General features: G+C 30.8%; 7 protein-coding genes across 12 annotated transcripts in view; 5 read left to right on the top strand and 2 right to left on the bottom strand.

The window, feature by feature from the left end:
• The window catches only part of LOC133037399 (peptide methionine sulfoxide reductase A5), a 2,929-nt gene extending 601 nt beyond the window's left edge, over positions 1-2,328 (top strand). The window contains exons 2-5 of the mRNA XM_061114610.1: positions 995-1,107; positions 1,202-1,346; positions 1,503-1,674; positions 1,892-2,328. Coding sequence (XP_060970593.1) covers positions 995-1,107; positions 1,202-1,346; positions 1,503-1,674; positions 1,892-1,923 — 462 coding nt within the window. The 3' untranslated portion in view covers positions 1,924-2,328. The remainder of the gene's footprint in view (positions 1-994; positions 1,108-1,201; positions 1,347-1,502; positions 1,675-1,891) is intronic.
• A 1,766-nt stretch (positions 2,329-4,094) lies between these two features.
• Positions 4,095-6,495, top strand: LOC133037398 (peptidyl-prolyl cis-trans isomerase Pin1). The gene is made up of 2 exons (XM_061114609.1): positions 4,095-4,546; positions 6,093-6,495. Exons 1-2 carry the CDS (start codon positions 4,309-4,311, stop codon positions 6,215-6,217), a joined length of 363 nt encoding a protein of 120 aa, XP_060970592.1. The 5' UTR covers positions 4,095-4,308; the 3' UTR covers positions 6,218-6,495.
• On the bottom strand, positions 4,095-10,029 carry LOC133037397 (zinc finger CCCH domain-containing protein 6-like). The gene is made up of 4 exons (XM_061114608.1): positions 9,847-10,029; positions 8,994-9,118; positions 5,822-8,451; positions 4,095-5,776 (listed from the first exon to the last, which is right to left on the bottom strand). The coding sequence occupies exons 1-3, from the start codon at positions 9,937-9,939 to the stop codon at positions 7,191-7,193; spliced, it is 1,479 nt and encodes a 492-aa protein (XP_060970591.1). The 5' UTR covers positions 9,940-10,029; the 3' UTR covers positions 4,095-5,776; positions 5,822-7,190.
• A 6,081-nt stretch (positions 10,030-16,110) lies between these two features.
• Positions 16,111-18,973, bottom strand: LOC133037396 (uncharacterized). 4 transcript variants are annotated; one of them, XM_061114607.1, is made up of 7 exons: positions 18,837-18,973; positions 17,381-17,459; positions 17,202-17,285; positions 16,983-17,058; positions 16,727-16,815; positions 16,530-16,641; positions 16,111-16,437 (listed from the first exon to the last, which is right to left on the bottom strand). In XM_061114607.1, exons 2-7 carry the CDS (start codon positions 17,414-17,416, stop codon positions 16,433-16,435), a joined length of 402 nt encoding a protein of 133 aa, XP_060970590.1. In that variant the 5' UTR covers positions 17,417-17,459; positions 18,837-18,973; the 3' UTR covers positions 16,111-16,432. The 4 variants fall into 4 exon arrangements, with proteins under 4 accessions (XP_060970590.1, XP_060970587.1, XP_060970589.1 ...); XM_061114604.1 differs by having other exon boundaries at positions 16,111-16,451; positions 18,837-18,970; XM_061114606.1 differs by having other exon boundaries at positions 16,111-16,451; positions 17,381-17,452; positions 18,837-18,903.
• Positions 18,974-21,226: 2,253 nt separating this feature from the next.
• LOC115712511 (uncharacterized) lies at positions 21,227-26,317 on the top strand. 2 transcript variants are annotated; one of them, XM_030640797.2, is made up of 11 exons: positions 21,227-21,625; positions 21,820-23,342; positions 23,419-23,508; positions 23,613-24,077; positions 24,276-24,387; positions 24,476-24,637; positions 24,753-24,991; positions 25,082-25,175; positions 25,307-25,359; positions 25,437-25,525; positions 25,616-26,317. In XM_030640797.2, the coding sequence occupies exons 1-10, from the start codon at positions 21,400-21,402 to the stop codon at positions 25,509-25,511; spliced, it is 3,039 nt and encodes a 1,012-aa protein (XP_030496657.2). In that variant the 5' UTR covers positions 21,227-21,399; the 3' UTR covers positions 25,512-25,525; positions 25,616-26,317. The 2 variants fall into 2 exon arrangements, with proteins under 2 accessions (XP_030496657.2, XP_030496656.2); XM_030640796.2 differs by having other exon boundaries at positions 21,228-21,625; positions 25,425-25,525.
• An 8,135-nt stretch (positions 26,318-34,452) lies between these two features.
• LOC115712512 (histone H1) lies at positions 34,453-35,750 on the top strand. Its single transcript, XM_030640798.2, has 2 exons — positions 34,453-35,078; positions 35,166-35,750. The coding sequence occupies exons 1-2, from the start codon at positions 34,908-34,910 to the stop codon at positions 35,598-35,600; spliced, it is 606 nt and encodes a 201-aa protein (XP_030496658.2). The 5' UTR covers positions 34,453-34,907; the 3' UTR covers positions 35,601-35,750.
• A 23,985-nt stretch (positions 35,751-59,735) lies between these two features.
• On the top strand, positions 59,736-64,916 carry LOC115712070 (NAC domain-containing protein 37). Of its 2 annotated transcripts, none has more exons than XM_061114600.1 (4): positions 59,736-60,549; positions 62,599-62,811; positions 62,964-63,239; positions 63,800-64,916. In XM_061114600.1, the coding sequence occupies exons 2-4, from the start codon at positions 62,646-62,648 to the stop codon at positions 64,573-64,575; spliced, it is 1,218 nt and encodes a 405-aa protein (XP_060970583.1). In that variant the 5' UTR covers positions 59,736-60,549; positions 62,599-62,645; the 3' UTR covers positions 64,576-64,916. The 2 variants fall into 2 exon arrangements, with proteins under 2 accessions (XP_060970583.1, XP_030496152.2); XM_030640292.2 differs by having other exon boundaries at positions 60,120-60,549; positions 62,964-63,235; positions 63,796-64,916.
• The last annotated feature ends 6,856 nt before the right edge of the window (positions 64,917-71,772 follow it).

Here is a 71,772-nt window from a genome sequence, read left to right as displayed (position 1 = left end):
TCGTGATTTTGATTTATTGGGGGAAAAAAGATTCGATTTTGAAAGGAAGAGTTGCCAAATTAACAACATGAAAATGTTAAATTAGCAAAATAATCAGAATTTCAATTTCAGTTATATTCATGCTATATTTTCATCTGGGTATCACTATAATTTTGATTTTTGTTATTACAAAGATTGAATTTTTAGTGGGAGTTCATGCTGCTATTTTGTTCATATATATTGTTTCTGATAATTTAGTAATCTATCTTACATGGTTGAGTTGTGTCTCTAATGACTGCAATACCATTCCATTACTTCCTTATGACTATTATTAGGAATGTAATTAGTTTAGTATTAGGATTAGCACTCTAGAAAGCTATATAAATTTTAGGGTAAATATAATACCATTTTGAACTCTGTCTTTGCAAAATTGATTCTGTTTTGTTAAATGACTTATTGGACTCTCTATTTTTTAAAATATTACTAATAGTACCTTGAACTGATTTTTCTTATTAAAATAAAACTTAATAATAACTCGATGTAAATGTGTTATGACAAAACTGGTTATATTTTTTGCATTTGTTCGTGCTAGAAATTATTTTCAAGTTGGTTATATAAAAAAATTATTGAGTTTAGAGTTTTTTTTTTCAAGCAACTTAGAGTCCTATTTGTACTATTTTGGAAAATATAGGTCCTATTTTACTATTTAACAAAATAGTGAGTGCAATCGTTAAATTTTGCAAAATACAAAATTCAAAATGGTATTATTTAGGAAGTTATTTTGATTCATTTTGAATTTATGAACTGTTGATGTGTTTTAAGAGGTAAAATCTTCGAGGTGAAGAGTGATCAAAGGTGAAAGTGAATGGTATCTCAATCATATTGATAGAATGAACAAACTTTTGTATTGTTGGTGTCATTTCATATTGCTTGATTCAATCATATTGATTTGGATAAAGAATATGTATGTTTTGAAACTTGAGTTTTTCTTTATATAGTTTTATGGATCTTGCAGGTTGAGTATGATCCTAAGTTGATTACATTCAGACAACTTTTGGAAGTTTTTTGGTCTAGCCATGATTCTAGGCAAGCATTTGGACAAGGTCCTGATGTGGGTAATCAATACAGGTAAGGACAATCCATGACTATGAATGAATGAGAAGAGGGTGTTTTTATTTTTCGATTTTGTTTTGTAAATCTTATGATTTTGTTTGTAATTAAGGTCAATTATTTTCACAAATGGAACTGAAGAGTCCAGATTGGCTGCTCTGAGCAAAGAGAAAGAGCAAGCTAGATCGAAAGTTCATATAGTTTTGACACAAATTCAACCTCTTGGGACATTTTATCCTGCAGAGCCCGAACATCAGGTGTGTTATTGTTGATGATGATGGTGTTTTGCTGAACTTGATTTGTTATCGAATTCGGTTAGGTGTCATTGGAATTCTGTCTGTTTTAACATGAGATAGTTTGTCACTTAGGAGAATGACTGACTGAATCGTTCGGTTAAAATACTAAATTTGCAGAAGTTTGAACTGAAGCGAAATCCGTTTCTTCTCCAACTAATTGGGAACTTGCCTGAAGAGGAGCTTGAAGTTTCCAATTTGGCAACAAAAATGAATGGTTACGCAGCAGAACTCTGCCCTTTAAACATTCAGAAACAGATAGATGCCAAGATCGGTGACATTGTCAAGAAAGGTTGGCCTATGTTGAGAGAAATATAGCTTATCATTTCCTTATAGCTTCAAAATCAAAAGGGTTTATCAAACTTCTGCAATTGTTGAACCACTTGATTTGCTTGAGAACCACAAGCTCACACCTTTAGAAACTTTAGTATCTACCGATTACTTTGAACAGAGAATTGTTGTAATACAAAATTTAGAGATCCATATTCAATTTATGTATATTTTTTCAGGGGTGAAAGGATATCTTGAGGAAAACAGATAAAGGGCAGGCAAGAAAAATCATTAGCCCTTTTCAACGGCTAGCCAAGGAAAAGAGGATTAAATGTCATGTGTGTATATAGAGCTATATATGCATGAATGGTTTCATCATAGTGATTCTAAAATGCAGCATTGTTAAAATTATAAATTTATGTATATCTTTTTGACATTGGCCTAAGAGTACTCACACTAGTGAAGTTTGAACTTCCTTACCTCCTTTTTCTCTGTACTATGAGTGTGGTACTTGAGTACTTGAAAGCTACTGATAATAGTGTGAAAATGCATCTAATCTTTACTTGAACTTGTTGATTTATTCAATCAGTAAGAACCAATTAAGAAATCACATACATGAGATGTAGATGTATCAATGTCAAATAACAAAACAGATATGTAAGTTCAATATTTATTATGTCTTGGCTATATTTTTCTCAATCTCCTGTCAAAATATATATGCAATAGATTTAATACAAACTGAATGAGAATATAACAACTAAGCAAAAAGAAAATTAACCCATCTACTCTTAACTTATCAAGTCATCTAATATAAAATAACAGAAACATGAAGCAAAATAGAATAAAAGAGAAGGGTAAATATTCTCTTTTTCTCTTCTCACATTACAATTACTGAAAAGCTGTGGAAGGTTGTGTATACTTGTTCATCTATACAGTTGAAAAAGAACTCAAACTTTCAACAATTCAAACTTATGCATCAACTAGGAAATCAAGAATCCTTTATCAACTCCGATTTAGTTCTCAAATCAATAATTGAATTAACAATTTTATTTTTTAATATAATCAATTTTAAGATAATTTCTAATATGAACAGATACAGAAAATGTAACCAATTTTGTCACAACATCTCTAGATCAGATTAATATTAAGTTGTATTTTGAAAAAAAATCAGTTCAGGGTCATATTTGTACAATTTTAGAAAATACAGAGTTCATTTTATCATTTAACAAAACAGATGATCCAATTAGTAACTTTTGCAAAACACATGGTCTAAAAAAATATTTACCCTGTTCTTTATTATATATAAATAAATATAAATAATTTTTTAGTATATATTAAATGTAATTAGATTACATTGGTTTTTAATAATTGGATTTTGAGATTGACATCTAATAACTGTATTTAATTAGAATTTAACTTTTAACCTTGGCGTTTGGTTGGGAGGAATGAAATATGAGAATAGGAATGAGAATAAGAATAGGAATAGGAATGCAATGGAATAAATTTTAAAATGTATAAAAAAATTGATAAAAAAATTATTAATTTTTTTTTCTTATTACATTGGAATGTTCATTCCTTCTTTTTTAAAATAGAATAGTCATTTCATTCCATTAGATAGTCATTCCAGTACTTTAATGGCATGTTTACTAATAAGTAATGGGAATCAATAGTAAGGTAATCATTCCCTTACATTTGTTTACTTGCATTATTAAAATTAGGAAATGGAGAAGTTGATTAAATAAAGGAGAAAAGAAAGGGAGAACTTCCCCCACCAATTTTTTAAGGAATGCCATTAAGGGTAATAGATTTTTATTATTTTTATTTTATTTTTTAATATTAAATATATAATGATAATTTTGTCCTTTAAAATATGTCTTGCAAAATAACTACCATATAATATAGTTTAACTCAAAAGGGCAATTTAGTCAATTCAAGCATTCTGATTGCGTTTCCTAATATAGTAAACAAGATAAATCACAACTATTCCATTTCTAAAAAAATTTAGTAAACAATATATTACAAATATTGATTTCGATTATATTTCATTTATTCCGTTACATTTCTCCATTAATTTATTTCGATTCTGATTACTGTATAGTAAACGTGCCATAAAATGCAACTAAACAAAGGAATGAAAATTGTTTATTTTTTATTCCATTCTATTTCATTACCTCCAACGAAAAGCCACCTAAATTCAATTTAAATTTTTACAATTAAATTGAATTGGATTAGTTGGCTTAAATTAAATTTGGGTGGCATATTTTTCATCCCTAATTTCAAGAGGAGAGGATATATATTAAAGTTTGCTAATTAATTTTTATATTATTGGAAAATAGTAAAATTTGATTGGATATGATAGAACTTAGAAGGTTGAAAAGAGAGAGAAAAATGTTTATTTTTGTATATATATAAAAGGAGAGTTTGTTGTTTTTTTTTCCTTTCATACTCTAAAATTGGGATAATTAAATATTAGTGGTGTAGGGAGTTTGTTTCTCCTTTCTTTTCCTCTCTTAACAAAATTGAGTCCTCCGGCTCCGATCGTAAAAGGAAGAATCAAGAACCACCGTCTTCGGCGGCGGCGGCGGATCATCACCGCAAGAACAGAGATAACAAAGACAGACAAAAAATCTCTTCTTTGAACAAGAAAAAGCCGAAAATGGCTTCCTCTGGAAACCAAGTCAAAGCTTCTCACATACTCATCAAACACCAGGGTTCCAGGAGAAAGGCCTCCTGGAAAGATCCAGAAGGACGCATAATCAAAAACACAACACGTGAAACCGCTGTTTCTCAACTCAAAGCCCTCCGTGAAGATATCGTTTCTGGCAAGTCTAAGTTTGAAGATATCGCTTCTCGTATCTCTGATTGCAGCTCCGCCAAGCGCGGTGGTGATCTTGGTATGAGTTTTTATCCGTATTGAATTTGTTTAATTTTTGTTTTTGGATCATGAAAAACCCTAGCTTTTGGGTTTTTGTGATATAGCTGGTCCGTAACTCTATTAGAGAATGTTAATTGATTAGGGTTTTAGGTTCTTAGAATAGGGTTTGACAAGAGTGATGGAGTGGATAGCTAAAATCTGAAGGTTCTTTTTGTTCAATTAATTAAATTCTTGCTTTGTGAATCTGTGGTTTAGGGCTTAAGTCCTAAAACAAAGGACTTAATTGATCTGTCAATGGAAGCTTTATTTAGGATATAAAAATTAAAAATAAGAATAATCTCAAACCGAGAAATTGATGAAGCTTTCACCTTTGAAGTTGATATTTGGACCATAAGTCTTAATAGTTCTCTCACAGAATGGTAGCTTAGCATAGATTATTGATTTTCTTTTGCTCCATTTTAGATGCTAGAAAGCCTTTTGGAAACTGAGAGATTAGATTGGCCAAGAGCTATATACTTTATTACTTAACAAATCTCATGAAGCTAGAAGTTATAACCTATACTGATAAAAATTTGCTTCTTTTGGTGTCATAATATGAGCAAGATGTGACAATTGACCAACCATCTTATAGATATTCTATTTTTGGTTATTTTTATTACTCTGTTATCTGACAATTGACCATTCAAAATAAATGAAGCAAAGAAGTTTATCTTTATCTCCAGAATTATACGTTTCGGTTCGAATGTAAAACGTTAAAATAATTTAGGAATAACAGCCGTAAATGATCCGCTTGTCCTGAAATGACCTGGCTCGATAGGGAAATCGCAATTCGTTGGAGCCAGATGCTGTATATTAATCTAAAATTGAAAATAACCGATCCCGGGAGGGACCATGATTATCATTCCTTTTATGACATACATCTTTCCATCTGCTACACATGCTGTGTTGCTAACCTAGTTGCTGTTTTGTTAAAACTTAGATCTTCCTGCATTTTACATGTCTCGCGTAAATGGTATTTGAGGAACATAAAGAATATAAAAAAAAAGACTTTGTTTTTTTTTTTTGTGAAAGAAGAATTATTTATCAGATTTTGTAAAGCTTTCACGTATTTGGGATGTTTAGGTTCTGTAGCTTTTTTCAATCTTATTTAACATCTTAATTTTTTTTTACCAAATCCAGACATGTTTCTCTATCCTACAGAGTACCTAGTGGTTTTTTTGTCAAATACGTGAATATGATTAATTTGTTTCTGCTTAACTTAAAATTTTGTTCTACAGCATTGTTAGATCTTCACAGATATCCTGGTTTGACATTTGCATAAACATATCCAACTTGTTCACATGGACGAACCTAAAAATGGCTGAACACTGAATTGTATCATCTAATATATTTTAGTCCTAAAACCAATCTGTTCTCACTAGTCAGTGGTCGATGGACTCGTGAGCTTGACCATTCGAACTACATCTTGTTTCTTAGAACGTCATTGATGTCTGTGTCAACCTTTGGTTTTTCAGAAAAATGTCCTTGGATAGGTTCTCCTAACCAAGTGTTAATTATCATTACAGGTCCATTTGGGCGTGGTCAGATGCAGAAGCCTTTCGAAGAGGCAACATATGCTCTTAAGGTCGGGGAGATAAGTGATATTGTGGACACCGACAGTGGAGTTCACATCATTATGAGAACTGGTTGAATTTTAGAGGGCAGCTGGAGAAAGTATGAAGATATTTCTGAAAATGATTCTGAAATATTACCAATGACAGTTCTTGCTGCTTCATGTTTCTTATTAAGTTGGTTTGATTGATGATGACACCTTCTAAAAACAGATCTAATTATTTTTCAACTGACATTTTTGTTTGGGGAAAAATATTGCTGTGGTTGTTGTTTTGAATATTTCAGAGCTAATAATAGCTCGTAACGATTTCACATGATCTTTTATAGATATGTTGATTTCCATTTTTGGACTTTTCATGGTCATAGTCTTTTTCTTTTTTATCTGTATCTGGTTTTTACTGAGCTATATACATAATCGCGTGGTCATGATTATTATGAGAGATGGTAAAATGGCAAAGTGATCATGAAGATTTTTCTTAAAAGATCATTGTTTTTTTTTGAGTGAATTCTTAAAAGATCATAATAAATAGATTCACTCGAAATAAATGTTTATGAGCACCCTATAATAGGATTTTAATAATTAGATAAAAGTTATGTTTGGTTTATGCTTGATGCATTAGTTTTTTTTTTTTATTATTATTTATTATTATTATTTTTTTTAAGGAGCATTTGGTTTGGTTTTAATAATATTTCTAGCACTACTTTTTTCTTTTTGTTTTTAAATAATTCCAAATTCATATATATATATATTTTAAGAGAAATGGTAAATTCTTTCATTCTTAAGTAATCGTCTATGTTAACCTTAAAAAAAGTAGCTATCTATTCTAATATTTTCACTGATTTGGTGAAGTACAATTTGATTGATATTATTAATTAATTTAATTGGGTCAAAAAAATATAATTTAATCAAAAAAAAAATTAAGATTTCAAATTAATGGTAGAAAAACATTTATTTATTAGTCTCAACAAAGGTGAATTTTTAAGTCTTAATAGCTTTCAATTGATGACTTTTAGAGATTTATAAACAAACACAATTCCCTCATTACATTCATTTAGCATTGAACATTTAATCTCATTCTCTTAGCATTATGAGTCTCTAAATCTTTGGTAACACTCCATTGTGTTGGTGGCACATCATCGTGTTGGTATGGGCATTTGTCCCCATTTCGACACCCCTTTGAAGTTTTATAAAAAATGCATGGTTTCAATTTCTTCCATCGCAATTCTCTTTTTGGTTTGTAATTATTAAGAGGTTTTGATTTTGGATCACTTTGTTCCTTGTGCTCATCAACTTTTTCACAACCATGTTGTCTAATGAGATTCCTATAGTAGTTCAAATCCTTCATTGGGGGCATTGGATTTGTGGTAGTAAACAAGTCTTTAGACACTGAGTTCACATCCACATAACTCGGGGCGGGGGCGAGGACGGGGGCTGTAATGGTGGTGGTGGTGGCCGGTGGTATTAGTCCATTTTGTCTTAACTTTTCAATGGTTTGTGGATCACTTAAGATTTTATTGAGCAAATTAAAAGATGGTTTGGTTGAAGAGGTTTGGTCACATTGAACTTGGGAACTTGTGGTGGTGGCTAGTCCATTTTGTCTAAACTTTTCAATGGTTTGTGGATCAGTTAAGATTTTATTGAGCAAATTGGAAGATGGTTTGGTTGAAGAGGTTTGGTCACATTGAACTTGGGAACTTGTAGTGATGGCTAGTCCATTTTGTCTGAACTTTTCAATGGTTTGTGGATCACTTAAGATTTTGTTGAGCAAATTGAAAGATGGTTTGGTTGAAGAGGTTTGGTCACATTGAACTTGGGAACTTGTGGTGGTGGCTAGTCCATTTTGTCTAAACTTTTCAATGGTTTGTGGATCAGTTAAGATTTTATTGAGCAAATTGGAAGATGGTTTGGTTGAAGAGGTTTGGTCACATTGAACTTGGGAACTTGTAGTGATGGCTAGTCCATTTTGTCTGAACTTTTCAATGGTTTGTGGATCACTTAAGATTTTATTGAGCAAATTGAAAGATGGTTTGGTTGAAGAGGTTTGGTCACATTGAACTTGGGAACTTGTAGTGATGGCTAGTCCATTTTGTCTGAACTTTTCAATGGTTTGTGGATCACTTAAGATTTTGTTGAGCAAATTGAAAGATGGTTTGGTTGAAGAGGTTTGGTCACTTTGAACTTGGGAACTTGTGGTGGTGGCTAGTGATGGTGATACTTCTTTTTCTTCTTCTTCTTCAATGGGAATTGAAGGGATAAGTGGAGTTTGGCTATCATCATAGTGTTCATTTTCTACTTCTGCAGAGACACAAGAACTAATGGAAAGAAAGAAAAAAAAAGTGTTAGTATTTTACAACATAATGTCAAATAAAAGAAAATTTTTGTTCATCTTGCTTGACTCAGTATTACGACTACGACTAATTACGACCAATGATAAAATTAAAGGATCATAGAGTGTTATGACCCTCTAATTTTTTTCTTTTTTTTTTTATTAAAACAAAAATTACATGTTAAAAAAACTTTTTTGTATATATTTATATAATTATAAAAATTTAAGACATGTTATTGTAAAATTAATTTTATTTTGTCTAAATAAAATATAAAATGTAATGTTTTAAAAAAATAAATTGGACTTTTTTCAAAAAAAAAAAATAATAATTGTATTATTTAAATAAATATTGATAAAAATTTTAAAAATAGTGTTTAAAAAATAACTTGAGATTTTTTCTTAAAAAAAAAAATTAAGTCTGGGATGGGCGCACCCCACCCGCCCTTGGGTGGGCTCTATTGCTCAACCTCGAGATGAATAGTAAGGTTTTAAAAGGACAAAAAAAATGAAGCCAGAGAAAACTTTTACCTAGTCGGAATCGAAGAATGTCGTGGATAAAATGCTTCAAGCACTCTTGACTCCCTCCAATTTTGATGATGTATTTCCTCACTCTCCTCACCATTGAGAACCCTCCAAGAGGGAATCAAAACAACCTATTTGTACACAAATTATTATTAAAGCTAATAATACTAAATCAACTTTAATTAAAATCTTGTGATGTGAATGCATGCTTTTCAACACACTATTATTAATTTAGCTTTATTAAACAAAATCTATAGTTACCTTGGGAGGAAATTTCCATGGAATATAAGATACATAGGAAGGTTTTAGTAATTTTTCTTCAATTTTTTCTTGAGATGTCATAGATATTTTTGTAGGACTATCTTTTGAGTTAAAAGACTTAACCTAAATAAAATATGAACGAAAATTAAATTCAAAACAATGGTGACATAAATGAATGTAAAATCATTCATTAAAATAGCTAAATCTAAATAATTAGCAAAACAAAATTATGGAAAAGATCTAACTTTCACTGTAAAATCATATTAACAAAATATAACAATTTTTTAAAATTAAATTTTGATATATATATAAATTGTTTTATTTTTTATTTTTAATACCTTATTGAATAGTTCATATTCATTTGAAGATTCAAAGATTATCTAACTGTATTAATCGAACAAAATTTGAATAAGAAACTTGTGCAAATATTTTAATCCAAAAACAAATTTTGCAGAAATTGGAATTCTTGATAGAAAACTCAGCACAGTTCAATTATTTTAACTTGAATTCATTAAATCTCATGATCTCATCATAATAGAAAAGTGTGTAAAGATCCAAGAAATTAAATGAAATTTTGATTAAAAATCCAATGTTATACCTGACAAAGATGGGTTTCTGGAACCCAAGAATTAAAAATCTTCGGCCGCATATTATCGAAAGTCCTTGACTTAATCAGATTCGATTTTTTCATTATGAAAATAAAAATAAACTGATTATTATTAAACCCTAAGTTGAATACAAAACCCTAGTTTATAACAACACCACAAACGTTTTTTCTTTGGGCTTTAAGAAGCATTCTATGAATATTTATAGTTTTTTTGGGATGGTTCATAGAAAGGCGGCTGATTTTTATAATCTTTTTTTAAAAAAAAATATATATATAGAAAATAAATAAATAATTATTTAAATTTAAATTAAACGAGTGAAAAACGTAACTGTACGGTTACTATATTTAAATTACAAAAGTCTAACTGGAAAGTTTTAAAACACACATTTTCTAATTTAATAATTAAGGTGAAAACAAAACTTAATAATTAAGAAATTTGTCTTCAATTTCTTTTAATTTAAAAAAGAAACTTATTTTGAACTAAATATTAATGGTTAACACCCCTTCTCCATCTTTCGTCCTCCTCTCAGTGGACTCTCTTTCATCCATCGGAGCTAACTGCAAGCTCTCTCACACTCAGGTGACCCATAGTGACTTGAGAATCATTCAGTAGTCTGTATATTTTGTTGGTTTGCATGTTTTAGAATTTGTATTATGTAATTATTTAGAAGTGTAAATTTTGTTCAGTTTCTATACGTGGGTAGTCTTTCCTTAAAATTAAATGAAAATTTTCTTGTGATGTATTGTTATGTTAAATACTATTACAGAGTGTGAAATTTCTGGAAAAAAAATTACTTAATTTTTGATGCTTTTGCTTTTTTAGCAAAGAAATTGGTATTCTATGTTGGGGTGATAAAGAATCAGTTTTTTTATATGTGAAGCATAATATAAATCTTTGATAAAGAATCATTCTTTTTTTAGCCGTAGTCTTGGAGTCGATGAATCCTATGGTTACTGTCTCTTCTTATCAGAGGTGATGGTGATTGATCATTCCACTAACCTTTTAGTTCGAGGAGGAATTTAAGTCATCTTCTACTTTTTGTCCCTAAACAAGCAGCTGACGAAGATGGCGGTGATATTCAGATGTGGGGCGTGGTGAATTTTTTGATTTTGAATTGAAATTTGCTTTCTTATTAGATGTCGATATAAGTTATGTTGTTGATTTATTCTGATTTTATTTCTGAGTTAGTGAAAAGCGTCTAGATTTTAGTACTTTTGTTTGAATGTTTGCACAGTGTGATGAAGTGTTTTGAGTTAAAATTTTAATTTTAGTTTAATCGTGGGTGATTTCGTTCAGTTTGGTGTTGGGTTGAATACTGAAATGGTGATTAGTTGAATATATCTTGTTGTTTGTTTTTGGTTTTGTTTTATAATGTTGAGTTGTTATAATTGGATATATTGTAATCTTTTTGTTATTAGTTTTTTCTATATTTGCGCCATTTTTATGGCTTTGGCGCCTTACAAGACTATAACGCCTACTATATGGTTGACCCCTAATTATTTAGGGTAGTTTGTTTAAAATTTTACGACTTCTTGTATTAAAAGTATAACAAAATGTTGGCACAATAAAATTGTAAAGTAAACAAGTTATGCACTAGACAAATTTTACTAGTTGGAATATAAGAGTTATTTAAGTTAAGGTATGATGTAAAGAAAATTTTAAAGTGATATTTTAAAAATATTTTCAAGTGAAATAAGGTTTAAAGAGGATTAAGTTTAAACTTTTATATTTTTAAGAATTATTAGCAAAATGGTAAAGTGGTAGAATTTAGTATTCAGATTCTAATATTATTATTTAAAATTAATCAAGTAATTTGAAGAATAATAAATACGAAGATATTGTAATAAAAGGAGGTGGGAACACTAATTGTAGATGCGAATTTATTGTGTTCAGATATATTTAGGAAGTCAAATTTTATGGAATTTGGTTTGTAATCTGTCTTATAGGAAGGTATCATTATAAATGTTTTTATGGTAACTTAATTAAAAGATACAATTTTTGGAAGTTTTACAACCTGTCTTTTGGACATTAAAATAAGAATAATTATGTCATAATAATTGAATTGGATTATTTTAAGTAATTTCAATTCAATATAGATTGATTATAATCAAGTTTTACCATAAATAAATATGTATAAAAATTACTTTTTTGGGATAAGTACAATAAAGAATTTGTAATATTTTAGAAATGGAGAAATTAATAATGAATTAAAAGGGTTGATTTTGTCTATTTTGGAAAGGATTATGGAATAAATGGGTCATTAATGCTTAATAATCAAGGTTATTTTGTTTCATTGTATTGAATTACACTAATCATTGATAATTAAGGTTATTGAAGTACATTATTCGTTGCTTACTTTATTATTGCGATAATTTTCAAAGTAAATTTTTGATATCCTATGGATGGGAGCATTGTAGGGTTTTTTGTTATTACTAGATTACACATCAAAAATTTTTAGGTCTTAGGGTCTTAGTAAGGGATAGTAATCCTAAGATGATGATAAAGTAAAATACAAGAGTTAAGTTGCTACTTTGGCTAGTTATAGTATTAATTTTATATGGGGATCTAGTTTTTCAGTTTTTGAGTTTTGAGTGTTTTGATCGGATTGATAATTTTCTAATAAATTTTTTTGGTTTTTTGATTTGTTTTCAGTTTATTCAGATTCGTTAGCTTTGGTGACGACTATCAAAAACGGAGAGATGTATTTCAACAAATTAGGAGTGTTGTTTGAAGATGTTATAACTTTATTGTCTAAATTTCCGGGGGTAGTTTTGTCCCATGTGGTTCGCTCTGAGAATTTAGCGGCCCATGGCTTGGCAAAGCATGCTCTGCGGTTAGACGATGAGCTATCCTGGTTCGAGGAAGTTCCAGCGCCGGTGGCGGACGTAGGCGTCGTAAATTCATGAGTGATTCTAATCACTTTGTCAAAAAAAAAAAAAAACTTATTTAAAATGTAATCTTAGCTTTCTTTTTTTATTATATATATATATGAAGAAATCAAAAATAAATTAAATAATAATAGATAAATAAATCTAATTCAATTCTCTTATATTTTTTTAATTATATAAATTTAATTCAATATTAAATACTTATTATATTTATTAAGTTTAAATTCTAATATACCTAAATTTTCGAAAATTAATTTAAAATTAAATGAATATAAATTTTTTACGTAATTGTCAAGAACATAGTTTGGCATGTTTACTTAAAGGGAATGACAATTAATAGTATGTTATTGATTCTCATATAATTATTTATTAAATTTTGGAAAGGGAAAAAATAATGGGACCCACACAAATTAGGGAGAAAACAAAAAGAAAGGTTCTTCTCCAATTTTTATAGGAATACATTTCCCTTTTATACGAATCGGTTGGATTTTTTTAATGCATTGTGTGAAGAAGCGGCGGCCTGCTGCTCGGCTATTATGGTGACACTAGACCTCAGTGCCAAGTTTGTTATTGTGGAGAATGACTCGAGTGTGGTGATCAATGCGCTTAATGGGAAGGATCCTCATTGGGCTCTTAAGAATTATCACTCCTTTTGTATTAGTTCTTCTCCATCATTTTTTAGTTGTATTTTTTTGAATATTGAACATGTAATTTTGCGGTCCATAATGTGGCCAAGTGAGCGTTTGCTCACATAAGATTTGGTGATATCACAGTCTCTTATATTCTGGAGAATCTTTTATGTAATGACCATGAGGTCTAACTATTTATTATCTTATAACAAATACGCTTTTCTTAAAAAAAAAAAACTTAATTTATTTTAATTTTAATTTTATTAATTAAAAATGAAGAACATAAATATGCCCTTTAAAAATATATAACAAAAAATAATTAATATTCTAATAATAACAATTTTGTCAAATTAAAGTATTCCGATTATCTTTCCTAATTATGTAAACAAAATAATATGATTCTGGTTTTCTTTCTGTATATATAGTTTAGTAAATAGCATAATAAAATATTGTTTCCGATTATTTTCTATTTTAAACCGATTCATTTCTCTCATTGATTATTATGATTCCAGTTACAGTTTAATAAACGCGTCATAAATGTTTGGACCCTTTCCATGGTGAGATTCTATTTATAAACTGTATCATGCATTGTGGGCTCGGATCCTAAGATTTTATTTATACAATAATAGCCCATTGATAGGGAGTTTACAAGGCATTTATTGAGTGTAATAGACTTTGAATGAGTCTCAATCCTTGAAAGTTGTAGCTATTACTACTCATTGTACTATATTGATAGTGCCAGCACGTGTGTGAACTGTTATTTGGAGCATGAGAAAAGGTTATGTCAGAATAGTGGTCGTGATAATCCTTAAGGAGGTCACACCTTTCTGTCGTGAGCCTTTTCCTTAGATTTTTTAGGATCATGGTAGAGGTGTGACATGTATACACCCTCCGGAATGATATACATTGCCAGAGGGAAATTTGATTTTCTATACTTACATATATTTAATATTTTATTTCTAAACTAATACATATCATCATTGAAAATATATGACCACTTTATCTAAAACCTAAAAATACCCCTCTCATATTTTCCATATTTTTTTTTAGTGCAAAAACATAAAAAAAAAAATTGGTAGTCCGATGGGGTCCGATGGTAGTCCGATGGTGGTCCGATGGTCACCTGATGCTACTTTTGTATGTACAAAAACATAAAAAAAAAATTGGTAGCAGATTTGGTCCGATGGTAGTCCGATGGGTGGTCCGATGGGTCCGATGGGTGGCCCGATGGGTGGTCCGATGGTGGCCCGATGGGGTGGCCCGATGGATGGTCCGATGGGTGGTCCGATGGTGTAAATGGGGTGATGTAAATGGGGGTATTTTAGGGATATCATAAAAATTGTCATATTTTACAAATATTAGTTATTATTTGTTTAGAAAAATTTTTTTAACTAAATGTAAGTATAAAAAATCAAATTTCCCTTGCCAGATTACTCTTCAATTTCCATTTTTGGATGAACTCTTAGACGATATCTGCTTGACTCGGGGTCCCTTGAGAGACCTTAAGTAGGTTCTAAATGCTTTGAGGGATACCCTGTAGCTTCTGAATGTTTTGAAGCATACCTGGAAGGATATGTCCTATCTGGATTATACGGTGTTCAAATTTGACAAACACTTTAGATCCTTCTTTGGGCTGAAGATGGGCCTAGTGCCTATTAGGCCTTCCTGAGAAGGCCACATTTTACCTAGGCAAAAACGCAAATAGCAATTATATTTTATATTTATATATTTTTTTGGTAACTATCTTAGTTTAATTGTTAACTTTAATAAAACAAATTATATAAAAAAAAATCTAATCAAACTTTATAAAGATAAAGATAATATACCATTTACAAGACTAAAATACAATACAAATATGTTTATTATAAATGTACTATTATTAAACTGTATTTTTATAATAATAAATTATATATATCACATGTTATTTAACTTGATTATATATATTTATCTTATATTAAATATTATTTAAAAATAATATTCAATAAACATATAGTTTTTTAATAAATAATAATTAAGAAATTAAATATTATTATAAACGTGTGATATATAAATTTATTATTTAAAATTTAAAATTCATACACTTTTATTTTCTGTTAATTTTTTATTTTGGAGTTATAGAGTCATGTTTTGTAACTAATGGCAGATTCAAAATTTAAGTTGAGAGGGGACAACACTTTTTTTTTTTGTAAGTGCGGGGACGACACTTTTTTTGCAGAGTGATAGAATGTCATTTTTTTTTCAGGTGCAAATTCGTATTTCAATATAGTAACAATAAAAATATTAAGTTTTAAAATTCAAATACTAAAATAAACCTATTTTGTTTTTATTAAGATTAAAACTCATGAACTCCATGTATATTAAATAACTTGAAACATATATTGTCACTATATGAGTACCCCTTTGTCTTTAGCCATTTTAGTACCATGATATTTTAAATTAACACTCTTCGTACATTAAATCATCATCATTCTCCATGAGTTTCATTATAGTTGCTGAGTAATATATATACCCCTACCATTGCGTGACTAAAGATGTTATCTTAATTGTGGGATTTTTGGGGTCTTGAAATAATAAGAGTAGAAAATATGTCCCTTGTGAAACAAACATCAACATATTTATTTTTTTTTTTTTTGAAAGAGAGGACATCGATATGCCGTGACGACAGAAAAATCATCAGCTCTGCATGCAATCAAGGTGAACAAGCGGCCATTCTTCAAAGAACGGCTCAACCCGAATATTCTCTATAATTATTCTTTCTTTCATTCCAAGATATTGCTAATTCATCAAAGAATACATATATATTATATAAGAATGGAATGCAACATAGGATTGAAAAACAAAATAAGTAAATGCAAAAAATATTGGCCTAACTTTGTTCTGTAGCTGGATTTCTTCGAGACAACGAGGACGGGCCAGAGCTATCTTCTTTCGCTGCAACTGGGACTGCGAACGGCTTTACCGATAATCTAAGAGATTCGGGTCCTTCTGCTGCAATTCTTTTGCATAAGGAGTCACAATTACTAATAACTTCTGTTAACCTTCCTTTAAGCTCCCCAATCTCAACCTGCAGTGAATTAACTGTGTATATTCCAAATTTGAGATGTTGCTAAGACAAACCGAACCAATAATTCCGAGAAAGAGATGCTCAACAAGTACCTTCTGATAAATTTTGTGTAGTAGTTTTCATTGCTGAGACCGAGTAATTAAGACGTTGCAAGAGTTTAATAGCCAATGCATCTGCAACTTCAATCTTGTTCTCTATCTCTTCCTGTTTCGATTTGTATGAAATATGAGCCAAAATACACAATACACTAATAAGAGAAACATATCTATATATGTATAGTAAGAGAAACCTGATTTTTGCTAATTTCTTGAGCCTTCTGCTCATGGTAATCCCGGTACATTGAGAAGAGTTCTAGTAGCACTTTTGGATCAACAGTACCTAAATGTACCATTAAACATAGACTTAGAGTAACCATTATCATCCTCTCAAGTTCTCAAGAATCAATTTTCATGTATCTGTAATTTTTTCTTGGACCCAATTGGCCAATTAAGCCAATAATTGAAAAATGATTATTCAATGCAATGGGGAAAAGAAAAATTCCATACTTGGAGCTGATGGCTTCCTCACTAGAATGTCAGTCAAGCTAGTCTCGGTAGGAGGAGTCGTCAAAATCGGTGTTGACTGCAATTGAATAAAGCAAAGAACATTAAACGATAATTTAAACCGAAAACCCAGAACCCCATGATAATTATAAACCTATTATGTTTGTTAATTGATTGTTTTTGGGAAATTGACTAGGGCCAAGTAAGAAGAAAAACACTCACGATTTTGAGTGATTTGAGCCGCTGTAAGATGGGATCGGCGATTTCTGATTTCTCAGATACAGTTGTGATTTCATCGATTGGACTCTTCAAGCATGATCAATTGGTGCTTTAGAATACAAAATTGGGAAATTTTAAAGGGAAATTGGACATAAAAGAAAAAATGAATTCGCCATAAATACCTGTGAGTTTGAAAGAATAGATTCTGAGGCGCCCATCAGTGGAAACAACACTGTTTGTCAGTGTGATTCTATCTGCAATCTTAGGTTGTTGCCAACAGATTAAAGAAGGAAAAAAAGTGATTTAATAACAAAGTCAAAACATACAACTACACACGGGCAGCCATTAGACAGACAGTTTGGTCTGTGTAGAAGCTATTCAGAGTGCAGAAAACTTTGCTTCAGGCTTTGGATTGGTTGTGGAGGATTGCAAGAACATTCTTAAAAATCTTTTAAATGTTTCAGTATTTTTTGTTAAGCGTTCTGCGAATCGTGCCGCGCATTTTATTGCCCGACATTCTATTTCATTAGCTGAACGTATGTTCCCTATTAATAGTGTTCCTTCGGAGTTGATGTCTATTTCTTACGAGCGATTGCTCAAGTTAATAAAGAACACTTCTTTTCAAAAAAACAAAAAAACATACAAAGTTGATACATAACAAAACTAAATCTATGTTTTGGGCGCAAAACTTGACAGAGGACAGAGAGAACAGAACAAGGCCATCCTATGTTTTGGGTGTTCTAAAAAACAGTCAAAAGAATATCTATAAAGCACTATGTTTTGTTTCAATATGAGCTTCAAAGAATTAAACAAAAAAAACTATAAATCAGGACTGAGAAGAGAATAAAAAATGTGCCAATTTATAACTTGCAGATCCAATGACTGAAAATCATTAGCCATCACATATAACAATGCTGTTTATCTATTTTAACATTTCTAATAAGATACATAAAAATTATTAGCAATTATTTGGATGAATCTTCATACCACATTCATACTGCTCAAATCTAAAATCATAAAAGATCCCAAATTCAGAGATAAAAACCTAGCAAAATTGAAAGAAAAAAATTTCCATTCTGCTTGACCCCATAATGAATCAAAACTTTATAGACAAAACTCAAATTCTCTATTAAGACAATGGATTGCTTAGAAATTTCTCTAATAAACAAGCCAAAAACCAATTATCAACAACAAACAGTACATATCAGAAAAACACTGAATCAGTAAATTGGGTTAATTTCTTCCAAAATACAATAATTTAAAGCCCTGAACTGCATGCAACCCTTGAACAAAAGAATTTAAACATATATACATAAATACATATTTGATAAATATGAAAGAAATAGAAAAGTGAAAGGTCTAGTACAAATTCAAATGAATCAATCACAGACCACCAAAATAAACAAGCCATTGAAAGGAAGTGTACAGAAAAAGAAAGCATTTTTCAGATAGAAAATAAATCCAACCACCTTAATAAACCATCAAAATTACATAAAATTGAAGGAAAACCCAGTACAGTTCCAAGTGCAAAGAGAGACCCAAAATGCAAACGATGAAGACCCATCAAGGGAAAACGCCCATTGCAGACCTTAAAAGATGAAAATTGAAAAGAAAAGAGAAAACCCAAAAGAAGTTTACCTGTTAATTTGAAAGAAGAGAAGCTTGAGCGTTGAGGGAGAAAGGCACCATTAAAATCAATGGCTTTAGAAGAAAGAAAGGACTTCATAGATATATTAGTTTGATAAATTAATTAGAAGAATTATTTGCTTATTTTTGATAGAAACGATATCGTATTGGTCCATTGATTATGTCGTTTATATGTTTATTTATTGTCGTTTTTCTTTCGCTTATGTTTAATTAAATACTTTTTTTAACTGCTAAACATCTCTAATGATAGTATTTTAGAGAATATTTGATGAGATAAAAAAGTTAAAGTATCTCTAATGGTAAAATTTTAGAGGATGTTTAGTGATGTAGACATATTATTATGTGGCAAAATATTGAGATGTTATATCATTGGAGAGAAAATGATGTCATTCTTAAAATTCATGCTATTCATTTTTTTTAATAAAAAATTGAAGCTAAAATGTTATTGTAGCTAAAAATTAGGATACATATAAATAATAATTTGTGAGATCATAATTATAGTATTTTTAAATAGTGTTATACATTAGAGTAAAAATGATGTGAAAAAAGAGAGAAAATAAAATATTATATTTTTAGATTATGTGTAAATTTTTAGCATCCTTAAATGATGCTACTATTGGAGATACTCTTAGGTGGCAAAATATAAAAATATTCTATCATTGGAGATAAAAATTATTAGGCTAATTAACATTTTTTGTCTCGAATTTTGACATGTACCAAATTATATTCATGAACTTTTTTGGTCGTTAAAAATTCTCTCTAAACTATTGAGATTGTTAGATTTAAGGAATTTTGTCTAATTTTAGTAAAAAAATTCTAACATGGATGAAAGTTCAATGAGCATAATTGAATAAAATTAGATAAAAGTCCTTAAATTTAACAATCTCAAGGAGAATTTTTAACGGCCAAAAAAATTCAAGGAAGTACATGTTAAAAGTCGGGAGAAAAAAATCCTAATTAACCAAAATATTATTCTTAAAATTTGTATTGATACACATAATAACATTGATGCTATATTTTTTTTAAATAAAAAATTAAAGATCTAATATATATATATATATAATAGCTTAATAAAAAAAATATATTTATATATATCATAATTATAATATTTTTAAAATATATTAGAGTGATTTTAGAAGTAAAAATGTCAAACATAATATACAAGAAAAATAAAATAAAATATTATATATTGAATGATGTGGAGATATTTAATATTTTTAAAAAATATTGGAGATGCTCTAAGAAGGTCATATATATTTTTTTAAAATGGTACAAAATATAATTTATTTTTAATCGATATAAAAAATATAGTAAATTTAGAATCGGATTCTATATAATTTAAGAAAATAATTTTAGAAAAGTATTAATAAAAAATAATGTATTTAACTTTAATTAAGGATAAATAGTTTTGGACACTTCTAGAGTACACACCCCTAAAACACATATATTGGTGTGACCCCTTAATATTGCAGTGTAATTCGTCGAAGTGTTAGGATACACTGTATTTTTGTGGGGTGTAGAACATTAAAATAAAATTACTATTTTCAAATTTATTATTTTTTTTTTAAAAAAAAATGAAAATACTGAAATCTAAGAGTCATGGAAACTGTTTCATTTCACTTAATTATCTAATCAACTTGAATTTTAAAAAATAAAATAGAAGTGTAACTTTTTTCTTCTTCTTGAGAACTTTGAAGTAAGAACACCATTGTTCCTACGTCCACCCATCGATTCTAAACTATCTCGTCTCCCTCTTTTTACATTTTTCATATGTGGGGCTTTTTCTTAGTGCTCTTTGGGCAATATTATGGATTTTGAGCCCAACAATTTTTTTTGTTTGGGATTTGAAGAATATATCTTGATTCCCTTGTTAATCTTTTTGCTGCTGCTATACTTGAAGTATTCAATCAAATAATACACATACATGTTTATATTGTGTTTACGCGTAGTAATTTTTTGATAGCATGTTTTCAATCGAATTAGAATTTCTGCTGTTAAAAAGAAATTGGAGAATTTAAATTGATGGATGCCCTAAACTGGGTTTTTAAGATAGAGGGTCAATCAATTGGAGAGTTCTCGAAGGAGTAAATTGTTTACTATGGGATTGAAGAGGTGTTGAGACGAGGTTGAAAATGGTTATACTTCGTAGACAGGTGTACCAATAATAAGAAACTTTATGAGTCACACTGGTGCACCCTCTTTTTAACAGCAGAAGATCTAATACAACATGTATCACATAAGACTAGTCCCACAGAAACAATAATAGCCAATAACAACAAAGGATTTTGGACGTACCCGTACTTTCAATTTTGGGGTGTTTATTGTAGAATTTTCCAATAGTTTTTTTTTTTATCAAATTTAACTTATGAAAAAAATAGTGACTATAAATACACGGACACCAATACAAATATACAATATTTCGTCGAAGACAAAGATTTGTGTTTTGATCATCTCTTCTCTTTCTTTCAATCAAAAATCTAAACTTGTGTTTCACATTTTCATTATCATTACTCAACTCCCTCGATTTTCGTAACTAGGGTCTCCGGCAATCATCATGAGAACTCGTAATGGCGCCAATCTTAAATCGCCAGCTCCGAAGAAGACGCCACCGCCCAAGAAATCCACCGCCAAACCCACTCCGACATCTGCCGAGGCCGGCGCCGGCTCGTCCACTCCGGAAACTGGCCAAACCAAGCGTTCGCCTTCTACCAGAGGTAGACCACCGATTAAGAAGAGGCAAATCGTAACCACGACTGATTCGAAACTCGAAGAACCATCTGGTAAATAAATGTTTGAATTGTTTATTTGTTTAATTGATTAGAGAACACGAAGATTGGAATTGGTTTTGATTAAATTTCTGAACTTTGATAGGTTTAGTGAATTCCATATAATTAATAGGATTTTGAAGTGATTAATTCGGTTTTGATAGTTTGATGATTTTGATTAGTTTATTTTTTTTATCTTGAATGAGAAGGTACGGAAGGTGAAGAGATTTCTGCTGGTGCTATTCAAGTGACACCAGATTCGAAGGTGGGTAGAGTAACAAAATCAGTGGCGACCAGAACATCTGGGAGGATTAAGACAACTACTGTAAGAAAAGGTATTTCTCCACAGGGGTCTGGTGTTAGGGATTCCGGGGAGGCGAATGTTGAAGAGTCTAATGATGAAGTGGGGGAAGCCTTGGTCGTGGGAAGTACGGAGAAGGAACCGAGGGAACCCACTGTAGTTATAGAAACCCAGGTAGTAGAGACTGTGAATGAGGAACCGAATCAACCCGGTGCAGTTTTAGAAACCCAGGTTGTAGAGTCTATGAAGGAGGAACCGAATCAACCCCGTGTAGTTATAGAAACCCAGGCTGTTGAGTCTATGAATGAGGAACCGAATCAACCCCGTGTAGTTGTAGAAACCCAGGTTGTTGAGTCTATGAAGGAGGAACCGAATCAACCTGGCGTAGTTATAGAAACCCAGGTTGTAGAGTCTATAAATGAGGAACTGAGCCAACCGGCAGTAGTTGTAGAGTCTACAAATGAGGAACCGAGCCAACCCACGGTAGTTGTAGAGTCTATAAATGAGGAACTGAGCCAACCCGCAGTAGTTGTAAATGAGGAACCGAGCCAACCCACGGTAGTTGTAGATTCCCAGGTTGTGGAATCTATGTATGATCATGCAGAAGAAAATAAGGAACCAGTTGCTGAAGATGTCGGTGAATGTATTTTGAATGAGCAGCACCCAATGGAAGTAGTAGTAATTTCTAGTGAGAACTCTGTAGAAAATTTGGACAAAAAAGAGCTTACTGGTACAGAAGGCACTGTAGAACTAAATAACATAGCGTGTTGTGGCAGAAGGGATGAAATAGAAGGGGATGCAAATCAACAAAAGTCAAGGGATGGTGGAGTTAATGAGCAGCAGGATGTTGGGCCTTCTAATATGGAGGAAAATTTCACAGAGGTTATGCAACTAGAAGATGATAAGTCGATAAAGGAGGCTGATATTGAGCCGATAAAGGAGGCTGATACTAAGCCAATAAATGAGGGTGATAATGAGCCGATAAAGGAGGCTGATACTGAGCTGATAAGTGAGGGTGCTAATGAGCTGATAAGGGAGGTTGATTGTGATCATGAAATGGAATATGGAGAAAAAGTTGATCTTGGAGAAAATGGAAATGAAGAGCTTCAAGAGGATGATGTTGATGATCATGCTGAAGAAGCCAAGAATAAGGAAGAGGAACAAAGGGAAGTGGCTGCCATTGAACAAAGGGAAGTGGCTGCTATTGTTAATGAGCGCAGGAGTCGAAAAGAGCGTGAAGTATTTGTTGGTGGGTTGGATCGTGATGTTGCGGAGGAGGATGTGAGAAAGGTTTTCGAGAAGATTGGGGAAATAGTTGAAATTAGGTTGCACAAGAATCTTTCAACACATAAGAATAAAGGATATGCATTTGTTGAATATATGAAGAAGGAGCATGCAATGCGAGCTTTGTCAGAAATGAAAAATCCAGTTGTATGCATCTGTTTTACCTGTTTTCCTCTAATTCAAAAATTTAAAGGTCTTGTTCTAATATTTAAAATTAATGCAGATTCATGGACAGCGATGTGGGACTGCACCGAGCGAAGACAATGACACATTGTTTCTGGGAAATATCTGCAACACATGGACCAAGAAAACAGTGAGTGACTAGATAAATAATTAAAAACTTAAAAATTAATTTAATTTTCTAGCGAGCATTTGATCTTAGATTTATGTTTAACCTTTATTCACACGGCATGTCAGATAAGTGAGAAGCTGAAGGAGTATGGCATTGAAGGTGTTGAGAACATTACTCTTGTTGCTGATGTTCAGCGTGAAGGATTGAGCCGAGGTTTTGCTTTCATTGAATTTTCATGTCATGCTGAAGCCATGTCTGCCTACAAGAGGCTTCAAAAACCTGACGTTGTATTTGGCCACCTTGAGAGAACTGCAAAAGTTGCTTTTGCTGAACCTTTACGTGAGCCTGATCCAGACGTCATGGCCCAAGTTAAATCAATATTTGTTGATGGGCTTCCACCTCAGTGGAATGAACACCAGGTAAGGGAACAATTAAAAGGTTATGGAGAAATTGTACGTGTTTGCCTTGCTCGAAATATGTCTACAGCCAAGAGAAAAGATTTTGGATTTGTTGATTTCTCTACACATGAAGCAGCCGTGGCTTGTGTTGAGGGTGTAAACAAAACTGAGTTGTACGATGGGAACTCAAAGGTATCAATTTTGGAGATATTGGTTTATTAGAGATGTTGAAATAAATGTACTTTGTTCATGGGAGGATCCCATATAAATACTATGTATATGTATATATATATTTATTCTTGTAAAGAGAGATTGTAATTTCTTTCAAACTTCAGTAGTTCAATATAATTCGCTTTTGATGATATATAAGTCTTGTGTTTTGCAATACAGGTAAAAGTAAAAGCAAGACTCTCAAATCCTATGCCAAAAACTCAGGCTGTGAAAGGTGGAATGTGTGGTGGATTTCGAATTGGTCATGGTGATGGATATATTCCTAAATTTGGTGTGTTCATATGTCTATATTTGCTTATTTATGGTGTGGTAACTCAGCAATGGATAGTGTGTCATGTCTTTTTTACTTGTTCTTGCAGGGCGAGGTAATGGAAGAGGTGGGAATTCCTTTAACAATGCAAATTTTCGCAGGGGTTCTCATCGTGGTGGACGTGGTCATCCGGGCATGATGAATTTTCCTAATGAATATGGATTTGATAAACCACATGCTGAATTTCATGGGAGGCAAAATAATGGACGAGGTTATTTTTCAAATTTTCTTCTAATTATCATTTATTTTTAATTGTTCTTATCTTCTCTATTCCAATTGTTAAATGTAAAATATTCAACCATTTTAACAAGCCTAAACAAAAATAGGTGGAAGGAGAGGTTCGTTCAGAGGTGGTAATTACCCTTCTGGTAAGTTTGCTGGACGTAATTTTGATAGACCATGGCCTGCTGGCCCCGACAGAGAACGAGAAATGCACTATCCTCCTATGAGGCAGCCTTATCCTCCACAAGAACATTTTGACAGACCTTTTCCAGGAAGTCACTTTGATGACCCTTATTTTTATGGTGACGGTATGCGTGGCATGAAGCGGCCATTGCATATGAGGGTAAGTTTTCTATTTTGCTTGTTAACTTTTAGTATGGTTTATCTTAAAATCCATTGAATCTTATGATTGGTACTATTCTCCTGGATTTAGGACCCAGAACCTGATTTCGTGGAGCCAACTGGAATTCGCCCAAGATTAGATTATGCTGATCCAGTAGCTCCCTTTCGTGGAAGCCATTATCATGGTATGGATTCTACTCTGATTTGACCTTGAGTATCTACTTATGAATACTGTCATGTACACATGTATTTATATATATATATATCTCTTTATATATGTTCTAATCATTTATTGTTCTTTTGTATTTGTAATTAGATACTTATGGACCCGGCAGCAGTGTCTATCCTCGTGATTTTTATGGCCCTGATGTAAGAAATCGATGCATTTAATGATCTGATATTCCAATGATTTTTACTGATCTCTAATTTTTCAGCTCCCCTTGCAGAATGCTGGAGGTCCTTATCCTTCTTACTATGGAGGTGACCCCCCTCCTCCATACGGTCGTGGCTACTACTATTAATCTCGAGAACTTTGGTATTAAAAATTACTTTGCAATGGTTTTGATTTTTGATAAATAATTACCCATCTTAATGTTTTAAAGGTTTTCATATATTTTGTGTGTAGGTGGACATGAAAATGCAGAGAAACTTTTCTGATGGAGGCTTGCTGTTTGATAGGAAGCTGAAGTTCCATATCGTTTCCCTTCTTACTCCTTGCTTTTCTCTAATTTCTTCTTCCTCATGGTTTGCTCTTATATATATTTTCGATAGAGTATCCAGAGTTTGTAGAGTTTTGAGTTAGGTTGTCTTCCGAGTTCTAAGATTCCTAATTAAGATGATGATTTACTTTTCGTATGATGGAGAGATACAGAGATGCCCCCTATACCCATAGGTATGAACAGGTTGATGACTTGAGTTATGAGTTATTGTGCATAAGTGCAGATTTCATTTTCTGCTTTATATAAATTGTTGGTATGGATCAATATTTCTTGATGATATTTAATCTTGTGATTCAAAAGAGACAAAGTGGGGACTTACTGGAAGTAAAAGGTTTCAGGTTAAGATTATAGTTTTCCTATAGAGATGGGAGACTTTAGTTTACTTATTCAGATGGGGGCTTCTCTGAAAAATGATATTGAAGATTTTATGGAGAGAATGAAGTTGCAGATTTGCAATGCAGGGTGTGTATATATATAAATATATATTATGAATTTCTATGTTAATTTAAGGCGATAAAATGCACGATCTTGCAGTGTTCTGGGATATTTCTTTTGGAGGTGTATAATAGTTTCTTTCCTTTTTAGAGGATATTTAGTAGGAATCAAAATTTGAACTTTTCAGGTTTTGTCATGCTTTTTCTTTTTAAGGAGTAGAAGTGATTAGGCTTGTCAAGTATAATTTAGTCAATTATGCAAATAAATGTTGGGGAGACTGTTATATCTATATATTTTCAATGGTGTTCATCGAGATTTTGATTCCGGATTTTAGTTGATACAGTTTGGGTGAGACTTATGTTTAGGTTTGTTTTACACACTAGAGTTTTATCATATAGATAGAGGTGATCAGTTTAATTTTACAACTTTATTTAGGTGGACTTTGTTTTAGTAACATGTAACATGATTCTTGATTTATTTATTCTGGAAAACAAGTATAATTATAGACTAGGTGAAAACTCTAGATTTAATCACTCATAAAAAAATACTATTGACATCTTGGTAGTTGTTATTTAAGAGGATTTCTCTAACCCAACTTCTAATATGTGGTGAATAAGAATGATCTAGGAACACTTTGAACATAGAATTTTATGGTGTTATGTAGTTTCAATTTCATGGACCAGATGGCTGATATGTGAAGTTTGATGATATGTGGTAACCTGCTCTTTTACTTTCACTGTCAGTTTCTTGTACTCAAACTATAGAGATTTTTGTTATCTTATACACATGTATGTATATATAATCACAAATGTTGTACTTGGCTCTTTGTAGTTGATATATGAAATCTAGTAAATACTTTGTGTATTTGGAATCACTAATTGAAAATGTTGTTGCTTTTTAGAATTTGGTAACTGAGAATTTGAATCTTAACAGTCATTTTTTTTTTTTGTTAATAGTGCCAATTAGTGTGCCGACCGTTGATTCACTTCTAATTACACTCATTTATGATCAATTAAGACCAAATGACACTCAGGTTGTCTTCTTGCTCATGGTTTTACCACATGATCGTAAGTAAACCTTAACAATTACTATTTATGTTTTATTAAAAAAATGATTTGATAAAGTTTCATCCGCAGATAGGATAGTGTTATTTATTTTTATTTTTTTTTTGAAAATCAGCGTGGTTCGACCACACGATTGTAAATCTAAATTGTCACTATCTTCGTTTTATTGAAAAAATTCATTGATAAAATTTCACAGGACCGATTAGATTGTTGATCTAGTTATAATTTCATGATCATGGTTTCACCACACGACCGTAAATCTAAATGATCATTATTTATGTTTATTTAAAAATAATTTGATAAAGTTTCATCAGATCGATTAGGCCATTAATTTAGTTATCTTTTTACTCATTTATGATCAATTAAGATATATTTAAAAAGATGATACTCCAATTGTTTTTATGATCATGGTTTCATTACATGAATGTAAACCTAAGCCGTCATTATTTACGTTTTATTGAAAAACTAATTTCATAACGTTTCATTGGACCGATGAGCTAGTTATATTTTCACTCATGTAAGATCATTTAAGATATATTTGAAAAATATTACAATCTGGTTGTTTTTATAACCAGTTAAACCTAAAAAATTCTTGACTGTAGTGATTGTTTTTGACCTTGGCAAATTTTTGACAGATTCAATCTTTCTTGGATCAACCATAATTTTATCTTTACTGACAATCTCTTCTAAAAATGACTTGAGATAATTAAAATTTACACTTTAAACTTGGCATAGAGCTTGTGTTTTTGTAATTGTTGCAAAATCATTTGTAGATGTTCATGCTCTGCTTCTGACTGAGAGTAAGGATGTCATCGATAAATTTTATAACACATACATCAAGAAAATCTTTTAATGCCCTATTCAGATTCATGAAAGTTGCTAGAACATTAGTTAGGTCAAAAGACATAACTAAAAATTCATAATGACCATACCTAGCACGAAAGACAGTCTTTGGAATGTCCTCCTCTCAAATTTTCAACTGATGATAACCTGAGCAGAGATCAATCTTAGAAAAGATTATTTTCCCATGTAGTTGATCGAATAAATCATCAATTCTAGGTAGAGGATACTTGTTTTTGATTGTCAACTTGTTTAGTTCTCTGTAGTCGATACACATACGAAGTGATCCATCCCATGAAGTTGTATCTTTAATTCTTTAAGTTCTACATGAGCCATTCTATAAGGTGCCTTAGAAACAAGTGCTAAGTCAATTACAAAATCTATCTCTCGCTGCGGTGTTAATCTCGGAAGTTCTTCTAGAAACACATCTAAAAACTCTTGAACCATTTTGATGTCCTCTAGGTGAACTGACTCAGGCCGAGTGGTATCTAACACCACTGACAGAAACCCTAGGAACCCCTCCTGTAACAGATCTATCGCGTTCCACATTGAAATCACTGGGATTCGAGATCCTTGAACTGATCCCACAAAGACAAACGATTCCTCACTCTCAGTTTGGAAGATCACTAACTTCTGCTTACAATCGATATTAGCAGCATACTTGGACAAGAAATCCATTCCAAGTATAATATTAAAATCTTCTAGACCCAATTCCATTAGGTCAGTACTCAACTCCCTATCTTCGATTCTAATCGGCATAGACTTAACCTATCTTTTGGAGATAACTAATTCCCCGCCAAGTAGTAGGGCTAAAAATCCTGTTTCTTAGAAATCATACGGCCTTTCCAACTTATCAATTACTCTTGTCGCCACATAAGAATATGTGGCCCCAAAGTCAAACAAAACAGAGTAAAAAGAGTTATTGACTGAAAGCTGACTTGTAACAACTAAGGGACTGACCTCAGCATCAACCTGAGTAAGAGCAAACACCCTTACTGGAGTGGGTTTTGCTTCGATCTTCTGCTATTCGTTCTTCAATTGTGGGTTGTCTCTCTTGTAATGTCCAGTTACTCCACATTGAAAACATTCTCGAACTTTACACTCGCCCAGATGATGTTTCTTACAATTAGGGCATTTCGGGTAAGTGTACCGGTTCTCAGACCCACCTTATCGGTTGCCTCAGCCCTAGTTCCCCTAGAACCTCTTATTCTGGTTCAAGCCACCAGATGCAAAGGAGCCTTTCTTTTCTAATCAGAGGTCAAGTCATTACCACCCCTACCATAACTAGGGGTAGGTAGAGCAGTGGCCCCACCAACACTAGGAGTCCCTCGAGGCTTTTGAGTACACTCCACTTCGCCCTCAGCTCACAGTGTTTTCCATACCATATCAGCATAGGTAGTTGTTGCGATATTTTGCACACGCAAGTGTACGTATCGTTTCAAGTAGTAGACTCACTAGGAGTGAGGTCGATCCCACAGGGAGTGTAGTTAAGTACGTTAAAATTAAACTTTTACTTCTGTTTGATTAAATAAAAAATAGGAAAAAAAATAATGAAGTATAAGAAAAATAGTTGGAAGCAATGATTCGAGAAAATTGATAGTTAATAAACTAGGGTGTCGATTTCAATTGTTTTTATTGAATATGGTCTAATATGATTATTTTCCTAATATTAATTCCTATGCAATAGCAGGTTTACTAAGGTAATTTATAGTCTTATCAGATATATAAATCTCAATTACATGCAAACTTTCTACTCTCGTGATAAATTTAACATGCAATAGGCATTAAACACAGAAACCCTATAAGCTATCTAAACCATATAGGTACTCTCGTCTCATATCGAAATTCAGTTCTATTTTACTATAGTATATTTGACACTCACTTCTCAGATCTCGCATCAAAATCATAGACAGTTAATTGGTGATCAGGCAATTAAAAGTAATTAAGCACAAATAAAATAGAATACATAGAAATTAGGGGGAAAATAAATCATATTAAAACCATAAACAATATCAAACAATATCCATCTAACCCTAATAAAGTGTTTAGTTACTCATATTTATTGAAGCACAAATACACATATTAACTAATAGAAAAGAGATGAAAAATAAAGAAGAGAAGAAAAGAAGAATGCTGAAAACTCTGAGCAGTATGTCTCTAGTATTGCAGTTGATCTTTCTACTCTGAATCTGAACTCTCACTTTTTTTTTCTCTCTGAGATTGCTTGATGAAATCAACTCTTTGCTGCTCTTTATATAGGTATTCAGGTCCCTAAAAAGGTGGAAAACCGCACCTGTTTAAATTCCATTCGAATTTGAATTATTTGAGAAAACCTCACGCCAGATATTTTAGATTTTTCTCTCTGTTGACGAAGAGGCGGGCCGCGGCATGCTAAACCCATGCCGCGGCCCGTGTGGCCATGTGGGGTACTCCATCGTGCTTCTTCAGGTATGCGGGCCGTGGCATGCTAATACCATGTCGCGGCCCGTGTGGCTCTCTGCTCCAAATTCCACATGTTTTTACCTTTTTTTCCGAATTTGATTTTGATATTTTCCACCGGAATATTTTCATGCAATATTTTATCCTTTTTCTACTGATATTTTCCAACTCTTCATCTATTTTAAATCTGCAAAATTAAAAGATAAAAGCGTAAAAATGCTCCAAACATAATTAAAACTCAATTAAAACTATACTAAACCTAAAATTAATACTAAAAATAACCTAACAGTAGTTGCGCCATATGTTGGGATCATCAAGTCATGTTTAATCTTGGGATTCAATCCATTCAAATATTTTTCTTTCTTGCTAAAGTCAGTTGGCACTATTCCTGAAGCCTACCTAGCCAGTCTTTCAAATTGTGTTGTATATTCTATAACTGGCATGTTCTCTTTTTTGGGTCAATTGTGTGAACTCCTTTCTTTTTGTACTACGGACCGCTTCGTTGTAGTACTTTGCATTAAATAACTCTTGAAACTCTTGCCAGGTAATTCTGGTAACGTCCTGGGTGAGAGATACCATGTTCCACCAAACTAGGGCATCCTCTTGGAAATGAAAGGTAGCACATGTCACTCTATCATTGCCAGTGACTCCCATAAAGTTCAAAATTCTATTAATAACAATTAGACATTACTCAGCCTTCATGACATCTGTACCTCCCAAAAAGACCGGAGGTGCCTACTTACATAACTTTTCATATAATGGTTACATTCGATTGACAACAACTGGCCCCACCTGCATAGCAGGAGTAGGAGCAACTTGCACCTCAGGAGCAAGCATTACGGGAGCACCCTACTGTCTTAAACGCTAAATTTCTTTGTCTTGTTCATTGATCTTGGCTTGCATTTTTACGGGCATCCTGCGGTGGGTTAACATCACCCCAACTGCTTGCACTACCTTTTAGGCCTCTACCTCGACCACGAATATATAGGGAAAATTGAACTCCCTGACCGCCACTAGATCCAACCGAAGTAGCATGGCTTCTCGTGTTTTACCTGGCGTCCATTCTAATAGAACATCCTACGAAATAGTGAGTTGGCTTGATCAGATCGCGATCAAGATTAAATTCTAATTATTGCTTACTTGAAAAAAAAATAAAACATGCACCTTTTAAACTATTAGGCTACTAACATGCTTCCTATCAAACGTTTCTTTTAACATACTAATAAACTAAACTACTAAAGCATTAGAGGCTTACTAAACTGTAAGTCGAGCTTATCTCGGATGAGGATTATACACATCATGACAATTTTTGAAAGATAATTTGGTGGCTCTGATACTAAATTGTAACACCCTACTAGATTAGGCGTGTTAGTGTGATTTAAATATTGACTGTGCAATCCGTTGCTAACTAACAAATTTACTGAAAATCGTATTTAATTAAAACTTTTCATAATTATCCTTTCAACTTTGAATAAACAAACTTTACATAATCTAAGATCTTGTCTTTAAAAGTTACAATAATTTTACAAAATATATAATTAGGGGTTTTCATCAAACCGCTCAAACCGTAAAAAAATATCGTTTGAAATTATTTACGGTGCGGTCACGGTTTGAATTTTTCCTAAACCGCATGCAGTGCGGTGCAGTTTGCGGTTTAAAATTGTTAATATGCAGTTCAAACTACACCGCACATTATAAAAAGACCAATTTTTATATTTATTTAGGTCCAATATATGAATGTTCAGCCCAAAGCACACTAATTATTGTGTTATTGAAACTTAAATTTTCCTTTCATATTTATTTTTGAACCGTATGGTATTTTTGACAAGTGTTGCTCAAACTTTGTTGTATTTGTGATAGTTTAATTATTAGTCATAGTCCAAACCGCAGAAATCGCAAAAACTGCACCACACCATTTTTTGGTGCAATTTCTGCAGTTTTTTAGTTTCACAGTGCGGGTGCAGTTTGGAAAATTAAAAAAACTGCGTGTGCGGGTTGATTTGAAAAGATGGTCAAAAACTGCACCACTTGCACTGCGAACACCCTTATATATAACTACAAAGGTTATCACCTAGCGACTACTAAAATAAAGCCTGCTACCCCGAAGATCGAACACTCCAGGTATAATTGTCTCGATATGTACAATCTTTATCTGCTTGCACTCACTGCTGCTCAGGATTAGCTTTGCCCTTACCTACACATGTAAACAATAATAATGAGTCGACAAACTCAGTAAAAAAGCATAATCATAACATAAATATAAACAAAATTATAATTAGGCGCTCATACACCCAATCATAATCCTATCTCGCCTCCCATGTGTACTAAATCTATAACATTGATATGACAATACTATTGATCATAATATCAGCCTATACTCGATAAGCTATGATAAAATTATTAAATTACCTATTTTTTTTACCATGAAGTAAATTAAAACTTAAAGGTAATATGGTCCAAACCCATACTCCTGAATAATCTTAATATTCTCAATGTCTAACTATATTACCTTGCTAAAACCAAGAAACTTTACTATATTTACGTGACTCTATAGGCCAAACATCACATTCTACTGTCACTAAGCATAAAAATTTAAAAAATATGTAAACTATAGCTAATACAATTAGAATTTAAATATATCTCCATAATTATAAAAATAATCATAATAAGTCTATTTCTTAAAATAAACCCTATCTATCTACTAATTCTTAAAATAAAGCTAAGAGATCATTACAGTTTTAGTTTTGGTATTGTGTTGGATTTGTTTAATATTCCATAGAGTAATTAGAATACAAGCATCATGTAGGAGTTTTGGTATTCATAAAACTGGTTCTTATTAAAAACAAATTGATTTTAATTATATATAAGTAATTGGTATCTTAATTTATTACTTTAATAAAGTTACTTTTAGTATTATTTCAATTAGGTTTTTTTTTTCAAATGAAAAACATTAGCTTTTGTACTTACTGCGTCCTGTAAATCAATAATTTCACTGGTTTTCTTTACTTGTATTTTTTTAAATTATTATTTTTTATTTTAGCGTTTAAATTTTGAAAAAAAAAAAATTAGTTATGATTTTAAAGTTTTTTTATAGTATTTTTCCTTACGTATAATAATTTTAAGTTTTTTTTTTTTTTTAAAAAAAAATACCATATTTAGTGTATTAAATTTGCATGTCATATATTTTAAAACTTTTCTTTTTTCCCATATTTTTGTAAGTAGCTTTTTTTTTTAATTCAAAAGGAAAATATTTTAAAACTAAAAATCAAAAGAGAGATTACCTTCTTAAAAGTTTTTTTTTTTTTGAAATGGTTACCTTCTTAAAGTTCAAAATACCAAAATCTATATCTTATGTTAGCTCAAACTGTTTATACAGTACTTCAAGAAATGTGAAGAACATATTTGAAAGAAATAATAAGTCTATGGAAATTTGAAAAAAAAAAAAATACAATGTGAAGTATATTATGAAGAGAGAGATAAGCTTTAGGTGCCAATAGCACAATTATTATTCTCCTTTTCTCATAAGTAATGAAATGAAAAAGTAATCTACATGCATCCATAATCAAATTTATTAGAAAAAGAAAACATGATTCATAAATTTTCACATTAAAAATAAAAAGTAGGATGAAAAGTAATAATATTTTGTTAGGCAATGAATTTTGTTTATTTTTATATATAGACAAAATAAAATACATTTCATTATTTATTATAAATTTAATTTGATATATATACTTTAATTTCTTATAATTAAAGATCATTAGATCAATCTAACTATTAACCTAACAATATTAGGGGTGAACAAAATACATTCTCAAACAAGACAAAATCTAATGAGAGCTCTCCATTTTTTTTCTTAATTTTTACAAAGAAAATATATTTTTTTTATATATTTAAATAAAAAAAATCCTTTGTTCTTCTACACCAAACAAGTTATTTGCAACATTAATGTGAGACCCATACCAAGACCATTTTTAATAATTCAACCAACATTACAATCCTCACTTTCTCAACTTCAAACCCCAACAAAAATTCAGATTAAAAACCCAAAAAATGATCACAAAATTGAATCCCAAAATCACCAAAAGAAACACATAGTTACTCTTTGTGAAAAAAAGACCAAAAAAAAGAAAACAAAAAAGAAAATCTCATCCGCAGAAAAAAAAACCTATTAGTGAATCAGAGCCAATTTCCCCAATCAAATGGTTAATATTTCATCTTACGTGGACGTTCCAGATTATTCGCTTCACACTCTGGCGATCCGCTTTATTCAACTACAACCAATCAGAACACGCCACGTCATTTCGACACAGATCGAACTCTCGCTATAAAAGCCCAACGTCCAAATTTTTAACGGCGTCAGAAAACACATTCGTCTGTTCTCAAGAAGATAATTTCACATTTTTCACTCTGTTTTTTCGCGATGACAACCGCCACCGAATCCCAAGCTCCGGCCGTCGAAGTTGCTCCGGTTCCGGCACCGGAAGTAGTGTCTAAGAAGGCAGCGAAGCCTGCGAAGGAGAAGAAGGCCAAAATCCCAAAGGAAAAGAAGCCTAAACAGTCAAAGATCGCTTCTCACCCTCCATATTTTCAGGTATTGAAGTTCGATTGCGATTATCGTTTGTTCTTTTCCGATTAAGTAAATGATCCGATCATTGATTGTAAATTTACATTTTCGCAGATGATCAAGGAAGCTGTATTGGCTCTGAACGAGAAAAGCGGTTCGAGTCCTTACGCGATCGCTAAATACATGGAGGAAAAGCACAAATCGGTTCTTCCAGCGAATTTCAAAAAGATGTTAGGTCTTCAACTGAAGAATTCCATTTCCAAAGGTAAACTGATCAAAATCAAGGCATCGTACAAATTATCTGAGGCAGGAAAGAAGGAGAAGAAGGTAGTAACTAAGGTTTCGAAAGTAAAAACTGGGAAAAAGATCACCAAACAAGCCAAGACAAAATCAGTTACTGCTCCAAAAGCCAAAGCAACGAAGAAACCTAAAGCTGAGAAAGTCAAGAAAGTTACGAAGAAGGCGAAGAAATCAACCCCTGTGAAACCCAAACAACCTAAATCGATCAAATCTCCGGCTGCAAAGAGGGCTAAGAAGACCACTGCTTGAATATATGTAATTACTAAGTAAAAAAGAATAATATGAATGTTTAGCATTTTCGTTTGATGTAAATTAAGTTTTTAGGTTTTTCTTTTTTGTTCTTAGTTTCTGTATTAGATTTGGAATGTTAATAAAAATTTAGGTTTGTTAATCTTGTTATCATTGTTTGTTTTGGTGTGATTAATTTGCTTAAACATCGTAATTCGGGTCTCCATGCATTGTGTTTTAGTTCTTCAATGCATGGTGTGATATGATCATAGTTTTTCCGTGAGTGGTTACGTGTCAGAATTTTACACTCTCTCGAATATTCTTTCTAAGATATTTTATTTTTGTCTGCAATTTTTGCTGTGTGGGCCCGGTTAGTTTGATCAAGCCTACTTAAACTCATATTAAGATAATTATATAAATTATTATTTTGATAAAAAAAATTACGTGAAAAATAACTAGAGTATATTGGAGTGAAATGAGTAAAATTAGTAAAGTGTTTAAAATATCAATTATTTTAAAAAAAAGGATAGAAATAAAAATTTACAAAAAAAAATGTAAAGTCTAATTTTATATTTTTGTAATTTTTTTTTTCATTATTTTTTTTTATTTATTTTTTTTTTTTAAAAAAAATTATTCCTATTACTTAATTTTAATACGTTTGGAGGGTTTTAGTTTGGGCCAGGAAAAAAAGCAGGTTTCGGCCTGTTTTGGGCAAAGCCGAGCTATAGTTGCATTACTTTGCACTAAAGAGGATTTACACGTAAATTTTCACAAACTATTATTTACGGTAAATTAATATACAAATAACAAAACACCCAACATTAAAATGTTTAAAATTTTGGAAAAACTGTATTTTTATATAAATATATATTTTTTTTGTTGGTTTTGTGTAGTTATGAGAGAATCCCTGTCATCAACATAAGTTAAATAATTGTGAGAAAAAGTGAAGATTAATACTATGGCATGCACCAATTTTTTTTTTGTATTGGAAAACAAACTTATAGAATATAAAATTATGAAGGAAAATCCATAAAATAAGATCTGTGAAAAAAAATTGTATTTTGCAGTTATGAAAAAGGTATAATAAATCATGTAATTTTCACTATGGGAAAAGAAAGAGAGGCAATTTAAATTTACTGTCCCTTGGAGTGTTTTGCTGTACAATAATTTCATGAATAAGGGCCCAAAAATGATTTGTAATCTTTATTGTCGTGGTAAATTGCAGCAACAACAGTAGATGAGTCAGAGTTAATAAAGATAAGAGTAGATGAGTCTGAACTATTCTCCTCAAAAGCTGATCGTAAGTAACAAAGCAAAAGAGTACACCATAACAATTAATATACAACATTGGTTGATAATATTTAAAAATGTGTATTGAAATCTATTATATTTATTAATGATAAAGCTGGAATTTAAAATTTAGATTTATTGATGTGTGAAATTTGATATAGAAATTAGTACACTAATAGCAAATTAACTTTTGTGAAATTTACTGAAATATAGTATTAGATTACTATTATAGTAAATCACTTTTAAGACTAGCTCAAGTGACAGTAAGTGGTTGGTTAATTTGGTGGTGAGTCTGTGGGGGTTACTGGGATCGAATCCCATGGAAAGCTGAGCTCATTAAAGGACGAAAGGTTACTAGTTACTAGTTGAAATGTGGTTACTAGATTAATAATACTATGTTAGTAACTATTGGGCTGTTAATTGGTAACGGGTTTCTATGATGTTATTTTTATATTCTGAAAAAAAAAAATCAAATTACAATCAAAAACTGATTTTTAGGTTTTGATTATTTTATGAAATTGGGTTTCACAAAATGAAAAGATCAATTAACCATTTGCAATTCATAAAATTAACCATGTTTATTCGACCTTGACTGTTGGATTAATCTTTTTTTTTTTAATAGAAGGAGATAACTTTATTAACTTAGAATGGCCAAATCAGCCAAAACAGTGTCCTTGGAAACAAAACTTAAATTGGAAACTGAAAAATTACAATCTGACCATAAACAAGTATTGTGAACAAACAATGAGCGACATTATTAACAGATCGTTTGACAAAACAAAAATCAACATTATGAAAGACTTTAGTAAAACTTTACAATCTTCAATTAACAAACCAAAAATTGAAGGCAAAGAAACAGCGGCCTCGGCAACAGTTGGTTGAACATCACCAAACTTGAGTTCAGAGAAGGATTTTATTAAAAGACCATTATTCTGAGCAATACAAACAACTAGGGGTGTTCGTCCGATTCAATCTGCACTTTTTGGGTCAAACAACATCCAATCCGCACTAAGTGCGGATTTCATATTTTGGATCCAATCCGATCCGCATAACAGTTTAAATCCAATCCAATCCACAATAGTGCGGATTGGATCAGTTATTTTTGATCGGTTATTTTTTTAATAATAAATTATTTAATATTTCAAAAAAAATAAAAATAAAAAAAGACTATTGTTTCTTGATCTCTAATAATAATCTATTTCCATCTCTATTTATATACAAATCAAACCGATATACATATATATTCATAAATATGTATCATATTTAGATTTACACTAAAATATATATGTGTCCATTACTAATATAAATAAACTAGTATATATATTTAAATTTATGTGTAAGAATTATTTTTCTTGTGTTTTTTATTATAAAATAAATAAAATGCACCAACTCAATATATTACTAAAAAAGATTAAGAAATTAGAAGTTTGTGTCTTTTTTTAATTAATATATATTATATATTATAATATTTTAAAAATATATATAATTAAGTGCGGATTGGATTGAATCGGTTACTTTTTGAGGTCAAACAACATCCAATCCGCACAAGTGCGGATTTTAGATTTTTCAATCCAATCCAATCCGCACAAGTGCGGATATCCGCATTTTGCGGATTGGATCGTGCTGATTGGATTGGATCGGATACTTTGTGAACACCCCTACAAACGACACCATAAGATTGAATTGATGCAAAGATAATTCCATCCACATTGATCTTGATTTTATTTAAAGCGGGTTAAGTTCAATGCTCGCAAACACTATTAGTACCAGCAAGGACTAAAAGTAGCTCGAAACGACGAGAACGAGCAGATCTCAATTGATCAAGAACCATACGTGCAACAAAGATAACCACAACAACAACATAATCTTTTTTATTCCAAAGCAAGTTATTCCGAGCCTCGCAAATGGACATGGCAACCAACAAAAACCAACATGTAAAATCAGGTTAGGAAGCAATGCCCACATCCACACATGATCTGTCCAAACTGACTGAGCAAAAGGACTGGTCACAAGCACATGGAGGATAGTTTCCTTCTCCTGACAGCAAAAAACACAATGTTGTTCAACATGGACATGTTTCTGTTTAAGTTCAGAACAAGTAGGGAGACAACCAGTGATTGCTCTCCAAGCAAAATGGAGAGTTTTAGGGGGAACCAAAATCTTCCAAAACTTTTTCCAATCTTCCGAAGTCAAAAAAAGCAGCAATAACTGACCTTAGACCCAACAAGTGAAAGGATGATTAGAAATAACAAAGGGATTAATAGGATTTGGAAGCCATGGAGCATTGGGGGTATCGATTCCATTCTAATACGGGCACCATTTCAAACAAGCCCTTGAGTTTAAAAATGCTACGCCATATAAAATTAGAATTATGGCCCAAAGTAGCACTAAGAAAAGAGTCTTGAGGATAATAACGAGCCTTGTAAATACGCCTAACTAGAGAAGAGAGTCATAAAAAAGTAGTCGCCAACCTTATTTGGAGAGTAAAGATAAATTATAATCACGAAGACTTGAGATAACCAATTCCTCCAAAATCTTTATGCTCACATAAACGGTTCCAACTCATCCAATTTATCCTTTTTGAACGATTAGAAGCAGTGTGCGTGTGCCACCAGTATTTAGACATCAATCCTTCAACCTCATGACAAGTTTCAACAGGAAGACGAACGACAAACATAGCATAGCTGGGTAATGCTTGGGCCATTGACTTCAAGAGAATCTCACGACCAGCTTGCGAGAAGAAATGACCCTCCCCACTCTCAATTCTCTTTCACATTTTTTCCTTCAAAAGTCCCAAAATACCTATCATTTCGCGTCCCATTATACATGGAAGACCCAAATACATAGAATTCTAATCAGCTAGTTGCATACCTAAACTAGAACAAATTCAACTTTGCATGTCATCACGAGTATTAAGGCTAAAAAGGATAGAAAACTTAGCAAAATTAACCTTTTGGCGAGAGGCAAGCTTAAACAAATGAAGCATTTGAAGTACATTAGTCGCTTCTTCTTTCGTTGCTCTACAATAAACATAACTATTATCATCGAAAAGTAAGTGGAAAACGGTAGGAGCCCAGTTAGCCACTTTATAACCCTTTAGGAGACCCATTCTTACAAATTGACTGATCAAAGACGAGAAACTCTCAGCGCAAAGAAGGAAAAGATAAGGAGATAACGAGAAGGATGGGGCTATGGTTCGAGACAGAGACTTCAAGATTGAACAATTGCGTAAAATTAAATTGCTGGAGCCAAGAAGAACTAACCAGAGCACGATCAAGACAGACTTCTACCCAGGAATCACTACCACGACCACAGTCCCAAGTAAATTGATAACCAGACAAATCCAAGTCATGAAGATTACAATCATTTAGAGCCTTACAAAATCAATTAATTAGCCATTGCGGGTAAGGATTACCTCCATGCTTTTTCACTCTAAGATAGGACATTATTTAAATCACCAATGATACACTAAGGTAATGAAGAATCCATCGACAACATACGAAGCAAGTCCCAAAGTTTTATGAGGAAAGAGAGTGATTAGGTTCTCCGTAGAGACCTATCAAACGCTCAAGGGTGCCTTGACAACTCAAGGTTTCACAATAAAAAACAAAATCAGGTTTCTTTTGGCTCACAAGATTCGTAAGGAATTGAAAAGTCTATGAGTTTCCAAGCCCACGAAAATTCCAGCTTAAGAAACTCATAATTGACAGTTGGAAACCATAGCCCACCAAAGATCCGTTGTTTTGAAACTTCTTTTGTTTTTTTTTTTCAAAAAAACCCTTCCCAAATGTAAAGGCCATTTCAACATTTAAATTTCTAGGTCCACTAACCAAATTATCCTTATTTTGAGGACTATCGTGAGATTGAATTGGTTTCTTTGTTTGAATATTTGTCAAATTTTTACTAGCAGTTTTGGTAACATGTTACCAAGTTTTTCTTTTTTTTTTTGTTTTTCATGTGGATCAATGACTGAAATGAAATGTCTAAGAACACTCCCAACAAATTTTCTATTCTATACATCTTTTAAAATATATCACTAAAATTTTATTTTCTTTATTTCACAACATTTTTATATTACACCATACATTAACTTCTTTAAAATACATCACCAAAACTCTATTTTTTTAAAAATTTTAATATATTTTATTTATTTCAAATGTATAATATTAATATATCCAAATATAAAAATAATTATTAAAATCTAAAACAATTACTAAAACATGTTTAGAATAATTAAAGCTATTCTATAAATATGGAAATTTTAAACAAACTTTAAGAAGTAATTTAGAGTTTCTACTGTAGTGTGTTTTTAGTATGTTTCTTTAAATATTTTAAGGTTTCTCTAATTTAGAGAAGGTGTTGTACGAGTGCTCTAATTTTGCGTAATATCAGTTATATGTACTTCTTTTTTGTTTTAAATTTGTTAACTAAGTTAGATGATTAGTTGTACACACTCTTTAGATGGATGGACAACTTGTTCGACTAGATAATTTTTCTTTTTTCTTTTGAAATGCATAGTCCTTTAGTCTGTACGTATGATATTATTTAATTTTCAATAATATTAGTATGCTTTCAAAAAAAAAATTATAAATTTTTTGATTACATTAAAAGTGGGTTTGGAAATAATTACATATTAGCGTAATTACACTTATTTTAAAATATTTTGTGTTCAGATGTTAAAAAAATAATTGCATATGAATTTTTATTTTTCATGTTTGACAAAATGAGTTAGTACTAAACAATTTAGTGACATTAATTATTTAAAAAAAAGTAATATTTTGTAATTACACTTAATTCTTATGAGATCCACTGTAAAAATTAGAAAATGTAATTGAGACTCTTTAATTATTACCTCCACTTACATAATTACTACACGTGCCAAATTTTGTTATTACTCAGAATTAAACTCAATTTTAAATACACAGTAACTAATTTCTAAATGCATCCTAGAAGATCTCAAAATTCAACATTAATATTTTGAAGTTTACTTTTTTTTTTTTTTTTTTTTTTTTTTTTTTTTGAAAATAGTTTTATTAAGGAATAGCCTCAGCCATTACAATGTTCTTTAAAAATAAAGGAGCACTCCGCTCATTAAACAAACAACCTGACAAAGAACAAGACGCCCGAGCAAGAGAATGGGCCGCCTTATTAGCAGATCGATACACAAAGGAAATAAAAACATTCTTTAAAGAGGACAAAATCAAGCGACAATCCTCCACCAATAAACCAAAGTAAGAAGGCATATGAACTGAGCTATTTATTGCTTGAACAATCATTAACGAATCAGTCTCTATGAACACATCCTCCCACCCTTTCCTCTTAATCCAGCTTAAAGCTTCCTTCAAGCCAACAACTTCAGCAATTTCTGGCAACACCACACCAAATTTCGAATCCGAGATTGCTTCTAAAAGTTGCCCCGTATGATCACGCGCCACACAACCAAAACCAAACATTCGTTGAGTTTCAAAGATAGCACCGTCAACATTTACCTTGATCTTACCACTCAAAGGTCTGCGCCAAATGTTGCTGTTAGAGAGAACACCAGTAGCAAATGTAGCTGCTGTGTTCTTAGTTGCAACGCGCCATTGATCAAGAGCCTTTCGTGCCGACTGGACTACACCCAACGCTGTACAATTTTTGTTCTGCCAGAAGACTTCATTACGAGTCTTCCATATGCTCCATGATATCATAGCAGCATCGACTATCACCTCTGAATGCTTGCTGTCCAAAAGGTTGAAAAACCAGCTGCTGAATTCGTCCACACCAGTAGCACCAGTAGCAGCAGTAACAGCCGAGAGATTCCAACACGACTGGGCAAACCGACAGCCAACAAGCACATGGAATATCGTCTCATAATAAACATTACAAAGCGGACAGATAAGATCGACATTCACATGCTTGGTGCTTAATTGAACCTTCGTTGGAAGAGAACCAGAACAAGCCTTCCATAAAAAATGAAGAACCTTCGAAGGAACCTCAATCTTCCATAGTCTTTTCCAGTAACTGTCATCTTCAAAGTGAAGCCAACTACCACTTGAAGATTGAAGATAATTGTAAGCACTTTTGACGGAATAAAGTCCCGAATGTTCCATCATCCAGTGCCACGAGTCCGCGGTTGTTGAATCACTCAACTGGATACTCAAAATCAACTGAGCATCACGTTCTTCAAACATGTCTTCAATGATCTCAACATCCCACCCTCTCTCTTCCATCAACATCAGATTGGAAACCAAAGTACCTTCTAGCCCTTGGTTAACCGTAAGAACATAAGGCCAACTATCATGAGGCAACCATGGGTCATGTAAAACACTCACAGAAGAACCATCTCCAATAGACCTTCGAGCACCCTGCCGAACAAGAGATTGGGCTTCCCATATACTACGCCAAATAAAGCTAGGATTTTGTCCTAGTCCAGCATTTAAGTAAGAACCCCTCGGGTAGTATCTAGCCTTGTAAATCCTTCCAACAAGTGAGTCTTCTTTAGTGAGTAATCTCCACCCTTGTTTGCCCAAGAAAGAAAGATTATAATTTCTAAGGTCTCGAAACCCCAAACCCCCAACATGTTTGTGTTGACATAACTTCTTCCAACTAACCCAACTAATCCCTTTATGAAAAGAATTAGCTTGAGTATTCCACCAAAATTTTGCCATTAAACCTTCTAGGCTAGAGCAAATTTCTTTGGTTAAGAGAAACACGCTCATAGCATAGCTTGGAAGAGCCTGAGCCACAGACTTAATCAACACCTCTTTTCCCGCTTTGGATAGGAATTTGTTTTCCCAACTGAAAATCCTCTTTTTCATCTTTTCCTTCAAAAAACCAAGGATAGCGTTCTTGTTCCTTCCCATGATACAAGGGAGGCCAAGATAAAAACTATCTTCACTAGCCTCATTCAGTCTCATCATACTACAAAGATCACTCTTGATATCCACTGGCGTGTTCTTACTGAAAAATACTGACGACTTCTCAAAATTGATTTTTTGACCAGAAGCAAGCTCATAAGCATTGAGAAGACGAATCACATGTTGAGCTTCTCGTCGATTAGCCTTGCAATAAACATAGCTGTCATCAGCGAACAGCATATGAGAAACCGCAGGAGCCCCACGAGCCACTCTACACCCAGTAATAAGTTGAAGTCTCTCATAGTTTTTCAGGAGAGCTGTCAAACCTTCAGCACAAATCAGAAATAAATAAGGTGACAAAGGATCTCCCTGACGCAAACCCCTACCAGGGATGATAGGTCCAATAGAATGTCCACCATGAACCACATTATACGACACAGTAGAGACACAACTCATGACAAGAGACACAAAACGACTACAAAAACCCATATGAAGCATCAAATTTTCAATAAACTTCCACTCCACTCGATCATAAGCTTTACTCATATCAAGTTTCAGAGCCATGTATCCTTATTTCCCTCTTCTTTTACGCTTGAGATAATGCATTATCTCAAATGAAACCATGATATTGTCTGATATCAACCGACCAGGGAGAAACGCACTCTGCGTGTCAGAAATCACCAAAGGCAGAATTCCTTTTAATCTATTCGCCAAAACCTTAGAAATTATTTTATACAAAACATTACATAAGGAGATTGGCCGAACATCAGTCATCACCTCGGGTTGCTTCTTCTTCGGGATAAGCACAATATTAGTGTGATTTACTTCGCTAGGCAAAGATCCTTGGATAAAGAAATCTTTGACAAACTTAATAACATCACTACCAACAGTACTCCAACAATTTTGATAGAACCCAGGAGTCATCCCATCAGGCCCCGGAGATTTATCCGGATGCATTTGAAAGAGAGCGCGACGAACCTCATCATCCAAAACCGGCTCAACTAAAATTTCATTCTGTGCAAAGGTGACCGTGGCTGGAGTACAGTGTAAAATCTCAACAAAATCTACAGCAGTAGGCGTAAAAAGATGTGAAAAATAATCACTTACAAGAGTATCAAGGCCATTCTGCCAGTCAAGCCAACAACCAGCCGAGTTCTTCATTTTTTGGATTGAGTTTCTACGCCTCCTAGTAGTTGCAGTAGCGTGGAAATATTTCGAATTGCTATCACCCTCTCGGAGCCAAAGTTGTTTACTTCTTTGTTTCCAAAAAATTTCCTTTTGAAGAAGAACATTGTTGAGTTGAGACACAGCTTGTTTATAATGTTCCACCGAAGTCGAGTCCCTACCCTTCTTCCATCTTCTAATATTCTTCTTGCATTCCTTGATACGTTGTGAAAAATTGCCGGTATAATCCTTTCCCCAAACTAGAAGCGTATCTCCACAATTTTTAATCTTTTCCAACACTTCAAGATTAGGTAGAAGAGACCAACTTTCTTCAATAATCTTGAAACAAAGTGGTTCTTTGAGCCATGAATTTTCAAACCTGAACTTGCGGTTTGAAGCCACCGTAGTCGCATTACGAGTCACAAGATGAAGGGGACAGTGGTCCGAAATGGTTGCTTCCAAGTTATACAACTTAGCCGTGGGAAATAAATCCAACCAAGATTGATTTGCCAAAGCTCTATCAATACGCACCTCAACCCAATCGTCCGTGCCACGATGCCTTTCCCATGTATACGAATAGCCATAAAGATCCATATCACAAAGACCACACTCACCCAAAGCATCATTAAAACCATCAATTAACCAATTTGGGTAAGGGTTACCTCCTCTTTTGTCTTCTTGAGAAGTTACATTGTTAAGGTCCCCGATGATACACCAAGGGAGCCTTGACTTGTCTTGAAGCACCTTTAACAACTCCCAAGTTCTCTTGCGCAAGCTTCGATTAGGTTCGCCATACAATCCCGTCAACCGCCATTCACCAACATCACCATCGGTAATACATACATCAATGTAGTCACCACTAAACTCCATAACTTTAACCTCCTCCTCTACTCGCCAAAGCAAAGCAACTCCACCACTTTTACCACGAGCATCAACAGAAATAGCACCCTCAAATCCAATAGCCACACGCAGCTTCTCTACAGCTTCTTTCTTTGTCAAAGTCTCACATAAAAACAAGTAATTGGGTTTCTTTTGGATCACAAGATCTTTTATGAATTGTTGGGTCCATGGGTTCCCAAGCCCATGGCAATTCCAAGAAAGAATGCTCATGATGTCTGGTGGGCCTGAGAACCATGGCCCACCTTCAAATCGTTTTTTGGATCAAGCTTCACCACATTAACCTGGCCCACTTCCTTCTCAGCCACTTCATTTGCACGTGTACTATGTTCCAACACAGTACGTCTTCTTTTGCTGTCCAAAAGCAATAAAGTCTCATCTTCACTAACAGCCACCTCTCCATAATTCTTGCCACTATCAATTCTCTCCACATCAGCATCATTACTACCATTATTTCCAAATAAAACTCCTTTATTTTTTGCTGAATTCAAGGTAATCGTATCCTCTCCCTGATCACCATCATCAATCTCCATGATTTTTGGCCCAATCGAATCAGCAGGGATCACACCAGATCGCCGAACCCCTCCACCACCGTCGACTGCTGTGTTTTGTTCAGAACCAGTCCGGAGCCATTGAGCTCCTATCAAATAATTCTTCTTCTTGGTATGTGCTCGCATACCATTCCCATAAGGCTTGAGTAATGGATCATAATCTTCATCAAATCTTCGAGGACAAAAACGTTCGGAGTGGCCAATTATTCCACAAACAAAACAAAAAGTTGGAATGTGTTCATACTTAAAGTTCGCCCATATCCAATCACCATTGTCTTTGCATAACTTCATTCGACGCTTCAACGGTTTGTCAATGTCGACTGTTGCCCGGACTCGAAGGTATTCCCTCCAAATTCCATTAAAATTCTTAGCATCCGTCTTGATAAACTTTCCAACATAGTCTCCTGCCTTTCGAACCACCTTCTCCAACATATATCCCGTTTTCAGATCATGAATCTGAACCCAAAGATCAAGGCAGTGTAATCGAACCAACTTCGGATCCTCCCCACGCTTGAGACGATGAAAGATCAACGGACTCCTATTAAAAGTCCATGGGCTACCATCAATGACAGCTTGAACATCAATTTCATGATAAAATTGAAAGAGATACCTATTCGTATCTAGTTCTCTGATATAAACTCCCTTCCCCGGTTGCCAAAGAGACGCCATCATATGCCTCATAGCATCGAAATCAAGCGTTCTACCCGTCAAGAATCTACCCACGAGGCACCATCGATCATCAAAGGCTACCTCTTCTCCCTCATTATCATCACCAATCAAGATCCCTTCCTCCTCCTCCTCCAAATTTATCTGTGCATACTCTTTGTTTAAATCAAAACCTGTATAGCTACTGGAAGCCATAGATAACACCAGACTAATCCAGCCAAAAACAAACTACACCTGAAAAACAATCAACAACGACAATACATACAACGACAAGTCAAAAGACTAGACATGCTTAGGTCTCCAACATCATTAGATTAACAAGTTTTTTAGGGTAATGAGAAAGTATGCAAAAAACTTGTTAAGTTTGAAGTTTACTTTTATTTAAGTACTGTATATGTAAGAAATTAAAATGAACCAATCCAACAAATTTTAATAGGTGGCTTGGAAAAAACAAATAGAAATAACATCATCAAGTAAATCAAAATTAAAATTACTGTATAGCTTTACAACACATCATCATACTATTTGAGAAACATCACATATATATATACACATATATAATCATAAGATTTAACTAACTGATCGATCTTTTTGTTAATCTTTTCATGAAATAATCCAACTTGATCCATCAAGTAGTCGTTTTTTTGTTGATCCCACCATTAATGTTTCGATCATTAACTGTACTGAAAATAATTACCACACTAACTTTTTTTGTTTTTTTCTTTAATTATAGACACACATATATATATTTATATTGTAGTAATTTTTATTTTTAACCTTGATTAATTACGTAACTGTTTCTTCACTAATGACATCAAACGAGAGTAAGATTCCACTCAAATTGTAAATTAATTATTATGAGAGGTTTGATATATAATAATAATGGACTACTTAATTAATCACAACGTGTGGGATGCTTAACATTTAATGCAGTACTAAATGTGATTACTATAATAAATATATCATAAATGACAATCATAGGCAAAATTGATTTATTTTTCTTTGATATAATTAATCATTCGATTTTGTTAAAAAAAAAAATTCAAGTCGTGTATGCTATTCTTATTGGGGATCGTTATAATGAATTGAGATATGATTAATCTCTTATTTTTGCCTGATGAAAAATGTTCATCATGGCATATATATATAATATATATTTTATATATTGACTTATGAAAAATGTTGATTATGCCATATGTATAGTCATATAATAATCTTAAGTAGGGACTATATCAATTTTAATTGTATGAATATGTATTAATTAAGGTTAATTACACAATTAATATATGTATTGCAAAAACTCAATATATATAATATTAATTAATAAATTAATTAATTTTGAAAATAATATATTATTATTATAAATTAGATACAATATAATAATAATGTTATTATTATAAATTAGATACAAAATATGTATATTATTGTAAACTTTTCAATTTTATTTTGCCTATTGTTGCACCAAAAGCTTTTCGGGCTAAGCCTTTAGAATTTGTGTCACAAAATATACAACACCTTTCATAATGCAAGCCACTAATTCACAATGTATTTCTTTTTAATTATAGTGTCTTTGGAGTGATATTTTACAAAAAGTTATTAGAAGAAGACTATTTTCCAAAATTATTATATGTCATTTAAACGCCCATTAATATAGAGAAATTTAAACAAAAATATTATTTTTGGTAAAATTTTATTATACTTTTATATTAAAATATATATACATTGTTTTTTTTAAATTAAAATGAAAACAAAAAAACCATATGAAAGTATCCAAAAAATAACATTAAAACAATATAAAAATAATTTATCAATAACAAAATAATAAGAACACAACATAAAAATAACAAAAAACATCAAAAGATCGTAATTACTGTAAATAAAATTTTTAAAACCGTAAAAATACAATTGTGTATTTGTATTTTTTTTATTTGTATATTTTTGTGTACTGAAAGAGTGGTGATCAGCAGTTAGGTTATTGTGTATGCTTAAACCCTCCTCAATTACACATATAATAAAGAAACTTGTATATAAAGCCTTCCCTTAATTTGATCACACCCAATTGTGAAGGTTTAGCATAATGAATTATACCACTAAAATTTAAAACCACATTTAAAAAATAATCAACATGCATCTTTTTTTACTAAGTACATATGTAAACACAGTCTTTTAACTTTCTTTTCATTTCATTTCAATTTCTATAATTTTTTTAAATAAAAATAAAACCGAATTTCTGGCTCCGTCACTGGTGAGATGTCGGGACTACACCCTATCCTCAATACTAATAATAATAATAATATATTCTTTTTATTAATTTGTGTTGAAAGAAAAAATGTGTGTTGATGAGGCCACACGTTTGTATGATATGCATATTATACTAATGGGACATAGGGTTGGGCCAAAGAAAATATATTATAAATATATGTATAAATATATTATATATATCATATATGTGTGTGATTCATATGATCAAGGAAACCCTAGGAAGCATCACTGAAAAATAATTATAAGGCGATGGAGGTAGCTAGGGTTGTGAACATTATTATTTATTCCCCTTTAATAATCCAAATGAAATCATTCTATATCATATTGCTCTCCATAACTTTTTATGATGAGCCCATTTTCTCTCTTCATCAAATAGCTATTTTAAATATTAATATATATATTTGCTATACACAATAGTTTTAAATTCCAGGTCCATCCATTTCTGATCATTTTCTTTTTTAATTGGGTAGGTTTGATTATTATTTGTCATAAGTAATTAATTAATAATATTAGTTACAAAACGAATGAGATTAATTAAGATAATTATGAGAATATAATTATCAGTGACATTTTGATATTGAAGCTATAACACAAAAGTTGATTGACTTGTATAAAAATCGATCAATATTTATTGTAAATATAAAATATAATTAAAGGGACAAAGAAAAGGAGTTGAATTAAAACTTTGCGAGAAAAGAGAACTAAAACTTTGTTATAAAAAGTTATAAGAAAAGAGAGAATATTCATACAATATTTTTGACAAAAACTAACACAACGTGATCCAAAAATTTATAATGCATCTACAAACTAATTATAAAACCTTACATATTATATAATATACCGGAAGCATTTTAGATAACTGCATCATTTTTTGTTCTTATCAGCAATTTAAAAATAATATACTAATTTTTTATATGACGTGATGAAGAATAAAATAGACATACATACAACTGAATAATTGAATTTTATTTTTCAATTTAAATTTTTTCGAAAACAGACAGAATACCTAATATAACTACATATAATGTATACCATCAAATAAACAACTTAGTTTATAATTTCTTAATATACCAAAATATAAAAAATACTCCTATGATAAAAGCAAAACTCATATATATTACTCTTCCCGAACAATTTAATTTCTTATATATATAGGTCATAGTTGACTTTTAAAATCTGTTTTAGCTTCTAAAGTTCCAAAAACACTTCTATTATTGATTAGCTATATATATTATAGTGATTTTAATTATAAGATTTCTACAAAAAAATACTAAATTTTGAGTAAAAATTTACAATTTTCTTATCATATGAATTTTTTTTTATAAAATTACTGTCTTTTTATAAAACAATGGTAAAAAAATAAAGCAGAACAATTAAAACAATAGTATAACAATTAAAAAATAACCGTGGAACAACAATAAAAACTTAACACAGTACACAGTATAAAAATACACAGTATTTTTAAATAAAATTCCGTTCCACAATAAAAAAAGAAAAAAACTTAAAAATTTCAGTATGGCTAAAAATCTCTTTCATCATTTAGTTTTAAAAAAACTCTTTAATTATAGCTAAATCTAGTAGCTTTCACAAGAAAACTTGTAGTAGCTTATTAGGCATGTCACTTTGCATCACAATAAGCAACAAAACAGATCTAACAAGTCAATTCGACGCGCTCTCTCCATTTATATATGAATATATATATACAGATATATATCATCACAAAATTAAATTATTCCATTTGGTTTGGACCCCTCATCACTCAAAATCTAACTATATATCGATATCAAACCCTTGATCAATAAAGAAAAGTTAAAAAAAGGGAATCATATAATAATTTTGTTGTTTTCACGAAACTAGGCTAGGTAAGAGCCAACACATAGAAAAACCCACCAATCCCATATCACCTTATATTAATTCTTCTAATAACTTCTACTACTTTAACTATATACATATATATAAACATGAATCATGATCATGGCATCAAGTACTGACCCATCTCAGTTTTACACCTATAGAGTTCCTATTCACTATCTATCAATATCATTTTAATCTTTAACTTATTACCAAATCATCTATCATTACTTTTTAATCCCCAATTGAACTATGACATATATTTATATATATATAGGACAACACATGCATGCGCCCTAAGTAATTTTGGTGGAGTTATTATGAAAAATCCATTTGAGTATAATTTATAGAAAGTTGTATCTTTCATTTCATTTCATTTCTTTGTAATATAGTACTATTCATGTTAATTACTATACTTTTATTTTTGGGTGTTATGTATATATATCATTGCCTTTATTCTTTCACATTTTTATTCCAATTAAACTTCCTTTCATTTCATTCATGATTTATCATAATAATTAATGAGTACACTTACAACCTCCAATACACTTCTCTTTTACCTATATATATATATAGCTCTATCAATAATAATGATTCTAACATATATTTATGTATATATTTACAAGGTTTATAGTGTTTGTCATTTGATAAAAGAAAGTGGTAATATATATATATTTATATATATATACTCATTTAATTATTTTAAATCAATACCTACTTTTCTAAATTTTTTGATCATATGTATCTATATATCCACTCTAAGTGCCAAATGATGAACAATCATGATCACCTCATAGAAAGACAAATATTTTTAGATGTAATTTATGTATTTTAATTTTCATATATAATATTAATCCCCACAAATCTAAAAACAGACACAAAAATTATTCATCAAATGGTTCCAAATCAAAATAGTTTTTAATGATGATGATGATAAATAGTGTATTGGGTGAAATTTCTGCTAGCTATATATATTAACGTAACTTTTATATATATAAATATAAAGGTCTACAAAAATATAGTATGTAAGAATTAGTATATATGTAGGTGTAATTATAGTGCATATATATATATGTGTGTGTGGCCGACCCTTTGAAAGAAGCTTATGCTTCACACCTCATTATATATGATCAGTATAGTATATCTATATATGTAGGGAGAGTGAAGCTCAAGTGTTGTTGTACACTCCAGTTAAATATATATATATAAATTCTAATTAGTTATAAATAAATTGAGTCAACAAAATTATGGTGATTAATCTCTCTTCACCAACCACCATCAAACCTTTGTTATTAAATATATAAATTATATTTAAAATGTTTAAAAGGTTATATTGTAATTTTGTTAATGAAAGAGAGAGAGATGAGTTTGGAGAAGAGTCAGTGTCAAAAGGGTTAAGATCCTAATAGGACCCTCAAAGGATCTCCTTTTCTTGGTTACGCTAACACACTCTGCTCCATCTCAAAAAAAAAAAAAAAAATCATTTTTATTTTTATTTTCTTTTAATTTATTAATGTAATTTATTTTTTTTTATGAGAGAGCAAGAGGAGTTACTTCACCGGCCCAAATAGCTAGCCATTGGCCCATGTGGGGCCCAGTTCGTGGTGGGGACCACAGTGAAGAGAGTGAGTTCAATGATGCGGTCCGCCGCATGATTGGCAAACCCGGCCGACCACCACCGTCCTACGTGGACTCCGCGTCCACATCACTAACCATTACACTATTATTATTATTATTATTATTATTATTACACTATAATCTGCATTACTAGTTACGACGTCGTTTTTGGGATAGCCCACGTGGTTTTTGCTTTTGGTCTGCAAAACTAGTAATTATAAGAACCAAATAACCTCTATGAGTACTGTAACTATACTTTAAAATGAAATTTTAGGATTTTCTTTTATTATAATTATTTATATATAATATTTGAATCAGATTAATTTGGAAAAATCAAGCGTGCTCTACGTACAGTTCCACACGTTCATGACTGAATCCACTTAAAAAAATGGACAAAAAAGATCAGAAATTATATATTAATATATATATAATAATTAAATATATATTATGTAAACATTATAGGCCAAACCTTTTCAAAAAAAAAAAAATAACATATAGGCCAAATTAAGTTGCTATTTTCATTTCAAACTACTATAGATTTGATACAACATGTATACCACGTTTTTGATAGCTTTAAATTTGGTTATGACATTTGTCCAAAAAAAAAAACATGCATACCGCTTTCACATTTTTTTTCTCTCTTTTCTTATATCACTTGATTAATTAGATAACACATATAAAATTGTGTTTGTGTATTTATATATTGTGATAAAAAAAGTTAATTAATAAAGTTATTTTGCTACCAACTCAGTCTTACATTACATATATTATATAGATATATTATAGGTAAATCTATAAGTTTATATACTGGTTGTGATAACTTATTCAGAGCTAAACTTAATAATAAAATAATACTTGAAGTCATATCATGAAGAGAAAAAATTTAAGTCAAACGATCCTCTACACTTTTATAGACTTCTAGTATTTCTTTATTTGTGTATATATAATACCAATGTGTACACGAGTCTAATATATACCAGCATAGTATAAAAACCTTTTGTTTAATTTGAGGGTTATTATTTCACATTTTAAGGTGTCTAACACCATATTGAAGTGATATTTTATAATTAATTAACAATTTTTTATATTATTTATTACAGAAAAATGATAAAAGACACTCTCTAATGTGTAATATCGCTATATTAGTGCAATTAAGTATTAAATTTCATATATTTTAATATAATAACTTTGATGGAGTATTGTTAACCAATTGCAACGCGTCACCTTAGGCACCACTAGTATTTGATAATAATACTCTTTATTAAATTGAAATGTGCAATTGAGAACCCAATATTTTTTTTGATGCAAAATTTAGAACCCAATATTAAAATGCATTTTTAGGGCTCGTTTGGTACGCTGTATAAGGGTCGTATAGTATTAAATAATAAAACACTATGTTTAGATAAAATAATGTATTATATTAATTATTACGACCAAATTTTTTATACAATGTATGTGTTGTATTATTTAATACATAACAAATTATCATTATTAGCTTGTATTATAATATTTACAAAAGATTCAGAGTCAACACCAATTTTTGACCTGGACCCAGGACTCGGGACCCAAACCCGCAAACCCAGAGCTAGACTCGGACCTCGGACCCTGACCCTAACTCGGACGCCGAACCCCGAACCACGGACCCGGACCCTGGACTACGGACCTAGACCCGGATCCCTGACCCCGGACTTGGACCCAGACCGAACCTAAACCCGAACCCAGATCCGGACACGGAGCCGGACCCAGACCTGGAACCGAACCTGGACCCGAACCCCGACTCAGACCCAGACTCGGGACCCGAACACGGACCTGGGACCCAAACTTGGACCGGGACCCGAACCCAGGACCCGAGACTCGGACTCAGACTCAGACCCGGACCCGTAGTTGGTGTTGGGGTCGATTGTATTGAAAATAAATTATAATTTTATACAATCTATCAATACAAGTCAATAGCAAATTAACATAGTATTGTATTAAATAATACTAATACAATATAATACAGCACAATCCAACACAATACAATACGTCATACCAAACAAGCCCTTAATTATTGAATTTCTAGATGTTTATATGTACTATAAAGTAATAAATAGAATTTTACTCCCTAAACCATTTTTAAATTTTATTCCTAACTTTTTTACTAGTTAAATTCTTTTGAATTATAGTGGCGAAAAATCCCATATTTGAAAGTGATAGTAAGGGGTATCCAAGCCCATCACCCTAGCTTGGTGAGATTGTGAGAGCCTTGAGTGAGAAGTTTGATTTTGAATCCCTAAATGTATGTATTATATTATATTATACTATGTTTTGTGTGAGATGTTGTTCTTTTGCGATGATATTTTCGGGCCTTTGATGTAATTAATGAATAGAATGAAATGATTATTTCACAAATACACAAAAATAATCAAAGAATTACAAAAATATAATTTTACGGAATTTTAAATATTTTTATGATTTAGTTGATTTTATTTACAAAAAATGCTATCTTTTTTATGTTATACTCTTGTTAATTTATTGTGATCTAGATCTGTATGTTATTTTTTGTTGTTGTTTTAATGTTATTTAGATGTTATTTTCATGTTACTTTATGCAATTTTTTCGTTCTTTTTCTTTAGAAAAACTGTAAAAATATAAAAAATTCTTTAAACATAAAAATAAAATTTTCTTACAAACAATTATGTCTTATGTAATTATTCTTAGAATAAGTTAAATGTTAATTATGAAATTTTATATATTTCAAAATTAATTATTAATTAATAAAATATCGTACGTACTCTTACATATAGTATTAAATATTTCCACACATCATTATAAATTATATTTTAATATGTATATAGCAACACACAAACATTAATAATTTCCAAGAATCTTGTATATATGTTAGGTATATATAAGGATGGAATAAAATTTAGAGGAAAATGACTAGTTGATCTCTACGGTGGTGTTAATGATATTAATGTTAGTATAGCACGTATATGTGTACGTGTGTGGATATGAGTGTGTTTTAGGTAGCTTTTCTTTTTTAGGTTTATAATTCTTCTGCCACACTATTTGAGTAGTGTTTCGATCAAAAACACACACATACACATACATTATAAGTCTATTCTTCATATGATTGCAAGCTTGGGAAGAAATGAGTGGACCACTTTGAATTTTGATCCAACAACTTTATTAATTAACCTTTGCAACTTATAATCAATGTCATATTTATACATACAATAAAACCTAGCTACTTAATATTGTCCTTTTGTGAGTAATTAATAATAACATATATATATATAATATCCTTACAATTAAGTCAGAGATATTTATAAGCTTCATTAGTACATATTACTCCAACTTAACAACTTTTTTTACCATAAATATAAGAGAATTGCTAAACACAACGGTTAATGATCAGTTTCTTAAAAAGATTTTTATTTATTAATTTTTTACAAAAGAGCTTAATGTTGGTTGATATAAAAATCGTTAACTCATTATCGTGCAAATAACTTAACAAATAATATTTGAGCAACATTATTAAAAAACCACTGCACACATACACTGAAGCTATATATATATCCAGAATATTGAAAAATAATAAATTTCAAATAACAATTAAATTGAAAACTAGCATTATCATCAACATATTGGTGCCCTAATAATGAGTATTATTATTAATTAATTTATATATCACAGTTCAGAGTGTGTGCCTGCTTATATCTCTCTCTACTCCAAGAGAAACTGTCATTATTTTTTGCCTTCTATTAAGCATTAATATATATATATGTTCTATGTGTGTGAGTACACTATGTATATATATTTATATAATGAACCGGCGAAAAAAGGATATAGCATAAGCCGACCATCATCTTTGTTATGATAGTTAATGATATCTATTAACTAACAATATATATATAAATATATGTTAGCATGATATATTCATTTCGAAGCCACCACTATATATATTCCCTCTCTTCTAGAACTCTTTAATATATAATTAAGCCATCCTTATAACCGCCCTTAATATACATTACTTATATATAAAATTCGTTTGATAATAACTCATATATTGTATTCGTAGATAGATCAGTCTCTCATGAGAGGCCTTGCATCCAAATTGTTTATTTTTTATATATATTATTATAATTTTGTAATTTTTTTTTTTTATAAATTAATTAAGTGACCCACTTAAATTTTTCTTTTACATTTTGGCCCCATGCCTCACATTAACTTCGCCCTGATTGCATTGTATAGTATTATATTATATTTTGTTACATAAATATATTTATCTCTAGCTACGTACTATATTCATTTGATATGTATTAACATTATAATATGCAATTTATATTTTGATAGATAAATAAAATTTTATACACAAAATAATACAATACAATGATCTAATAGAAAATATTCTAATATATTTATAATATAAATATATATTCAATTCAAGACTCAAAATGCAAATTAAAAGAGATAGTTTATTAGTTTACAACTAGGTAAGATTTCTTGGAAAAAAAATGAATAAGGTTTTTTTGTAAAAAAAAAAAAAATTTACGTTATATACAAGTGTACAAACAGTATTTTGGGGTCTAAATATTGATTTGTTGAAACAAAATGTGGGGGTCGGGTTGTCCCGAAGAGTCTTCTTTATCTCATTTTTTTCGTGTAGCCACCACATTGTAGTAACACCGTGACTTAGATATTTCCTTAGCTCCCAATAAAATTACTAAATTAGTTACTGAAATTTTTGAAAACTAATTAAATAAGATCTTACGAAATAATAAAAGCAGTAAATAAATAAAAACAAAATTTTTATATTGTTCGAACATTAATTATTTCTAGTCTACTTTTTCATTTGCGTTATATATAAGAGTACAAACAATATTTGGGGCCTAAAAATTGATGTGCTGAAAACAAAAAGTGGGGGTCCTCCTCAACATATAGGGAGGCCTTTATATATAGTGAGATATTTTTATTGATCTTTGCTTTGTTTATGATCTACGTAAAGTAATATATATGTATACCAACCCAGCCTTTCTTCCCCGTTCAGTCTACGTTTTCCCCTACTTTTTTCTACTTATTACACTTCCTTCACCAAAATACTTGTCCACAAATCATTCCCACTCTGTAAAACGCTACTCGAATTTACCAAATTACCCTCCACAAAAACAGAAAACCCATTCATCTTTATGGAGGGTATTTTCGTAATTATACCAGGAAACAAGCCATGTGAGCCGCCCCCGCTGGAAGAGCTAGCTACCTCGGTTGATCTAAAATTGGGCTGTCGTTTTGCTCGCTAATGCTGTCGTTTTTTGCCAGCGTGGCAGGTGTGTGTGTGTCGGGATGTTTGAAAACGAAAAAGTGAAAAGTACAACGAGAAAGGAAAACTTTTGTATCTCGTGAGATTTTGGTGAGATTTTGATTTTTTTGGGATTAACTAATAATAATAATTAAGTTCATGAGGAGCTTTCAATTAGGGCTCTTCTTATCATCACTAGTCAAATTAAGGAAAAATATAAATTTCCCTATATTTAATTTATTATAACATAACATGCATTGATCAAATTATTAAAATTTATTTTAGAAAAATAAATTATAGGGTGATCAGTCTCTTAATTACCAAACTATAGATTGATATCACTAATATTAATGATGTATTAAGGTGTAGATTATAGTCCTATAATATATTTATATCCACAACTAATAATATCATTCATCTATCTAGCTAATTAAACAAGACCTAATACCATTTTAGAACATATATATATTGTAATTTATATTAAATATTAATTAAGGAATAATAATAATAAAAAGAAAAACTTAGGTAAGACACAATAATAATGCTATAAAAGAAATATGAGTCGTTTAGAAAGTGATTGAGGAATAGATCGTACCATACAGAGAAGCTTCTAAGTATTAATTCTGACTTTATTTTTTATCCTCATCTCATGCAACACTATAATATATAATATTTTAAATATATATATCTATATATATATAATTTAAACAAGGGTCTCAATCGGTTGAAAACTCATGAGACTGTATAGATAATAATGATAATTAATCTTGAAATATTGTCCCATTATTATCCATCTAATTTACTTAAATTTTCTTTGTAGAGAAAAGAAATATGCAAACTAATTAAGTGTACTTATTATTTCGTACTTACTTAATTATCCCCAAAAAAGGTTACTTGCTTTATCATATTAGTCCCTAATTTATAAAATTAATGAATAGTTAGGGGCTTAATTAGAAATTTGAAATATTTTTTTTAGACAAGTGATGATATATATATATTTATATAAAAAGTAAAAATATGAGATCTAGAAAGAATGAGACATATATAATCACTAGCTACAACATATTACTATTACTTAATTGCAACTTCTAATTAGACATTGACAGATTTGATAAAACATCAATGTCGATGAAAGTAATCATATAGTCTTCAAAATAAACTAAATTTGGTCGATCTATTAATTTCACCCTTACTTAATTACAATTAATTATATCATGGAAAAAGGGTTAGAGAAAGGAATCAAGACTAGCCACCGATCTTATAATCTTATTATAGATGATTAAAACTTTAATATAATACTGTACAAAGTCTCTTAAATTTGACACATGTACTAACAATTCAGTCGAATGTGAGTGTGACTCACTAATTAAATATTGATTTTATTTACTTTTCTATATACTAAATATTAATAAAACAATAAAAATGATTTTTGCAATTATGATTTTTGTGGAATTTTTTCCTTTGGATAAATTTTTCTGGACTACAAAAAATTATATTGCAATTGTACGTTCTATTTAATTACATTATTTCATTTTATAAACAGTAAGATGATCTAGTTAATAACTAACTAGCTCTAATTTATTTTATTGACACTAAACATCAAACATAAGCACTAAGATTGTATTTATATACACATTTTCATAATTCGTCATTAAATAATTATTGAGGCATATGTTTTTTTGTTTATATTAATGTTTTATTAACAAATTATAACAAAAGATAAAAATCCTAATAAATCTTAATGAAATGTCTACCTTGAAACAATTTTTTTTCACTTTAAATATGTGTGCATTGGTAGAGTTTCATAACTTTGACATAAAAAAAAATACTAATAAAACTTCCAACAAACATTAACAATTTTAATTTTTGCACTAATAAATTAAATTCAGCACAAAATTAATTTACACCCATCTAGCTAGATAAGTAATAATATGTCTTTAGCAAGCTTGATATTAACTATATATGATAGTATAGTAGTAGTAGTATAGTAAGTAAGTACACTACTATTACTAGAAAAAGAAAGTTGATGAGTTATATTAATAATAAATAGTAATATATGGTTTGAATAATTAAATTAAATTAATTCAAAAAATCTCATGAGAAAAAGAAAATATATATGTATGAAATTAATTAAAGAGAGAGAGAGAGAGAGAGAGTGACATCAGGTACTGGGGACAAGCTTTAAGCCATGCGCAATCGAGCGGTCCTTCCCTTCCTCAATTCCTTTTTATATAATTCTCTCTCACTTCTTAACCCATTTTTTCTTATCTATCTATCCATCTATCTCCAAACTCTCTCTCTCTCTGTACAACTATAATATTTATATTGTTTTTCATATATATAAGTTTCAAAATTTTCATTAATCATACTAATAATAATAATAATCATCATCATCATCTAAAACAATTGTTCTTGTTTTCTTCTTCAGTATTCTTTTCTGTCTTAAACGAGTACTATAACATAAAATTATATATTATTATTACAAGCCAAACAGTGATATACTATAGCTATATCACACCTGAATTTCCTGATCAAGTACTAGACTCTCTCAGGTAAGGCGTTCGATCATGAATTTTTATTAATACTACTCTTTTTAATTATATATATATATATTGCATGTACCTGCAGCATGATTAATTTATACATATATATATACAATACAATATAATTTAGTTTTAGTTTTAGAAAAACAAATAATAATTAATAATATCAAAATCAATATAGTGTTTTCTCTTCTTCTTCCTTCATTTCTGGTGTATATACAATTAATGGAGTAATTAGTTAATTAAGTTCACTATAGGGTATTTTTCTTCCCTTTTAGGTGTAGTGTATTGATCTGCTCTGTATATAATATATATATATATACATGTATCTGAATTTGCAGTGTGATCAATTTCCATTTCCCCTCTGATTTCTGTAAATATATATATACATATAGTAAATAATAAAACTAAAAAGGCTATAGATATATATTTATATTTATAATGAAGCAGTTTTAGTATTCATTATTTTCAGCTTGATCCAATTCTCTCTTCAGTTATATATATAAATATATATAATTCCCAGGTTTTTTTATAGGGTCAAAGTCTAAATTTCCCTAATTGGTGTAGGTATAGCTACAGCTACAAATTATAACACATGAAAGAATATATGAAAGAGAGAGGGTTTCAGATGACTGACTGGACCTGACTAAATTATAATAACATGAAAAGAATATAAGTAAATTTAAGGATAAGTTTGATCAGAGTAATATAAATATATATAAGAGCCAAAAAAAAAATGCACGTTATTATATTATAGGTATATAGGCTTATAGCCCTGTTTTAGTTACATAGTTAGTATTGCAGCAGCAGCAGCAGAAACATTCATTTTTATTCTTCTCTTTATATTCTGTAGATCAGTTTATATGGAAGAAACAAAAAAGAAAAAAAAGAGTGATGAGATGAGATTATGTGCCATAAAAATTCTCGACAAAGAGACAAAATAGTCAGAGTCCCCCCTCTTTTAATTTCAACAATGAGACAATCTTCACCTCTCCTCTCACACTCATGCATTTTCCCTTTTCACTCTAAACCCCCACTTTTTTCGTTTCAAGGCTTACTCTGCCAAATACCACAACAGATAACTCCTTGTTTGGTTCAACTTTTAAAAATTGCTTTTCAGTTTTTGAAACTTTAAAAACATTTCTGCTGTTGGTTTAAGTAGAAAACCCAGTTTTATAATAGCTACCTATATTTCTTGAGCTTTCTTACGAGGCATGATCATATGTATAATATTTTAATATCGAGTCTAATATATAATACTTGGTAATATATATTCTACCTATTTTATATATATTATATCCAATTCAACCTTGTTCTTTCACAGCTCCTTTTTGAACTAAGAGGCGTGCTAATTTATGATCACGTCATTCACCCCTCATTAAAATCTATTTATTATTTTTATTTAATTTATTTTTATATATATATTATTATAGTGTGAGTTGTGACATATATATTTATAATAATTAATAATAATATTTAAATATTAGAACCCCGTTCTTGGTGCATCATTTCCACCATTCACCAACACAAGACAACATCATTAGCACAAACCTCTACTTGTCCGTTTCTCAGCCTAATTATATAAAATATACACTAAACTCATTTCCACCATTTCTCTCTCTCTCCTCTTGGTTTTTATCAACCAAAAAAAAATCATCATTTGGTTTCTCTCTTCACCTTTTCACCTTTTTTTTTTAAAAAAAAAAATTATTATTTTTTCTTTTTTTTTCACACCAAATAATGGGGTATTGTTTATATAACACGCGCTTAAATAATATATAGACCAAAAAGTAAAATATATAAGAAGGTGTTGTTTACCACCAAATGAGCTTATGATTATCTCTGATAACACTTGTCACCTACATAATAATTTGGAAGCTTCATATTATTCCTTTTTACACAAAGTTAAACTTATTGTGTTCTTTTTACTTTTTTTTTTTCTTTCTCTTCTCTTCTTCTCTTATATAAGCTTCACATGGTTATGATTTAAGGATGATGAAAGTGAAGAAGTACTTCTTTGTTCATGAGTATTAAATTTTGGTGTTGAATTTGATGCAGCATAGTAAAAAAAAAACAACAACAACAACAACAAAGGAATAACTTTAATGGAGTCCATGGAGTCAAGTAGTGTCCCACCTGGATTCAGATTCCATCCCACAGATGAAGAACTCGTTGGATATTATCTCAGGAAAAAAATAGCTTCTCAAAAGATCGATCTTGATGTTATTAGAGATATCGATCTTTACAGAATCGAACCATGGGATCTTCAAGGTAAGTACTAATTAATATATATATATATATAGTACTCTAGCTAGGGTATAATGAGATCATTTCTCCGAATATTAATATTATTTTTTTGATGATTTGTATATTAATATGAGTTAGTTAGGGTTTCTTATATATTGTTGTGATGATGTATACAGAGAGATGTCGGATCGGATATGAAGAGCAGAATGAGTGGTATTTCTTTAGCCATAAAGATAAGAAGTATCCAACAGGAACAAGAACTAATAGAGCAACAATGGCTGGGTTTTGGAAAGCAACAGGAAGAGATAAGGCAGTTTATGATAAGGCAAGACTCATTGGAATGAGGAAAACTCTTGTTTTTTATAAAGGTAGAGCCCCTAATGGACAGAAAACTGATTGGATTATGCATGAATACAGACTTGAATCCGATGAGAATGGTCCTCCACAGGCAAGTACTAGATCTCATCTATATATTAATTATTTCCATATATATATCATCATCGATCTATCTATAGTATTTTCTTATAGTACTATAGTAAATATTGTGTTTATTTCTTACGTAGAGTAGTTGTTAACCATTAAAATTGATCCGCGTTAGAATGTTTGAAGAAGACTTCCACCAACTCTCTCTTAAGTCAAAAAGTAAATAATATATGCTTTTCCATCCATATTATTTCCCTTTTCAGTATTAGGTCTTCTTTCTTTTCTTCACTCATTTTTTTGTCAAAAAGAATAGAAAAAAAAAATTAAATTAAAAATCGACATTCCTATCTTAATTCATGCGTCACTTTTTGACATCTACTTCTTCTTATTCTTTACCAAACCCTATAGAAACATTGTTGACTACTTTGACATATAAGTTTAATAATAAATAAAAAAAAGTTACTCATCACCTTATTTTCCTCAAAAACTACATTTAAAAAAATTATATATCAAATTATTAAATTAAAATATATGAGATTTTAATTGCACTAATAACTAATAATTCGATTATTTTCTCGATTTCAGGAAGAAGGATGGGTTGTATGCAGAGCATTCAAGAAGAGAACAACAAGCAATGGCCAAACTAAAACCATAGAAGGTTGGGAATCAGCAGGCTACTTCTACGACGAATCGAGCAATGGAGTGAGCTCAGTGGTCGCCGATCATCATCGTCGTCATCATCATCATCATCATCATCAAATCGATAATTACATCTCAAGGCACAACAACAATCCTCAACCTCATCATCCTCATCATCATCATAACCAAAGCTTCATCATGTGTAAACAAGAATTAGAAGGAGATAGCTTATTAAGCTTCAACAATCTTCTGCAACAAAATCATCAATTTGTTCAGCAACTTCCTCAACTTGAGAGCCCTTCTCTTCCCTTAAAGAGGCCTGCAAGTTCGGTTTCTTTGGTAACAGAAATAGTCAACGAAGAAGATCAACATAATAATCAAGACCAAAGTGATGATCATATTATTAGTAACAATAATAACAATAATACTAACAAGAAGAAGAAAGTTGTTACAACTGATTGGAGAGCGTTGGACAAGTTTGTTGCTTCACAGTTGAGTCAAGATGATCACGAAGATCATAACAATAATAATAATAATAATAGTAATAATAATGAGTCAATATTTGGAGTTAGTAGTCATGATCATCATCATCATCATGAAGAGACAGATACGACGTCGTTTATGTTGTTGGCTCAGAGTAGTATAGATGAAGGGAACAGATTGAATGCCTTCTTGAACTCCAGCTCCCTTGATTGTGACTTTGGGATTTGCATATTTGAGAAATGAATTATTGGATTAATATTGCTATATATTGGTACGTATATATATACGTATAATGTACGTATATATATATAGTATTGTGTAGTAAATTATATATCATGAGGAGGAGTTGGTGATATATATTGTGAATGAGTGAAAAAATTAACTTGAAGCTCTCTCTCTCTTCCCTCTCGAATAATATGCATTAATTTTTCTCTCTCTATATATATACTCTCAGCTTGGTGAGGGTGAGACTATATATCTACCTATGAATATATAGGTGTAATGTATATGTGGCAATATTGTAAAATTGACACATGACCAAAAAAGAAAGAAGAAGAAGGTGGTTCTTATTATTTTATTAATAATATATATAAGTGATTATTTCGTATCACAAAAATAGTGTGTTTATATTTATAATATTTATTTATAACATTTTTTGTTTTAGGAAACAAATTAATTAAGATATCAATTTCATTGAAATGATGTGGGGTGAAACTTAAGTAGTTAAAATTAATTTACTAGTAATTTAAATTATAATGTGTATAGATATTAATCAAAATAAAATTATATATAGAACCATAAAAATGTAGCCTAATTATTAAGAAATATATACCTTAACTGTGTTAATATTTATTTTAATTCGAATAAGTATAAATTAAATTAGAACTTAATTGGAACCATAAAAATGTAGCCTAATTATTAAGAAATATATACCTTAACTGTGTTAATATTTATTTTAATTCGAATAAGTATAAATTAAATTAGAACTTAATTGGCCCTTATTTTTAAGGGGAATTAATTACCCTATATACTATTTTTTTTTTTAAAATTTACGTTTTGAGTTTTTAAAGTGGTTGCGGCGCTAATCGCAATAAGGGTTTCCACACAATTCCATAAAAATGTTAAAAAAAAATAAAAATCTGAAGTGTAAAAATAAAAAAACTCTATTTTCAATATAAATATCTATTTATACATATAAAAATTATATATAAATATATACATGTAAAAATTATTAGTTGTTGGCCCCTCCACAGAATTATTCCATTACAAAGTATATGATGTAATAATTAACGATATTCTATAAAAATTATTATATTAAATAAAGTATAGCATTATTTATTCTTTGACATATTATATATCTAATCTAATATAATTAATTAGCTAGGCATTATATATATATATATGGTATTATATATTTGCTTTAATAATAAGTACAACTTAAATTAGCTAGGCATTATATATCATTCAAATAGATATATATATTATTTATGAATACGTAATAACTATAATTAATAAACTTGCACACTTATTATATATATAAGCACAAAATTTTGTGCTAGCTATTAAGGACTAATTATGTAGATTAGCCTTTATTCAAAAAAAAAAAATAGCGAATGGATGGGAGAGGATAAATTAGGTACTAATTGTATAATATAACCAATTAAAACATAATTATTTATTTTTGTGGGATAATTATATACATAATTAGGTTGCAGAAGCGTTTTTGGGATGTCGAACCGTTAACAAAAAAAGAAGTGAACATTGTCGAATAATTAATCATCGCCTCTCATCACTCTTTTTCTGAGCTTCTAATTATAATCACCTATTTATTTTTTGTTAATTACTATACAATTTATTCCCTAGCCTATATACTTAATTAACTATTATATCATGTATTATCATTAATCTCGATCGGAAAAAAAAATTAAAATATAACATTTTCAACTACATATACTGATTTCAAGATGAATCGACAAAAAGCTAACCCGACAAAACAATGAAAATCATTAATCTCTTACAATGCTACTAATTCCTATATATGTTTCTGGTATAGGTTCTCTTTTCTATCAACTTCAATTCATATTGAACTTCGAATTTCATATATAAAAATCACCTTTTAATATATTAATTTAAGAGTAATGATATACGTGCATACACACAGATTTATGTAATAATTTTAACCAATTATATTTGAAAAATGCTAAAAAGCAACTGTGGTGTCTAATACCTTTGTGAGATGTAATATCACTATTGGTATAATTTAATATCGGTCCCATTTATTTTACTTTATTTAAGATATTAAAAAACCGACAACCAATTATAAGACGTCACCTAGCTCTAGGGATGCACATTTTCCTATGGGGATGGTGCCCCGCGGGGACCCGCCCCTAATGGGTTCTCGTCGGGGCGGAGAGTGTCATCCCTGTCCCCGCCCCGTTTAACATTCGGGGACAAAATTTGATCCCTGTTCCCCATTTAGACGGGAAATCCCTGCCCCGCGGGGACCCGCCCCTAATGGGGCAGGGATTTCCCGTCTAAATGGGGAACAGGGATCAAATTTTGTCCCCGAATGTTAAACGGGGCGGGGACAGGGATGACACTCTCCGCCCCGACGGGAACCCGTTTAATTTATTAATTATTTTTTATTAATATTTTATATTTTATAAATGCGTTTGTAATTTTTTTTAGTATATTAATATCATTTTTTACAATTTTTGAAGTTGTATTTTTGTATAATAATTACTATATTGAATACTAAATAATATGTAATATTTTATCTTTTATGTAATTTAATAATTTTATACATTTAATTTTTTAAAATAAATTTTATTTTTACAATAGGGGATTTCCCGCCCCGTCCCCGCCCCATGAGGGGATTCTCTGCCCCGTCCCCCATGGGAAATAAGCGGGGATGAGGCAGGGATGGGGAATAAAACCCTTAACGGGGATGGGGACGGAGAGAGCACTCCCCGCTAATTCCCTGACCCGTGTGCATCCCTACCTAGCTCATAGTGATTTAGGTATTTTATTGTCCCATAACAATGTTCATTATATTTAGGGTGGTTTTGGAAGTATATATATGTGTAATTACTTGGGTATAGTAATTACACATTAGAGTAACTAATAATTATACTCTAGTTTAAAATATAAAGTGTGTTTAGATATTAAGTAGTAATTTTGCATATGAATTCTTATTTTTATGTTTGACAAATAAGTTAGTAATTAAATAATTTATTAGTATTAATTATTTAAAGCTGGTAATAATCTATAATTGAGACATTTCAATTATATAGTTACTGTATAATTATTTAGTTGAACAAACACCTCAAATCTTATAATTACTTCGAATTATAATTAATTTTAATTACAAATTAGTTTTCCGAACGCAATACTTGTTAAAGTGACTTGTCACATTATTGTGCTTTAAGTTTGTGCCAAGTTTATATGTGGTACTCTTACTTTAAATAGTATTGGTGTAGAGCACCATTGTTAAGGTGGCACCATATAAATAATCAGTAGTTTTTTATAAACATATTATTAAATAAATATATGTATAACTCAATATTTAATTATACTAACAGCGATGTGGTCTTAACAATTGTGTTAGTCACTACTGATGCTATTAACATTTCCCAATGTACATTATTATTATGAAAAATACTAAAATACCCCTAAACTGTCGTCCAACACTCTATATTATTATTGTAGTTTAAATAAATATTGAGTCTCATTTATTTATATTTAAAATAATTTGAATTATTTGAAAATAGTAATATATCTTATGTTTGAGTTGAGTGTGTTGGGTATTATGGTGCATTTAGCAATGTTTTATTATTATATAAATAATAATTGAGACATACTTAAATTATACATATTTTTTATACACAATGATATAATATATTATTATACTCATATTTAAGCAATAAATAAATAGGTTTAGTTATATGACACGTGTATCAAATTTTGTAATTTACAAAGCTAACGTTTGGCTCGTTCAATAAAGAATTCGAGATTAATATTTACATCTTGAAAGACGTTGATTGGCTGATATACCACTACTAAAGTACTCGTAATCAGCTCAGATAAAAGAAACAAAAATTATTTTTCTTTTATATTAGAGTTAGGGGTGAAAATCGGTCGGTTATGGTCGGTTTTTAAAATTTTATAACCGACCGGACGGTTACGGTTTTTATTTTACGAAAACCGTAACCGACCGTTTAGAAATTATAACCGTATAAAACCGACCGTACGGTTTTTGGCGGTTTTCGGTTTGGCGGTTTTAGGCGGTTTTTGGCGGTTTTGGGCGGTTTTTGGCGGTTTTAGGCGGTTTTTGGCGGTTTTGACGGTTTTTTGGTTAAACTATTTTTTTATTTCAAGAACCGAAACCGACCGCCGTGTCAAAAAAACCGAAACCGAAACCGACCGCCAAATTCGGTGATGACGTGGAACCGAAAATTCGGTTACGGTCTGGTCGGTTTGATGGTCGGTTTCGGTTTTTCGGTTTTTATGAACACCCCTAATTAGAGTGATATAGATGTAATCAAGAGAAGGTTATCGGGTATGAGAAGAAGAATCATATATTTAAATTAAAGCTTACTTCTTGGAATATACTTTGGTTCAAATTATCACCTTAGAAGATTTATAATCTGAACCAAGATATATTGCGAGGAGCCTAGTAATTACTTTGGAAGATTTATAATCTGGACCAATGTGACTTATGAGGAAGTTTATGATTAACATGAAATCTTCCATTAGTGTTACTCTCGAGAAAGGAAATATTGCTATAAACTTGCTTGTCCATAACACATCGAAAAGCCTAGTTAGCAAACAACGGTTATTATATTTATTTTAAATACAGGCAGTTATATATGTTTATTTCCAGCCTGTTACAAGATAAATGAAAGGAGAATGCCCACGTTATATAATTATTGTTTAGATAAGATCAAATTAACTGTTATTCTATTTCTATAAATAGCAGTGATCACAATGTACAGGCATGACCAATTTTTCAACTTAGAGAAAATTTTGTCAAATTGTATCTGTAACCAAAAAAATATAAAAAAATAAGATAGACTCGTGAAGTATGTAAATTTTTACTATAAAATTACATAAAAATCCCTCCATCATATTGAGATATATATATCATTTACTAAGCAATTTATACAAATCATTAACTATCAGCTCTCGTTAATAAAATTCTGAGTTATAACATATGTAATTAATTTTAAGCACACAATTAAAATTATTGTATTATCTAGTTAAAAACATATATATAAAGATATATATATAAAATATGACTAATATTATTTAATACAAATTATATGTGTGATAAATTTTTGAATGTAATAGTAATTATTTTTTTGTTTACCAATCTTGAACAACTCGATTACAAGCAGTTTTTTTTTTGCTTACTATCTCCTAATCACAAGTAACTCTTTTTAGCTCTATTTTTTTTTTTTATCGATTTTTTGATTTTGACTCTTTTTGGCTTACTATCTCCGACTACAAGTGTCTCTTTATTTAGCTTTAATTACTTTTCAGATTGGAGCATGCATGCATGGATATTTAAATTACTATTCCGTGCTTGATGATCTATTTATTAACTTATACACACATGGTGAGACCAAATTGAGTTTATGATTAAAATCGTGAGAAGAAGAAGAAAAAACACACTTATAAGTTATACATTAATATTAAGATATCCATTTCAATAATATAAATAAATGTGGCCAAAAGGGAGAGGAAAAAGTATATATATATAAACATGACCCTTTAAAACGAGACAACATAAACACAATAACCAAAATAGAGTTAATTCTTGCCTTCTCTATCCCAACCATACTAAGTATCACTTTAAAACATGCACTTTTTACTAAAGAAACTAATTAATATGCTATATATATAGCATATATAAATATATATATCTGTGTCTTTGGTCATGGGGAGCCAAATCATGAAGGGAAAACCATACCCGGCCGGCCAAGATGTGACTAACCAGAAAGACAACAATACACAATTAAACATTTATGATTAAGAGTGTTGTTATATATATAAGTATATATAGTATAACTCTAAGGGCTCGTTTGGAACGCCGTATTAGGTCGTATTGTATTGTATTGTATTATATTGAATTGGATTATATATCATATTTTTATATAATACTATGTTAAACTTTAATTTATACTAAAATATTATATATTTAGGTGTCCATAAAAGTTAATACCACATATAGTTTTACATAAAAATATTGCATAAAATACAATTCAATATAATACAATACAATACAATACGACCTAATACGGCATTCCAAACGAGCCCTAAAAGTTGTCTAATTATCAAGTTTCCTTAATTAAATTTAAATTTAGAATATTAAATATTTATAATTTTAAATTACAAAATACTTGATAAATATTATTATAGAAAACTGATAATAATTCGCAAGACGTCAAATAATAATATTGTCTAATAACAATTACTGTACATCGAAAAATATAGGCTAATTAGTATTTTTGTCTCTAAACTTTAACATGTACTAAATTATGCACTATGAACTTTTTTTGTCGTTAAAAATTCTCCCTAAATTATTGAGATGGTTAGATTTAAGGATTTTTATCTAATTTCATTCAATTTTACTATTTCAGTGATTATTTATGTATTAAATCATGTTTCTCAGATTTTGATATCTACCAAATTATGCCCCTCGAAATTTTACGTGTACTAAATCATGCCCCCTGAACTTTCATTCATGTTATACTTTTTTTACTAAAATTAGACAAAAGTCGTTAAATCCAATAATCTCTATATTTCAGGGAGCATTTTTAACGACTTTAAAAGTTTAAGGAACATGATTTAGTATATGTCAAAATTCAAAGAGTAAAAATTTTAATTAGCAAAATAATATATATATAGGTCAAATAACTATTTTACATGATAGGGTGATAAGTGGTATAAATATAGATTATATGTAAGATAGGTGATTAATTAAATAAGTGGTGCATGGTAGTAGTGATAAGTTGGTAGCATGGGATGGGATGTCTTGGGTGTGTGTGTGAGTGGGCCCATGGGCTGTCTAGCATGCGCTGTGCACCGTGTGACTCTTGTTGGGCATGCTTTGCTTGTCCTTCTTAATTTGACCACTACCCCTACTATTAACCCCTCTTTCTCTTTTCTTCTCTATACATATAACTATATCTCTTTCTTCTCTTCACATGTCCTCTTACTCCCACACATCACTAATCCCATTCTTCTTATTTATTACCTACTTTAATTCCTCATATTTATATAACAACATAAAATTCAAATCAAAACTTTTTCATCAAAAGCTATTAAAATATAGAAAGCTTCTTTGGTAGGAGCATAACACTTCTGTTTTTATTATAGGGGTGTTTTTTGTTTTTCTTACTTTAAAAAATTAATATTTTAACTTTTTTTTATGTGATA

Source organism: Cannabis sativa, chromosome 4, assembly GCF_029168945.1.
Source record: "Cannabis sativa cultivar Pink pepper isolate KNU-18-1 chromosome 4, ASM2916894v1, whole genome shotgun sequence".
Lineage (NCBI taxonomy): Eukaryota > Viridiplantae > Streptophyta > Magnoliopsida > Rosales > Cannabaceae > Cannabis > Cannabis sativa.
The sequence above is the reverse complement of the archived record's forward strand: the minus strand, read 5'-3'. Positions and strand labels throughout refer to the sequence as shown.

What these genes read in the sequence shown, in the direction of transcription:
- LOC133037398 (XM_061114609.1), top strand. Translation starts at nt 4,309, where the DNA reads ATGGCTTCCTCTGGAAACCAAGTCAAAGCTTCTCACATACTCATCAAA. An exon ending in CAAGCGCGGTGGTGATCTTG is followed by an intron (nt 4,547 to 6,092) that starts GTATGAGTTTTT and finishes TTATCATTACAG; the next exon opens with GTCCATTTGGGCGTGGTCAG.
- LOC133037397 (XM_061114608.1), bottom strand. Translation starts at nt 9,939, where the DNA reads ATGAAAAAATCGAATCTGATTAAGTCAAGGACTTTCGATAATATGCGG. An exon ending in CAGAAACCCATCTTTGTCAG is followed by an intron (nt 9,119 to 9,846) that starts GTATAACATTGG and finishes GTGTACAAATAG; the next exon opens with GTTGTTTTGATTCCCTCTTG. An exon ending in CATTCTTCGATTCCGACTAG is followed by an intron (nt 8,452 to 8,993) that starts GTAAAAGTTTTC and finishes TCTTTCCATTAG; the next exon opens with TTCTTGTGTCTCTGCAGAAG.
- LOC133037396 (XM_061114604.1), bottom strand. Translation starts at nt 17,416, where the DNA reads ATGGGCGCCTCAGAATCTATTCTTTCAAACTCACAG. An exon ending in CTATTCTTTCAAACTCACAG is followed by an intron (nt 17,286 to 17,380) that starts GTATTTATGGCG and finishes TCATGCTTGAAG; the next exon opens with AGTCCAATCGATGAAATCAC. An exon ending in AAGAAATTAGCAAAAATCAG is followed by an intron (nt 16,642 to 16,726) that starts GTTTCTCTTACT and finishes AAATCGAAACAG; the next exon opens with GAAGAGATAGAGAACAAGAT.
- LOC115712511 (XM_030640796.2), top strand. Translation starts at nt 21,400, where the DNA reads ATGAGAACTCGTAATGGCGCCAATCTTAAATCGCCAGCTCCGAAGAAG. An exon ending in TGGATATATTCCTAAATTTG is followed by an intron (nt 24,388 to 24,475) that starts GTGTGTTCATAT and finishes TTGTTCTTGCAG; the next exon opens with GGCGAGGTAATGGAAGAGGT. An exon ending in TCGTGGAAGCCATTATCATG is followed by an intron (nt 25,176 to 25,306) that starts GTATGGATTCTA and finishes ATTTGTAATTAG; the next exon opens with ATACTTATGGACCCGGCAGC.
- LOC115712512 (XM_030640798.2), top strand. Translation starts at nt 34,908, where the DNA reads ATGACAACCGCCACCGAATCCCAAGCTCCGGCCGTCGAAGTTGCTCCG. An exon ending in CTCACCCTCCATATTTTCAG is followed by an intron (nt 35,079 to 35,165) that starts GTATTGAAGTTC and finishes ACATTTTCGCAG; the next exon opens with ATGATCAAGGAAGCTGTATT.
- LOC115712070 (XM_061114600.1), top strand. Translation starts at nt 62,646, where the DNA reads ATGGAGTCCATGGAGTCAAGTAGTGTCCCACCTGGATTCAGATTCCAT. An exon ending in CGAACCATGGGATCTTCAAG is followed by an intron (nt 62,812 to 62,963) that starts GTAAGTACTAAT and finishes TGATGTATACAG; the next exon opens with AGAGATGTCGGATCGGATAT. An exon ending in GAATGGTCCTCCACAGGCAA is followed by an intron (nt 63,240 to 63,799) that starts GTACTAGATCTC and finishes GATTTCAGGAAG; the next exon opens with AAGGATGGGTTGTATGCAGA.